Source organism: Coregonus lavaretus, assembly GCF_964263955.1.
Source record: "Coregonus lavaretus genome assembly, chromosome: 37".
NCBI lineage: Eukaryota > Metazoa > Chordata > Actinopteri > Salmoniformes > Salmonidae > Coregonus > Coregonus lavaretus.
In genome coordinates, this window is record NC_140024.1 from 6650553 (window position 1) to 6713041 (window position 62489).

Consider the following 62489-nt stretch of genomic DNA (forward strand, 5'->3'; position numbering starts at 1 on the left):
ATCTGTAAATACAAATACAATTGTTAAATTATGAGCCTAGTTGGTCTGGCCATGGAAAAACACAGCAACCTTCCCACTAGCCATGATTGGCTGAGATAATGAGTGGGCTGTACATGCCGAGAGATAAGTTTAGATTGGTCTGCCATGTAGCTTGCATCTGTCTATAATATGAGCTGGTCAGTATGTGTAGGTAATCCTTTCTAACGCTGCATTTTTGAAAGATATCACGTAGTAGAACTATATAAGTGTTGCTCTCCAATTTCTGGAGGACCAAGTTTTGAAATCAGTGGAATTAGAGTATGATAGCTAAAGAGGCGTTTGACTGCAAATATGCAGACGGAGTCGAAAAGAGAACACAGAAAACTCAGGATTACATCTTCAAACTAAGGGCAACAATGGCACCCGTGACAGAGAGGGAGAAGCGTCCAACCATGTATACGGGTAAGAGAGTCTAGCTAGCTATATTTTCAGATATTACACATTTCTAATTTTGTCAGAAAGTTGTTTTCATTTCAAGTTAAAGTGTACTGTTAGCTAGCTTGCTAACGTTAGCTGGCTGGCTAGCTAGCTACATTACGTGTATGATCTGTGTAGTAATATTATTCGTATCTCAGAGCCATTTGCATTGCAAGTTATAGCCTAATGTTAGCTAGCTAACATTGAACCTGGTTGGTTAGCTACCTGCAGATTCATGCAGGGTAGTAACGTTATGAGTTGGGATTATGGTTCATTGTTTAGCTAGCTACATGTCTAAACAAAAGACTCCACTATGCAAGTAACTATTTCAATATAATGTTTATGATGTCACTGCGACAACTGTCGATAGACGTAGCTGGTCAATTCGCAGAATAACTGACGAATTTACGAACGCTCAACACCTGTTGAATATGGCCTTTGTCAGTAAACGTTGGCAAAAAAAGCGTAATTAAATTGTTGCCAGCAGCACAGTTGCAGTCACCAACGCTCTGGATAACATAAAACCAGTCTAACCAGCTCTGCTAGGGCGAGTAAAATGGTCAGAGTGAGCTGTTGTCTGGAAGTAGCTAGCAAGCTAGCCAACGTCAGTTAGCTTGGGTGCTTGACCGCTGTTGTTAGGTCCGAACGCTCGGATCAACCCTACTTTTCGGCCAGTGTGCACTCCGAGAGCAAATGCTCTGAGTTTACGAACGCCCAGAGCACACTCTGGCACTCCAGATTAAATTTACAAACACACCCGTAGTATAAACCAGTCTTGAAATTTTTGGTTGTTTAGTACATAGCCTCACATGTGAATCGTTAAAGAGATGGGTGGGGCTAAAGCTTAAAAGGGTGTGAACGATGCTGAATGGGTGTAGACAAAGAAGAGCTCTCCAGTAGGTACCAAAAGTGCAATTTTCTCAAAAGTGAGGTTACAAGTTTATCAACTTTCAAAGCCTAATTACTTTCCCATTGTTTCTCAACTGTAGTGTATAAAATACAGTGGGGGAAAAAAGTATTTAGTCAGCCACCAATTGTGCAAGTTCTCCCACTTAAAAAGATGAGAGAGGCCTGTAATTTTCATCATAGGTACACGTCAACTATGACAGACAAATTGAGAAAAGAAAATCCAGAAAATCACATTGTAGGATTTTTAATGAATTTATTTGCAAATTATGGTGGAAAATAAGTATTTGGTCACCTACAAACAAGCAAGATTTCTGGCTCTCACAGACCTGTAACTTCTTATTTAAAAGGCTCATCTGTCCTCCACTCGTTACCTGTATTAATAGCACCTGTTTGAACTTGTTATCAGTATAAAAGACACCTGTCCACAACCTCAAACAGTCACACTCCAAACTCCACTATGGCCAAGACCAAAGAGCTATCAAAGGACACCAGAAACAAAATTGTAGACCTGCACCAGGCTGGGAAGACTGAATCTGCAATAGGTAAGCAGCTTGGTTTGAAGAAATCAACTGTGGGAGCAATTATTAGGAAATGGAATGCATACAAGACCACTGATAATCTCCCTCGATCTGGGGCTCCACGCAAGATCTCACCCCGTGGGGTCAAAATGATCACAAGAACGGTGAGCAAAAATCCCAGAACCACACGGGGGGACCTAGTGAATGACCTGCAGAGAGCTGGGACCAAAGTAACAAAGCCTACCATCAGTAACACACTACGCCGCCAGGAACTCAAATCCTGCAGTGCCAGACGTGTCCCCCTGCTTAAGCCAGTACATGTCCAGGCCCGTCTGAAGTTTGCTAGAGTGCATTTGGATGATCCAGAAGAGGATTGGGAGAATGTCATATGGTCAGATGAAACCAAAATAGAACTTTTTGGTAAAAACTCAACTCGTCGTGTTTGGAGGACAAAGAATGCTGAGTTGCATCCAAAGAACACCATACCTACTGTGAAGCATGGGGGTGGAAACATCATGCTTTTTGGCTGTTTTTCTGTAAAGGGACCAGGACGACTGATCCGTGTAAAGGAAAGAATGAATGGGGCCATGTATCGTGAGATTTTAAGTGAAAACCTCCTTCCATCAGCAAGGGCATTGAAGATGAAACGTGGCTGGGTCTTTCAGCATGACAATGATCCCAAACACACTGCCCGGGCAACGAAGGAGTGGCTTCGTAAGAAGCATTTCAAGGTCCTGGAGTGGCCTAGCCAGTCTCCAGATCTCAACCCCATAGAAAATCTTTGGAGGGAGTTGAAAGTCCGTGTTGCCCAGCGACAGCCCCAAAACACCACTGCTCTAGAGGAGATCTGCATGGAGGAATGGGCCAAAATACCAGCAACAGTGTGTGAAAACCTTGTGAAGACTTACAGAAAACGTTTGACCTGTGTCATTGCCAACAAAGGGTATATAACAAAGTATTGAGAAACTTTTGTTATTGACCAAATACTTATTTTCCACCATAATTTGCAAATAAATTCATTAAAAATCCTACAATGTGATTTTCTGGAATTTTCTTTCTCAATTTGTCTGTCATAGTTGACGTGTACCTATGATGAAAATCACAGGCCTCTCTCATCTTTTTAAGTGGGAGAACTTGCACAATTGGTGGCTGACTAAATACTTTTTTTCCCCACTGTACAAGTTTCTAGCTCTACTTTTATCCAATGTAAAAAACACAATTTCAAATTTTGCTACATAAGACCGAATCGAGCCGGTCGGTCACATAATAGCAGAATGCTGCTTCTATGGTATTAAATAAAGGGTTGTTTATTCTACATGGACATGTTGCTACATTTGAAAATGATCAAAATACTTTGTTTAGAATATCTACATAAATTCAGCAATTGCATTCTTCTCATATTACTCTGTAGGCTACTGCCCTATTCAAAGGTAATTTGCTGTCATTTGATTGCTGTTTTGTTTAATATTGTGTTTGATTGTTGTGTTGCTGTGATCAGGACACCCTTGTGAATGAGTAAATAAACGCTTTTTTCCGGCATCTCACCATACATCTGCCTGCAGTTATTGAATTCAACCTGCAGGTTTGTTTGTTGTGATAGAGTGAGGGGAAACAGCTGCGGGCAAGTTTCTGACAGATGGGTGTGTCTTGATGCTGGCAACACAACCAAGAAACACCCACATCAAACCACACCGCCAAGCCAACTCACGCTTGGCTTCTATCATGGCCACCAACAATTCTTGAGGAGCAAGCAAAATAACGAGGCCAAATCAGCGGGTGCAGTTACCCCTTAAAATATTGTTGTCATTAAAGTATGCAATTCACAGCAGAAATATATGATAATTTCACAAGGTTAAGATCATGAATGTTAATATCACTCAGTTTGCTTTCAGTTTACTTTTTCGAGATATGCAGTAGACTACAACAATGTGAGGTACTGTATCTGTACACCACAGGAGATTGGTGGCACCTTCATTGGGGAAAAGGGGTAATGGCTGGAGAAGAATAAGTGGAATGGTATCAAATACCATTCCATTTGCGCCGTTCCGGCCATTATTGTGAGCCGTTCTCCCCTCGGTAGCCTCCTGTGCTGTACACCAATGGCAGATGGAGTTGGTTTAGGGAATGTACACTAAAAAGTTTTAGAACACCTACTCATTCAAGGGTTTTTCTTTATTTCTACTATTTTCTACATTGTAGAATAATAGTGAAGACATCAAAACTATGAAATAACACATATGGAATCATGTAGTAACCAAAAAAGTGTTAAACAAATCAAAATATATTTTATATTTGAGATTCTTCAAATAGCCACCCTTTGCTTTGATGACAGCTTGGCAAAATAAAGAAAAACCCTTGAATGAGTAGGTGTTCTAAAACTTTAGTGTACATGTTTTTCTTCTTCTCTTTTTTAACAGATGGGTAGCCTACACAGAGAGGCTAATCTGAGTGGGTGTAGCCCTCAGAGTGCATGCATTCAGTGATGCAAATGGGGGCCACAAACAGATGTGGCTCTAAATAGTATCACACAGAGATCCCCGCGGCTGAGGCCCACTATGGCCCCTTGCTGCACTGGGTGGGGGAACCACAGAAATTAAAATAAATTAATGTCTCTGGGTTAAGCACCGGTTGGTTCATGACTCTAAAGACAAGCATCGGAGGATGGGAGGGGGAAATCCGCATTTTGCAGTGATGTGTGAAGATCTCCAGGGGCGGCATGGGTGAGGGTGATAGAAAAAGGGGTGAGGGGGTTGGAGAAGGGGTGAGAGGGTTGGAGAAGGTTTGGGGGTGGAGAAGGGTTGAGGGTTATGGAGAAGGGGTGAGGAGGGAAAGCCTATTCTATGGAGAGGTTTTATACAGAGAGAAGGGGATATTTTTGGATGGAGGAGAGCCATGGTTAGTACAGGTCATGAATAAAGACTTGTCTCAGATACATCTGGGCACTGAATGGATCTGTGGTTTTAATGGCTCAGTGGGTTAGGGTATGGTGCTGGAAACATCTGGGTTGTGGGTTCGATTGCCACATACTGAATATGCTGTTTGTATCAGTCTAATATATCAGAAGTCTAATCCACTTCAGTCATTAAAAACATTGTGGCAGAGAGGAGGCTGAGGTGAGATAACTGCTGTTTATCCTGCTACTGAATCAATGTTTCACCTTCCCAGTTCATAAAGCCTTTTCAGGTCACTAAGAATCTCAATAAAATCTCCAGCCAGGTGATGAGCCGACACTTCCAGTGTCAGATGACAGCGAGTAACAACAGCTCTTTTAGTAGGAGTGGATTGTGGACGGATAACACTCTTCACAGTGACTTGCTCCTAGCCGCTCCACAGTCTCTTTGAAGTCATGATAGCCCGGCTATGTGGCCACAGGGTGACGGGTGCCGTCTGAGCTGAAGGAACCCTGGTGTCAGACAGACAGACAGATAGATAGACAGACAGACAGACAGGCGAGAGAAGAGGCTGGCCTTGTCCTCATGGAGGTTGTAGTGGTTTTAGTGCATGGCCATCTCTCCTAGATCCTAAAATTTTGCAACTGCCTCCATTCAAACGAGTTACAAGTCCAAATAATACAAACTTCAAAACATTCTAATAAGAACAGCAATGCTTGTATGCAGTTGTATGCAGTTGCATGCCAATTATGAGAATACAATTTTTTTTAAATGATAAGTAAACAGAAGAAGCAGAACAATGTGAGTGGCAGAGTAACAATAAGGACGTTCCTAGAGACGTCTGGCTGCTTGATCTTATTCCCCAATAAAAGAGGTCCCTATACCATTGAGACATTTGTCTTGTAAAGCTGTGAGCATTTTAAAGCGTTTCACAGCCTTCCCTTACTGTGAGTGGAGGGGAAGTAAAGGCAGCATTTACGGGCCTGCTATGCTACAGGGATCCTGCCATCACTGGTGGTCCGATTAGGGGCCATTCATTTTATTGACATTTTTTAAGGCCTTGGCATCCCAGTTGACCCAGAGCTAAACCCTCCACTGGAGAGCATCATTCCATGGCAGGGGCTGGAGATGCGGCTCGTCGGGAAGGAAGTAGTTTGAAATGCATGACAACGCAGCACCATTATCACCAGCACGGTGCTGGGGAGCATCCATCCTGACATGCCCCAGCCCCTGGCATCTCAGGAATCCTAATGGTGTCTTTACGATCCGCTCGGTGAGATGACAAAGACATCAAGGAGACATTCAGAGAACTCGAGGGCGGTCCACCAGCTGTCTAGAGGTAGAGGGGCTAGTCTGTGTCTCACCCCTGTCTCACCACCGCTGATGGTCAAGTCGATTGACCGCTCAGTGTCAGAGGGGGGATCAATTGAAACGCTTTCCCAACTGAGATACAATATTTTCTTAGAGGTTAGGTGCCAGGATGATGCCTACAACACATTGCCAGTGAACTGACGAACACAGTATGAGCACACCAGCACATTCTACTATTGCATGCTTTTGCATCTTGGCTGCTGTTTCATGTTTTAATTGATATTTATAGTTTATTTATATTCGAAGAGAATAACAACTGGCATACAGTATCTAACATATTCATCATTATTTGAAAATGTTTATTTTTTTGTCTATACATAAAGAAAATGCTCCATAAAGCAAAACAAACAAACAAGAACAGCATGTGGCTCTTGAAACTGAGTGTTTTATCTCTCCTGGTTCCTGACACCATATCTCCTTTAACACCCTCGGTATGGGTTGTGTTGACCCTTGTTTTGTTATCCAATACCCCAGAGTTCCAGGCAACACCAGCATTCCTCTACACACCCACTCCCCTGCTACGCTAAAGGCTTCCGCATGCTTCCCAGCCGAAACAGTTCGGAAGAGTGTGCGTATATGATGACATTTTGTGACGTTTTTGTTCATTTTTGACTTCGATAAAGTTTTTTTCGGTTGTTCGGGCACACAATTTTTTTTCTTGAGGCAAGCCAAAGTCAGTAGCCGAAGTCTACGCCCCTTCGTCGGTGATTGGTCAACAGTAGGGATTCTTCAGTAAAGTCTTTGTTGTCATTCAACGAGAGACGACTCGTTTTCATGCACATTTTCTCATTTAGAAATACTGCACCAAACATCTTCGTTAGATGTAAAATTGCACGACTAAGATCTCGGCAAAAAACGTCAAAATCAATAACTGATTTCTTGAATCATCTTAGATTAATTCTGATTATTTTGAGGAAGTGTATACTAGCTATGGCGTCTCAAAATGGACAAACAGTATTATTGCTGCCGAACTGAAGCATGCTGACGCCTTAACCCCTTCCAACCCCCACCTCTCCTCCCCCCTCTCCCTCCACCATCCCTACCCAGATCCATATCCAGGTTGATCCCATCTGCACAACTCAATCCTCCAAACCCACAAAAATGGAGTGTAGTGGCTTCAGTCAGTCAGTCAGTCTCACAAACCCCTCTCTCCCAGGGCTATGGGCTACCCAGCCTTATCTACAACCGTTTGTAGCAGCATTTGGCGGTGAAGGGCCTCACAATGTTTTTCCTGCAGGGGAGGAAACTCTCTTTCAAAGAGCTCAGACAATTCTCAACGTCTCCTTTAGGGCTGTCACAGTTCATCAGTTAGCTCAAGTTAACGTTTTGTAATTTTAGTGCTCAAACTCTAAAAAAAATTGTTTAATTCATCGTATTGTCTGAAAGTGTTGAAAATACACTGAAAACATCCAAAATACATAATCTACACCGCTAAAAACAACAATGAGATGTCAGAACAAGTTTACATTGAGGTTAAAGAAAGTGTGCTTTATCAATCTACCTGATTTTGCTAGCCGTTACTTTGGACAAAATTAAAGCGGCAATATTATTGTAATGCTGTTGTATAAAAGAAACGTATATTACAGCTTCATTTGGGTAAATTCAGAATTTGCGGTTAATCGTGATTAATCACAGCAATTCCTGCGATTAACTAGATTACATTTGTTTATCGTAATAGATCATAAACAGTGAGTAGCAGCAGCGTTAAAAAAAAGTGTCCGCTTGCAAAACGTTTTGCTACAATAAATGTATTAATCATGCATATGTTTAATATGAGAATGAAGACGAGAAGAAAGCTGACAATGTCTTTTAGCTGGAATATGGCTGGAGTGGTCAACGGACATGCCTTTGGTATTCCAATGGGAAGGCCTATGCCCCTGCAGACTGGTAAATCCATCCTCTCTCCCTCCCCTACCTGCTTTCATCCTGGGTTGGAGCAGAAGCGAAACTCTGTAAACATGGTGGGTGACTTTGTACTGATAGCCAACATCCCTGTGTCCACGCACCTCTGGCAAGACAAACACTGGCTGGAATTCATAGGGGGTCACACAGGTCGATCATGGGGCCCAGAGGCATTCACACTGTCTGTGTGTGTGTGTGTGTGTGTGTGTGTGTGTGTGTGTGTGTGTGTGTGTGTGTGTGTGTGTGTGTGTGTGTGTGTGTGTGTGTGTGTGTGTGCGCGTGCATGCCTTTCTGTATATCCTAACACACTAACAGCTAGTGGAGGAAGTCACCCCTCCTCTTCTACAGCTGAACAGTGGGAACATGACTTACCAAGCTGACTTACCAAGCTGAGAGACAGAAGGGCAGGAACAATGAGCGCAAGTGTACTGATGGACCACCCCATATTGTAGAGATATCATCTCCCTGCCTTCCAATAGGTGAGGCCCTTGACTTTGAGGGCTAATAAAAGTGCCATTAAACATCTATCAACAACAAGGATCTGCTGAGGGAGAGGTTGTATGTAGTCACACCCTCCACATCACAATCCACAACCCCACTGTGTTGTTCGTTTGCGGCAGAGCTATCACACAAAGAGGGGCTGTGCCCTCATTCACAAGTAACAAAACAACAGTCACAAAAAAGAGTCATAAACAAGGGGTCTAACACAATGGTCCCATTTCAGCACAAATGAGAAAGAAATGCGGCCAAGAGCCGATTTAAGGCAGAGGACCCTTCTTGTAGAAAAGGGTCATTCTTTCACAGTCACCCCCTCATAAATGTGTCACTTCTCTTTGTGTCACGTATAATTCTGCTCATGCGTTGATTCACGTCTTTTTCCAGCTCTTGCTTCATAGGGCCTGAACAATCAAACATCCATTTTTCCTCATCATAAACCAGCCTTACAAAACATCCCAGCTGCACAGTGTGAGTGTTCAGAGATTGAACAGAATGTCAGGGTTAGTATATGAATCCTGTTGACGAAGCTTGTGCTGTTAATTGGGCTCAGGAGTGGCCACACACCCAGAACCACAGGCCCACTGGATGCTCAACGGGATGCCAATACATTACAGCACCATTACAGCACCATTCTATTTCTCAGACACGCACCAGGGAAGTAAATTAAATCATCTTTATTTTGGCTAGGTGTCAGAACACTATTCAATCATTAGCATGAAAATCTTTTGCACCATTGTTATTTGACTATTTCTAGGTTGTCTCAAACTGCACTACATTGTTAGCTGGTTTCCTGCTAGACTACAACAAACCAGAGACCTTGAGACCAGTTGACCTTCTAAAAATATCCCAAAATAATGTTACAATCAAATAAATTCTTCCATAGTGATGCAATGGTCTTGCACTCAGCAAACAAAGCCCAGAATACATAACTGGTGCTTTTCACCAATATAAATAGTCTTCAATGACACATAGCTCTGTGATCACAGCAAACCTTCCCTTGAGATGGCCATTAAGTGAGAGCATGGGAAAAATACTAGCATGTGTAATTCAACTCTCCATATATGTATTGTACTGCATATAAGCTATTGTTCTGTTTCAGGGAGCATTTTTCTGCTAGGGAAAGCACCATGACACATTTAACTTCCTCTGATTTTTAAAACTCAATAAATCGTTTTAGGGCTGTAATTAAATATTGTCCACACAATGACGAAACAAAGAGTGAGTCACCCAAGTCGCTCTCACACACACAGTCAGTCACACAAGTGACTGAAAAAGCATCCCATTCGACAATTAAGACACATGTTTATTACCATAATATTGTCACTGTGAGAATACATAGGCTAATGCACAGAATATCCACATACAAATCGTCAGTGAATGACATTGAAAGCGTTCAGTAAAGCCATAGTAGTTATGAGAACACATCATCCTCCTCCTCCTCCTCCTCCTCATCATCATCATCATCATGGCTAAACTGACTATTATTATTAATATGATGAAGAGCCGGTGTGGCTGCTCTGGCCTTAGCGGGCCTGTTAAGCATCTTGTCCCCAATAACAAGGCAGACAGTATGCCATATGATCCTCCTAAAGAGAATCAGGACCACCAGCACTACCATGAGAGCACCGGAGAACATGGTAGAAATAACAGCAATGGAACCACTAAACTTGGTTAACCCAGAACTAAAATCTCACCTAATTTCTGTCTGTCTCTGTCTGTCCACAATATATTATGTAACCACTACTAGTCTAGGATACTGATTAACTCCTATCAACTCTTCCCATATTTACCTTTATTTACATTTCTCTCCCTCTCCCTCAAACATGTGAATCTATTAATCCTAGAGGAGAAATAGAGCCAGTCCTGCTAAGGAATGTGATTGTATGCTGCTCACAAACCCAGCCTATAGAGACAACTCAGAGGCGGTGGAATGGGGTGCAGTGGTGGTGTTGGGGGGAGGGGGGACCACAGTCCACAGCACTATTCATCCCTGTCTTCAGCCACTTCAGCCTGCTAACAATGATAGCTCTGTCAAGAGGAACTCCGGAGCAATCTCCTGCTCCCTTCAGAAAGGAGCCCTGATTTGTGGAGTGTGCCTCACACCCTTCTCCCTGTGCCTCCTTTTCTATCCCTCCTTCCCTCCTTTCTTCTCAGCTGCTGATGTCATCCAAAATCATCCAGAGGAGCAGCTGCACAGCGAAACTGCGTTCTCTCACTCGCCTGCACTCTTTCTCTACATCTCTTTCTTCCCTTTCTCTTTCCAGAGGCATGCAAGGCTGTCACAGGGAAGGAGAAGAGGGCTGCAGAGACAATTGGCTCCTTTCTCTCCTCTATCACTTCAAATCTCCTTTTCTGTCCACCACTGTATCCTGTTTGAAGAGGTGTCCGGGTTCAGAACAGCCTGAGGGACAGGCTGTCGTGTGTTGGTAAAACAAACACACAACTGGAAAATCAACTGTAGCTATCTCCCCATTGGGCCACCAAAGCCTGACTCCAACAGATGTTGGAGTCTAAGTATACTTTCTAAGTATACTGTGTAAATATCACACAAAAATTCCACCTTGCCTGACTGGCTTTTCCGTCTGAGGGGAGACGAGTCATAACCGTCTGCTGTGAAAGGTGTTGCGTGCACTAATCTGCCAGTAGTGTGAAGAACAGCCTTATCTTAAATAAAGTATAGGACTAATAGATAGAGTTTACCCATGGGGGTGTGATTTAAAGTCCTTGGTTTTGACTTTCCTGATAACATTAAGGGAAAACAGCCTGTTGACATTGAGATCATTTTCTCAGATTAGTTCCTGGTACACGTATTCAGAGGTTTTTCAGTTTCAGAGCTTTCATGTCAAGCCCATACACACAGATGCTTCCAAAAATGACATTGTCTGTCAAATCACATGCTAGCCCCTTTCTCAGTACCAGGCCTGGAGGTCTGACTCATGCTGGTTTCCATTCTTTCATCCTAATCAGGAATTGATTCAACCCTGGGGCTCCAGGTGAAGGTACTGTCTGGCCAATCGGTGACATTAATCAATCAATTAACTCCCAGGGAGGAAAGACAACCATCAATACTCCGGACCTTCATGCTTAAATGTGACTACCTATGCTCTACCACAGAGCAACAGAAGAGATAGCTAAGTGGAGTATATCCTTAGTCATGAGGGATCCATCCAGAATGGCTTCCAGAACATAGTTACCGTTACATAAATTGTAAGCTTAACACTGCCTTGTCAATGTGACCGCATGCAGAGCGCAAAGCTCCAGGAAAACAAAGATATAGATTGGGACTGCTTTTTTTACATTTCTCTGCTATCTCCATAACGATCTGAGAAAAAAACACCTATCCCAGCATTCCACTGACCCGTTTGACCCATGAGCAGTGTGAGGTAAACCACAAGCCGGGGGACGGCTAACCATTGTTTTCTCAAACCCCCCCACTTCACCCCCCACCTCACTTCACTCAGTCATGGAGAGCAAAGCGGAGTTGCCTGGGGTCTGAGACCCTGACACAGGGCTGGGATAGGGTAGGGTGAGAACCAGGGGCCTCTGCTCTGTCTGCCCGGTGGGCAGTAAATAAACGGAGTCAACAGTAAATAAACACCAGCAACCGCCCACTCACCAAACACACAAAACACATAACCCATGACCAGCAGCCCTACTGCTCAGGACTGATGTAGACCTGGCCAGGGGCTCTGGAGCTCTGGAGCTCTGGGAGAGATTGGAATGTCATGGTAAAAGGTCACCGGTCAAAAGGTTCTTCATGTGCGACTGATTCAGAGGTGAAACAGACAAAGTGCAGAGCAACAGGGCATCCGGGAAGCAGGACAGCCAGCCTCATTATGATGTGGAGGTCAACTAGCTGTGTTTGTTTAGTTCGATAGAGATACACAGGCGTTACTAAGTAAGAATCAACAAGGAGTAAAAATAAGAATTTCAGAAAGACAATCAAGCCTGTCTGGGAGTTGAGTCTACTGAAGAACGTTCAGAAAGAAATATGACTTGTGTAGCCCACTGGTCCACCCACTTCTCTCTCAAAGCTCCAGGGCTAGTTCTCTAGCCTACAGAGACATGTTCTCTATCACTGGCTGATCTTTCATACCAACACAGATGTCCACTGACCTTAGGTAACCCTTTTTTCACCTCAGACTTTATCAACATGATCAATGACCACACATACTGTACACTATAAATACAACATTATGAAGTGTCACAGTCTAAAAGTGATCATTGCAGTAAATGCAATGGCTTTCCTTGAAGGCACACCATACTGTCCTTCTAGCTTCAGACAGCAGAAAGCGCTGAACCACGCAAACGGAGAAGCAGTAAAGGTGGTGTGTAGTTACTAAACACACAGTGGTGTCTCCAGGAAAGGAGAAGGGAGAGAAAAGAGGAAGTGGAAGTGGCAGACAATAAGAGAGGGCAGACTTCTGCTCTGGCACAACTTGAATGGATGAAGGGGGTTGGATGGGGACGAAGAGGAGAGGAGAGGAGAGGAGAGGAGAGGAGAGGAGAGGAGAGGAGAGGAGAGGAGAGGAGAGGAGAGGAGAGGAGAGGAGAGGAGAGGAGAGGAGAGGAGAGGAGAGGAGAGGAGAGGACGGAGGTGGGGGTGGGTCATCCTCCATTGCTATGGTAGGAGCAGCCGTCTGGGTTCCCATCCAAGATTCAACCTCCAACTTAGAGCCAAGCAGCCAGGGCACAGGACACAGGACTCACCCATTAACCATTCTGCAGCCTGGGTGGGCTTGCCTCCCTCTCTTCCATTCAGACCTGAGCTGATGGGTGCCTTCCAGATACACAGATACATAGGCCAGCGCAGATTACAACATCATTAAGCTACATCATATTGATGGAATCCTGAGGTGTCTGTCCAAACTGACACCCACCTATAACTCACCAGGTCCTGTTTAGAGCATACGGTATCACAGTTTCTGCTTGCCATGGGTACGGAGAGTTTGGCAATTTTAAAGGAAAAGGGTTATGATTCCTAAGGATAATTCATATCTATGCCAATGGAAACACATTAAATAATTCACAAGCATTTGTGCGGTCATAATCATCATTATCATCAATGGAATAAATAAACAAACATAAATAAATAATTGATCAACAATTTCAAAGACTGTTGTGTGACTGTTGTGCAAACGTAATGAAAGTGGTCCTGACATACATGTATTTCCTTCTAATCAGACATCCAGTTCTTTCCATACCTTTAAGGAATGCCCCCCGCCCCCCTCAGCGCCCCTTCCTTCTCCCCTGAACAGTGTCAGAGAGGGGAGCCAGACAGGACCAGGAATGCCAGGTTTCACCAATCAACATCCGACACCACTATGCAAATCCAACATTTGCCTGCTGAGGTCACAGTAAATTTCCACTACCAGACTTCCCAGCATACCATGCAACAGTTGGGCCATTGATGATCAGTCTGGTGATAGTAGGGTGAGAGAGGGAACAATCCTTATCTTAACTATGATCCGATCTCTCTGTAAAGGGAAACGTGATATCTAGCACAAGTTATGAAATGCACTGCACAGACCAGTTTAACCATTTTTAAGCTTTTAAAAAGTATGTCTGAACAAGTCATTTCCTCAGTGAAAGTGAAGTTACATTCCTTTAACTTGTTACTAGTGTTTTTAGATGCCTGTTTTGGCCAAGTTAAATGGAAATGTTAATGGAATCAAGAATAGGAGGGGGGGTAGGGTTATTGACAGAAAGGGGGCAACTAATAGTCGGCGCCATTCGAGCCCCACTAGTAAAGGGAAGGTTTAGTCAAAGAGAGGGTGTGTGTGTGTGTGTGTGTGTGTGTGTGTGTGTGTGTGTGTGTGTGTGTGTGTGTGTGTGTGTGTGTGTGGTTGGGTCAGGGTCTGCCTGTGCCCTGAATGCAGAGCTGTTCAGGGCAGATTTCACGGCTGGCTGATCACAGGCGTCCATGGGCCGACCCTCGCGACAGCTGCAAGGCCCCGCCGGCTGCCCCAGCTTCCCCCTCCATCCCTCCCTCCAGCACCCTCCCCACCTTGGCACAAAGGAGGCCCTGCATTGCACACCAGAGTGCCTGACAGGCTACTGCCGCCGCTAACGATGGCAACTGTGTGAGGCATGCGCGAGGAGGGGGGCCGCTAAAATACTGCACACCGTGCTAATCGAGCAGATGAGCAAAGTGAGGAGCCCCCTTCTCTTCAGCACCCTCTCTCTTCCCTCCTCTCTCCTCTCCCCTCCCTCCTCCCTCGTCCATCCATCCAGACTATGAGGAGCTTTTTCTTTTCCGTGAGATTATTCCTCTTCATTATTCTCATTTGTTTCATTTTCACCCTCTTTTATTTCCAGCTCTCCCTTCATCTGACAAGTCTGCATCCATCCGAAATCCACACCAGAACATCTTGCACCGAGACGTCCGTGTTCCTTGCTTCCTCACTTCACTGCTCACATGCCTGGCCTGGTGGTGGTCTGGTCTGCCTGGGAGAGCAATGAAGACTACAGTTTACAAGGGTTAGGGTTGGAGGTCAGGACAATGTTTGGACTTTGCAGCCAAGTCATATCAGAGGGCTGTAAGCAGAGTAAGGAGCTCAGCTAGCACATTCTAGTGAGGGTGTCTGTTCCTTAGCTCCCAATCTCCACACCAACCATTCACCCAACTTCACCCCTGATTCCCATAGACTCCCTCCTTTTCAGGATCATCAATGAAATCAAGTTGGATGGATGCATTCAATTTACAGCTCAGGGATATAGACCCAGAATAGAGAACTGTTAGCATTGTCCCTTGGGAGCTCATGTTTATCATGTCAGCCTCATTGTATGGCACCCCCTCCGTTGACCCTGCATGTTGACCCCGCGACCCTCAGGGGTCAGCAGGCTCGACCACTAGACACCACATTGCTGCCCACAGCACTGTAATGAGCTTAGGTGGTTCCGTCAGCCTCTGAGAAAATGTATTGGAGTGCAACAGTCTTAAACAGTGGTGACATGGGCTTAAAGCAGAGAATAATCCTTCGCTTTAACAGGATGGGCCACTAATATGCCAAAATCACACACGTCCATCCGGCCAAATCCAACAACAAATCCAGGCACATTTCCTCAAGGCACTTGGGGAGGCTACAGTCATGCCAAAATGACACTGCACACTGAACAATACATGTAGTTCATTAAGGACTACAACGCCACGTTTGGAAACACACCTGAATTCACTACCTGTAACTCTCCCCATCTACCGTATAATCAGTGCAAAAACATGATTAAGAAATCGTATTCCCTAAAAATCACTGAAACAGCTTCAGACATTTTCAAGGTAAGGTTGTAGATCTATTAAAGCCAATATAAACAGTTCCATTCTAGCAGTATCCATTACATGCCCTCTGCGAAGAGACTTGATCTATGAAAATATGTAGGCTCCCATTTAATGGAGAATGATTTGAGAGATTGGGAGGGAGAGCGAGTGAGGGAGAGGGGTGGCAGGTAGCTGCGTTCAACCAACCAAGACTAGACTCATTGTCCTGTCTCTGTGGGAAACTCTGAACACTTCCTTCAAGAGCGATTACCAGGAAACTTAAGATGCCACATCAGTGACCCTTCTCACGTTCACCGCAACTAAGTACAACTCTGCCCACAGGAGATGGCTCCCCCTCATCTTTACACACACACACACACACACACACACACACACACACCCACAATAATGTGGACTATGAAGAATAGGCCCTTATATGGAGAGTAGGTTGATAGGTTTTATATCTAAAGGGGGGTCAATCAGCATGAATAAAAATATGAGACACTTTGTCATGGTGGATTACTGAGAAATCAGAACAACATTGGGATGGGAGTAGGGGCCGCTGATGTAGGTGTGATAAGAGCTGGGCCATAATGGACATCATATGATAACCTCATCATTATCATAGCAATGCAGAGTAGTCCTTCTATTTAATCAGGCTCCATCAAACAGCATGACTAAACAGCCAGCTATGTCCAATAACAGGGAACTGGACTTTTTCATGTTCATGTTTGAACACCATGCCTGATAAAACTGGAAACACTGTAGGCCTAGGTCTTGAAAACTCCCATAAACCACAAGCCTTTTGTTTTCTCTTCATAGAACAAGTGGGGGTAAGATAGTCTCATAGAATTCACCACCTGTTGCATCTAGGACTTGTTGCATCTAGGAAGCAACTACTGCCCTCTAGCGGTGGGATCCCTCTAATTAAGTATGGAAGTTTCCCAGAGCAGCTCTGCTCTGACAGAGACTAATGGCTGCCTTGCCTCCTACAGACAGAGCCCAGAGGACAGCTGCAGGCTTCTGTCTACATGCCAATGTTGACCTAAACCTTTCTGGGGGAAAATCCCCCTCATTCGGTCCCCAGAAAAAACACCTTTGCTCTTACTCTACAATCATCGGCCTCGTCGTCCCTATTCCCTCTCTAAAGACCTTTCTTCTTCTCACCTGTATGCAAATGAGCCTGCTCTCTATTGAGCGGGAGAGAAAGGCCAGTATGGGCAGACTGATTGCTTCCGCTGCTGAAGAATGCATTCCACACTTTGGCCACAAGTTAATTTATTACTGGAGAGTTACAGTGCCAGACACAGAGAGGGGTGTTTGCAGAAATCTCTTTTAATGTCATTAGGCTGGCAGAGCAACCAACAGTGCATTGAACAGCATCTCGTTTTTCTGAAGTGTGCTCTGCCATAAAGTGGGGAAGAAACTTGATGAAAGTATTCTTGTGGGTTTTTGACTGAGTATTTAATCACTGAAAAGGGCACTTCAATACAATATCTGTAGCGAATGCTTAGTAATTTCAACTAAAATGCTTCTTATGGTGTTACGCAATTTGGAGTATTGATCAAAGCAATGCACTTCTGTCTCTCCCTCACACACCCAGAGTGGGAGCGAGAGAGAGACAGAGAGAGAGAGAGAGAGACAGAGAGAGAGAGAGAGAGAGAGAGAGAGAGAGAGAGAGAGAGAGAGAGAGAGAGAGAGAGAGAGAGAGAAAGTGGGTGAGAGAGAACCAGCTGCTGCTTGCTAAAGATGGGCTGGGCGTGAGACAAGCTGAAAGTGGAATTTCCTGAACTTTTCCCCTCTCTTTCTCCCTTATTGTTTACAGCCCTTCTTATCCTGCATGGGGAGTAAAACCGGACAAACAGAGGCGAGAGGGAGGGGGTAGCGAGGCGATAAAGTGGCACCTGGCTGGCAGGTGTTGGAGGAGGCTGCCAGGGTGCACCGTGCCCCAGATCAACGGCCCCGCTCACCTGAGTGGGCACCAGCCCCTGCTCCGCCTCTCTACCAGGCAGAGAAAGGAGCTGGGTAGGGCCTGACTGACAGGTGCATCTGCTCCCACTCAGAGGAGGGCAGGGCAGGCAGGCTGCCATTGAACAGAAGAAAGGGGCCAGGTCGGCCGGTCCGTTTGGTGGGCGGCTGAGTAATTACAGTCAGGGAGACCTCAGATAGGACCTGGAAGATGTGGTGACGGAGTTGTGAAGAGGTGAAGGGGAGGTGATATGTGGTGTAGGTCATACCTCTCCTGTGTGTCCAGATATGGGTGGCCTGGTCTCAGAGTAAAGGGTAAAGGCTGTATGGTGGTGTGGGCGTAGGGACATCTCCTTCTATTCTCTCCCAGTGGCTTCACAGAGGGTGAGAACGGCCCAATACCTCACCATAAAGACCTGTGGAGTTGCAAGGTTCTTTTGTCCAGCCCAATCCAGCCCTTTAATTATATAAATCCACGTTTTCCCTGAGCGAAATGTAAGATCGCACCCAGGTGCGGCAGCTTCAAAAGGTGCTGTAAAAGCAGGCCTCCCGCATTTGGTGAAAGGGGTGAGAGAGTGGGCCGAGGCCAACAGGTATCATTAGAGCTTATAGAGGCAAGTTAGCTAAGCCTTCAGGTGAACAGGGAAGGCTGGAGAAGTAGGTGGCGACTAAACCTGCCCCCCGACAGTTGCTCCTGGATCAGCTTCCTCGCTCCTCTTCTATTAACTATGGTGGTGGGACTTAGGACGTGAAAGATGATCCACAATCAGCAGCTGGATGGTAAATGGAATCTTTTTGTTTTTATTCTTCAACTTTCTAGATGCCACACTACTTCTAAGGGTGACAGCTTGAGATTCAATAGAGGGACAATTGGATTTTCAATAGCAGATATGTTGGTATTAGGCCTATTCACCCAAATAAGAAAAACCTTGAGACACAGTCAAACCATCTGAATGATCAGGTGAAGCATATTGATCAGGAACAAAAAGGGCAGTAAATCCCTTTTTACAGAATGAGAGAGAGAAAAGAGGGATCATGGAAAGAAACTCCCCTCAGTAATCAGTGAGAACTCTTTCAGAGCAGTGAGAATGACAAGATGTTATCAGAAACATTCTGGAAGGACTGACGGCCGCCATAATGAGGTTACTAGCAGGGAAATACAGGTTCAGAAGAATTATGATATTTTCTGCTACTCCAGAAACAAAAAGGGTTTACCAGAGGTCAGTCCCACGTGCTGTAACTAGCGCTGGTAGTCCTGCCAACTGCTTCACACAGGGAATAACACAAACACAGGGAAAGATCAACCAAAACCCACAGTGAGCAACAAACAACACCTTCAAGCAGTAGGAGGCAAGGCCAACCAGTCTCTATTCGTCACTGCATGTGAATGCCTCACTTTATTTCCAATATCCTCTTTAGTAAAGAGAGAGAGAGATAGATAGATAGATAACCGTAGTCCCGTGTAGCTCAGTTGGTAGAGCATGGCATTTGCAACGCCAGGGTTGTGGGTTCGATTCCCACGGGGGGCCAGTATGAAAAAAATGTTATGCACTAACTGTAAGTCGCTCTGGATAAGAGTGTTTGCCAAATGACTAAAATGTAAATGTAATAACCCTGTTGGGTCACCTCCCCTGTCAGCAGCTGCATTCTTCACATGCTTGGAGAACTGACATCTCTCATCACTGGTATTCCAGCACACAGAGCAAAAGCTTGCCAGGCTATGAGATCATTCAGCTTGGCAGGTAACACAGAGAGCTAGCTTCCCATGAACATCTTCTGCAGGGAATGTGTGTGGGGGGATGGAGGCACTGACAGCTGGAGATCAGATAGAGACACTTGACTCATTCAACCAATTACTGTAACCCTGATTCCTCATGCTGTTTGGTGTACATGTAGACCTAGAGACTAGCATTTCACAAGGGGTGCACATTTTGGTTTTTGCCCTAGCACTACACACCTGATTCCAATAATCAACTCATCATCAAGCTTTACATTTGAATCAGCTCTGTGGTGCTTGGGCAAAACCAAAAACCTTTGGGTCCCCAGGAGTTTGGGAAACACTGGCCTAGACGTTGATGAAACTGAGCGTCTAGTGAGAAGTGAGGCTGACCAAACACTGAGGTAGCAGAAGCAAACCCAGTGACTGAACGAACAACCGGGTAAACAAACTATGGTCTGGTAAAGAAACACACTGCAGTGATATAGTAGGTTCCTAGGGGATGTAATGACTATTAAAACCACCACAGTCATTACAATACAACTGACTGTGGTCAATGTAACTACAGCAACCATTGTCCCGTATCCATGTTTGAGCAGGAGGATGGCATGTCTAGAGTCTACATCACCACATACATACATCTGCCCAGCCTGCATTCCTCTAGCACAGTGGTTCCCAAACTGTGGCCCCACAGCTAGCCTGTGAAGGGCATGATTTTGTTGGATTTTGAAGAAACTCAATCCGGCTTTCAATTTACCCCTGAACGTTGTAATAGTAGAATGCCCAGGGTGCAATTTCGAAATTGGGTAGTGCATCATCAGCTTTCCTCGTTATACCAGTCATTGCCGAACATAGAGAGCTATTTATAAATAGCTCTCTATGATCGGCAATGACCGGCATATTTATAACTTTTCAGAAATGTACAGATCAATTAGTCCATGTCAGCTAACATTTTTTACTTAGGTTTTTTAGGCCATTGATTTTGTTGTCATGTTTGAGTCACTCAAATATCACATGAACACATAAGACATAGGAAAATGTGGAGAATTCTAGGAAATTAACTTTAAAACTGCAAAATGTTCTCTGCACCGCACACCGTGAGAAAATGTGTAGAATTGCAGGAAATAAGCTTTAACCTGCAACATTTTCTCTCCACCAACAAGAGGAGTGTGAACAGTTTGTGTCATGAATAGTGCTTGTGCCCATATAAAGCGAGCGGGGGGGGGGGGGGGGGGGACTCGGGATGTTCCCCGATGCTGGAAAGGGGGCCTGAGTAAAAAAGTCTAGGAACCACTACTCCAGCACACATCCCCTAGGCCTATCCCTCCTGCTAGTGGTGGCATTCCAGGCAGCCAGGCTCTGTTGACCTCATCTGTCCTCATCAAGCTGGGTAAACAGGAATGTGTGGTGTTCATTAGTCTGCCGGACTCATTAACCACCTGCTTCTAATTATCGCCAATCATGCCTCGTCTGGGATGCCTCTGGCTCTGCCTTCACTGCAGTGGTGGGCTCTAGATAGAACATGGCTGACATGTTTTAAAGTTTTAAAGTTCATGTCCTGCTATTCTGCACATCTTGCCATGGGGCGTAAAGAAAATGTTTTCGTTTTATAACTAATTTCATGCAATTCTACAAATGTTGCCATGGGGCGGAGAAAAAAAGTACCAGTTTTACAGATAATTTCATACAATTCTACACATTTTGCCATAGGGTGGAGCCAAATGTTTGCAGGTTTTAATATGATAACTGATGATCAATGGGCCCCACGCCGGTCGGTAATTCGACCATGCTTACTACAAGTTTAGATAGCTGGTCACTAGACTAACTTACCAATAAAAAAAAACATGTCATGGGCTAATTGAGTGACTGTTGATGCACAACCAAATTTAGAAATTGCACCTTGTATATTCTATTATTCTAACTCTCAACAGTAAGCTGAGACCCCGACTGAGTTCCCCCCCAAATAAAAAAAATAATAAAAAAATCGAATTGGTCCGCAGGCCTACAAAAGTGGGGGCCGCCAGTTGCCCATCCCTGTTCTAGAATCTAGAAATAACTAATCTGAAAAGACTCAAATAGAAGCATCCAGATAGCCCTTCACAGGCTAGCTAGCCAACATCATATCTCAATAGTCTGTCATATTGTCATGCAATGGGCTTTTAACCAGACATGTCCCTACATTCTTATGTGGTTGTGGACAGGGTTTGTGGTAAGGCCTTGCACGAGCCCAAACTCCCCAAGAGGAAAAGCAAACAAATAGTGGGAGGAGAGGAGGAGGTCAGAGCTTTGATGTCAGGCCCTCTGGAGGTTGGCTTGTTTGCCCTCATCTGTTTCCAGTAAATATAATGCTTGAGTGTGTGGGGGTGTGGAGTGTCAACACCAGTGTGTGTGTGTGCACTCTATTAGCATAGGACCACAGAACAAACCCCAGGGGCAATGCCTAGAATGGTGCCATGTCTTGATCACCGCAATTATCTTTCTGATTGCATTTTATTATGACGTTGTAAAACATACAATTTCTACTATTCTCAAAAACACATGTTTCTCCCACTGCCCTCCAGGAAGAATAACAGTTCTCCATTCCATTCGATACCATGCTATTCCGCAGTGTGAGCAGGATTCCTCAGTTAAGACTTGCATGCCCCGGGGAGAGCTAAGAGCCCTTATCTGAAATGACCATCACCAGGATGCATCAGCAGGAATCTTCATTCATGCTTATCACTAACTAGCCTGACCTGATGAGTGTGGAGGAGGGAGATATCAGTTGGTGGATATAGCTGGAACACCCGAGGCTCTCAGAAAACACACAATGCTGACACCTTCCAACTGATTGCAACAGTCAGGTAATTATGTAACTTCAAGATGAAATTGTAGCTGTAGCTATCCAACAGAGAATTGACCCAATGCAAAAAAAACTACAAGGGCAGGCCATGTGTAAAATGTGTTTTACACATCTGAGAGAATCATTTCCAGCCATTCTAAACACATATTTCATAATTGATATAACAGTCACTGAGATAAAACCCATATTTCTTTATTTGCATAAAAATCATATTTACATTGCAAGGCAGGTAAGCAAAAGAAACAGCTTTCATGACAAATATACGAATAAAAACTAGTCCTTTTCCCTTTTTACTCCCTATTAAATAAATTCATTAAGAACAGTGGTGTATTTTGTTTTGTTTGATGGCATATAGTGACTGCCATCAAACGAAAGTGATAACAGATTTAACATGAACAAAACGCTTAGCAACTCAATCTTTCAAACTCCGTTTTAAAGTAACAGATGCAGGGAGTGAGGCAGTTGTTCAGTGGTTTGAGTGCAAAAACATCCAAAATGTGACAACATAGGACTAATCAGAATTGAGAGAACCCTAACAATATTGTCACTTTTCTGCTTTTGAGTCCCTGCCATTCACACAGACAAACGTGATAGGCTGTAAAGGCCCTGCTTATTTTGGATTGGTACAAGCCTGGTTGGACGTAGGGTCCAATGGTGTGTGAGGGGTGTAGGGTCTTCAGCTGAGATGCAGGTGAGGGTGCTGATGGAGTTGGGTGACCAGCTCCTCCTCTGTAGGCTCCTGAATTTGTTCTCTGGAAGGTACAATGGAGTTTTAAAGACAGGACAAGAAACTGTGTCAAGAGACACACAATGAGTTGAAGAGAAGTACGCTCATGCAGGCGGCTGCTACAGTCCACAATGTGCATTTAGGGATGGGCATTAAGGGTTGGTCCCTGCCAAACATATCAACCACACCTTCAGCAAATATTTCAGCGACATGCGTTTCGTTGATTGAGTGGTTAAAAAGGTGGCAGGATGTTTTTGCTACCAATTATATTAGTGATAGGGGGAAAAAAATGGATAGTTACATATCGCAATATTATTTTTATTCTATATTATATTGATACTTTGACTCCAAGCACCTAAGTATTGTGATAATATCGTATTGTGAAGTCCCTGGCAATTCCCAGCCCTAAATGATATAATGCATTATATGCAAGCTATATCATGAAGAAATACATGCCCTTTTAGGGTTTGTTATCAGAAAGCTCACCAGACACAATTGTCCAGACAAAAGCATTCCCGAAGATTTTTGGGAAAAGTTATACAGTATTGAAATGTGAGTGGCCAATGAGCATGGTTTTAGGCAGTGCCTTTTGATGATAAATGACGTACAGCCAAAATATTTGACTGCGTTCACAGAGAACTGACAAAACCGCTAACAGTGAGGGCATCCCAGTTTGTGACTGACCTCTAGGCCTAAAACCAACACCAAGTAGTATGAACATGCAACCACCCAGACAATCAACAGAAGCAAAAAGCCAGAGCCAGTTAAAAAGCAACCTACCTGAACATGAGCTGGACGGTGGTCTCGTAGCCCGTTCGCTCAACGTCCGCCACTGAACACGTGACACTCCGGTCCCACTTATAGATGAAGTTCTTTTACATAAAACAGAGGTATCATTGAGTAAAAAAAAATTCAGAAACATCTTGCACTTAAAATACAGTAAGTACAAATCAGGCCACCATAAGTTGATACATACCTCCAAGATGAGAGCCACAAACAAGTTGACCCACATGACAGAGGAGGTAAGCCACCAGGAGACAAAGTAGACCTTGGACCACCTGGGAGGAGAGAAGAAACTTGATCAACTGTTTACATGGACACATCACCATACCCATAATCACTGTTTTACTAAATGAGCCCCATGCACAATTAACTTGTCTTCATGCTCTTTAAGCAGGACAAATAATGAATGTGAACTATGGCCCCACTCCTACATGTATTTTCACTGTTACTAGCCTTGTTCCTGAGTTGGGTACAAAAACTTGTTTAACCAACCAAACAGTTGCAATTTTTTAGGGAACAACTGAAATTAGATAAATATTATGAAGTGGGAGCTCATTAAAGTAAGGCATGGCCCAAAATGAAAAGGACTGATGTGCTTCAGCGTCAACTGCTGCCCTCTAGTGGATAGGGAAACGAAGTGAAGCGTCTGACAGTTGGATCATAAGACTCCTGTATCGTTTTTGTATTATTGTTGGCTTACTCTGTGGTGTATCTGGTGTAGGCATCCATGAAGACTTGCCAGTTATTCACCACCATGATGTTGTAAAGGAGGACAATGGAAGACTGAGCAAAACAGAAGGAGAGAAGAGAAAATAAATCACAGGGTCGTGTCCACACTCTCTCAACATTTAGACACAATTTAAAGACTAATTTGATTGATCAGGACTCAAATGTCAACATACCCACCATGGTATTTTATGGGTGTCTTTTAAAAGTTACTTCAGTGCATTATCCCTTTGAGAGGTTACCCCCACAACACTAGCCTTCCCAGTCAGAGCCAGTACAGATGAGTCACAGATAGAATTCCAAGCATGTGTTTTACAGTTTCATTCCCTCCAAAGCCTATTCTCATTAAACCAGTCTCTTATAACAGTAGACAGGGCTATGCAGAGAATGCTATCGTTAAAGTCAGAATGTTCGCCTTGAGCTAAGCCTCCCCTGTGTTCTCTGCCTATGATTCTGCTTCACAGGCTGGCAGAGTGAGAGACAAGAGAAGGGTACCCACAGCAAAGTCGTCAAAGTTGTTTGGCCAGTAGCCCAGCTGCTCGTAGGAACCACACTCCATGGTGAAGTTAAAGGTGATGTTTTCCATACTGGAATTGGAGATCACACTGTAGAGGAATGCATACAAAACAACTTCAATTACCCTACACAATAAACACATTAAAACAGCCATATTAGCTGGACGCTTATAAGAAATCCCGCTATCCCCTCCGACGAACCATCAAACAGGCAAAGAGTCAGTACAGGACTAAGATTGAATCGTACTACACCGGCTCTGACGCTCGTCGGATGTGGCAGGGCTTGAAAACTATTACAGACTACAAAGGGAAGCACAGCCACGAGCTGCCCAGTGACACAAGACTTCCAGACTAGCTAAACCACTTCTATGCTCGCTTCGAGGCAAGCAACACTGAAGCATGCATGAGAGCACCAGCTGTTCCGGATGACTATGTGATCACGCTCTCCGTAGCCAATGTGAGTAAGACTTTTAAGCAGGTCAACATTCACAAGGCCGCAGGGCCAGACTGATTACCAGGACGTGTACTCCGAGCATGTGCTGACCAACTGGCAAGTGTCTTCACTGACATTTTCAACATGTCCCTGACTGAGTCTGTAATACCAACATGTTTCAAGCAGACCACCATAGTCCTCGTGCCCAAGGACACTAAGATAACCTGCCTAAATGACTACCAACCCGTAGCACTGACGTCTGTAGCCATGAAGTGCTTTGAAAGGCTGGTCATGGCTCACATCAACACCATTATCCCAGAAACCCTAGACCCACTCCAATTTACATACCGCCCGAACAGATTCACAGATGATGCAATCTCTATTGCACTCCACACTGCCCTTTCCCACCTGGACAAGAGGTACACCTACGTGAGAATGCTATTCATTGACTACAGCTCAGCATTCAACACCATAGTGCCCTCAAAGCTCATCACTAAGCTAAGGATCCTGGGACTAAACACCTCCCTCTGCAACTGGATCCTGGACTTCCTGACAGGCCGCCCCCAGGTGGTAAGGGTAGGTAACAACACATCTGCCACACTGATCCTCAACATGGGGGCCCCTCAGGGGTGCGTGCTCAGTCCCCTCCTGTACTCCCTGTTCACCCATGACTGCATGGCCAGGCACGATTCCAACACCATCATTAAGTTTGCCGACAACACAACAGTGGTAGGCCTGATCACCGACAACGATGAGACAGCCTATAGGGAGGAGGTCAGAGACCTGGCCGTGTGGTGCCAGGATAACAACCTCTCCCTCAACGTGACCAAGACAAAGGAGCTTCCTGCCATCCAGGACCTCTATACCAGGCGGTGTCAGAGGAAGGCTCTCAAAATTGTCAAAGACTCCAGCCACCCTAGTCATAGACTGTTCTCTCTGCTACCGCACGGCAAGCGGTACCAGAGTGCCAAATCTAGGTCCAAAAGACTTCTTAACAGCTTCTACCCCCAAGCCATAAGACTCCTGAACAGCTATCATGGCTACCCGGACTATTTGCACTGCCCCCCCCCCCCACCCCAACCCCCTTTTTTACACTGCTGCTAATGTTCATTATTTATGCATAGTCACTTTAACTCTACCCACATGTACATATTACCTCAACTACCTCAACTAGCCGGTGCCCCTGCACATTGACTCTGCACCGGTACCCCCCTGTATATATAGCCTCCCTACTGTTATTTTATTTTACTTCTGCTCTTTTTTTCTCAACACTTTTTTGTTGTTGTTTTATTTAACTTTTTTTATTTAAAAATAAATGCATTGTTGGTTAAGGGCTGTAAGTAAGCATTTCACTGTAATGTCTACACCTGTTGTATTCGGCGCATGTGGCCAATACAATTTTATTTTATTTTATTTTATTAGCTACTGTAGGAGGCCATTGCTACTTTGAGGTTTGTGAATAGGGTACAAGCTTTCAAAAATATAATTGTGTCAAACTGTACCTAATCTTCCCTGGAGCAGTGATGGCTCCCTGGAACAGCCAGATGCCAAGGACAGCAAACACATAGAACACCACCTAAAGAACAAAGTGGCACAAAACACAGATAGCTGTTAGCTGTGATAGGGCACTCATGATGTCCAGCAAACAGATGCCTAATGTATAGAGATGCATTTAAAATGACTAGTTGGGTGAGAGAACAAAAGAGAAAAAAAGAAGTGTAATTGAGTCCCTCACCACTAGTATTCCTGCAAAAGCTCTGAGGTTTTTCACCAGGTCAACCAAAGTACTCGCTACAAGGGCCATCAGCTAAAAAAGGCATAAAAACACAATAATTACCATTTCTATATTGTAATACCAACATGCATAACCAGAGATGATAGAGACATTGGCTGTACCAGCAGGACTTTACAACAATACAAATCTATTGACATACCAGTACACCAAAATAGAGCAAAAGTCAAGCAATAAACCATTTCCACCACTAGGTGGAGGCAAATACAACATATACAATGGTCTCGTCACATACTGTATATTGACAATGATGGCACTCCTACTACCACTCCTCACCTTGATATCAGGGATGATACGGAGGAAGCGGACGACGATGAGCATGTTGACCAGACGCACCATCTCCCACAGAGACATCAGACCACGCGACGCTGGGTTCCTGGGACAACCACACAACACAAAGGTTTATTCAATCTTACAGTGTTAGTTAGTTAGTTACTTATCTATTACCATTCATCGGTTCATAGTGTTCTATTCAGTAACACTCTTCCTCTGCTATGTTTATCATGTGTATCACTATGTACCATATCTTCATTTCCATGTTTCGATTCCTGTTTTAGACCATCCCCATGTACCTGTGTGTGTGTGTAAACAAAGTTACTTTTTTATCACTATTGTTACTGTATATATTAATGAGCCCCATCCTTTAGGACAATTTCCTTATACAGAATGTATTTGTTGAGTGAGAAATATGACCGAAGTGAAGAGACCAACCATTTAGGAAATGGAAGCCTGTAGGTGGCAAAAATGGTGATCTGAAGGACCTGTTAAAAAAAAAAGAAGAGAAATACTTTGAGTTATATTACCAAGACAGAAATACGATTAAAGGGGCAGTACGTAGCTTTTTGGGCGACCCGGCCACATTCACATAGAAATGTGAGTTATAGATCTGTCATTCTCATTGAAAGCAAGTCGATCCATTCTATGTGCACTTTTTCTATGCTCCCCGTTCTTAAGTTACGTTTTAGTGTCTTTTTTCTTTCCGTTTTGTACACCAGCTTCAAACAGCTGAAAATACAATATTCTGGGTTATTGAAAATATATTTCACAGCGGTTTAGATTGTACAATGATTCTCCACACACTATACATTGTTTGATTTGTCACATAAACTGAAATTAGGCAAAGCATTGAAATGGGGGAGTGATTTCTACATATTGCACCTTTAATATGTTTCCTTTCATTTACAGAATATCTTACCAGAAGGCAAACTGTGAGAAGTCCATCAAAGATGTTGTTTCTGTATGACAGGTAGCCTCTCCATCCAAATGCTAATATCTTTAGACTCATCTCCATCAGGTAGTATAGAATAAAGAAACAGTTAATAACTTCCATGTAGTAGTCATCCCGCTCTGCAATGGACTTCTCGGAGTTAAGCACCAGTATGGTCTGCAACACACAGAGAGAAACAGAGAGACCAAACAAGTTGAGTCTAATATGCTGGGGACACAAACAACAGGCACGACATATGTAAGAATGTCTTGGACTTACACAGATGCACATGACATTGGCCAGGGCTACGGCGTTGCCCACTATCATAACATAGTAGTGGCTGAAAACCACCTGAAGCCTCTGGAGGAGTGGGGAGTTGTACTCTGGCTTTGGAGGATGCTGCAGGAGCAAGACAATGAAGACTCATCAAATCATACAAGATCAATCTAGCTATCATTTAGACAAGTCAAATAAGACAGTTTAGAACCAACATTGAAGTTAACCCAAAACAGTAACATTGATCCACAGTGGAGACGCACAGAGCAGTTCATTCGATGTGGCCCCACCTCTTTGATGCGGTCCTTGTCCAGCTCATCAAACAGCCTCCGGAAGGCCTCCCACTGGATGAAGCCATCTGACAACTGCTGCACTCTCTACAGGTTGACCCGTGGGAGAGAAGAAAATGAGAGCGAGTGGGGAAAAAAAGAGAGAGAGAGAGAGACGGGGAAACACACACATTCAAAGGAAGTCACATTCAAAAGTGTATCCACATGTTCTAAAGATTTCCACTGTAGTCTTTTCTCACCTTGATGATGGCTTGTCTGTAGTATGACTTCATTTGTACCCTCGCCATGACCTGCAAAGATGCATCCACCCGCACACGCTCTCTGGGAGGGACAAGATGTAAGGCCATTCAGTGTGTGTGTGTCTTTGTGTGTGTGTATTTGTGTGTGTAGGGCTATGTATAAGAGAATGAGCAGTCTTACACATGCTCCTCTGAGTGTGTAGCGTCCTGACCCCGCCCCTGGCAGGACATGACCTCGAAGGCAGCTCTGATGCCCAGTCTCCTCCTTAAGATGGACGCCTGGACAGACATCTGCCACAAGAGAACAGTTTCTTTATTATATTCTAGGGGGTTTACGCTGTACCTTAAAATGCTCTGATATTTAATCATATCAATCCAGTGGCAGTCTTAAACTCACCAGTAGGTATCCCCTGAACTGGTTGTAAATGATGGCAGTTAGTAAGTTCATCAAGAAGTAGGTTCCTGGAAGCAGTAAATAAGACCAATTAACAACAGACTGCGTTACCACTCAAACCATTTCATATTTTCCTTGTCTCTTAACAGTTTGGTGGCTAGTTCTTACCAAAACCACTAAACATAATGAAGAAGATGGAGTATCCTCGGTTTAAGGAATAGGCCGGAATCATCACTGTTAAAAACACGAAGACAGGTTTAGGTGGAGGAGACAACTGTATAGTATGCAGCAGAAAATATATGTTTAATTCAATATGAATAACACAGTGAACTTACCATCAGGGTTATTGGCTGTAGTGAGGAGCACCAAGAGAGAGGAGAGAGACGTGGGCAAGTCTCTGAAGTAGGCCTCCCACTCTCCATTGTGCTTTGGGTTCTAGGGACAAAACACAAGTAATATGGAGATATTTAACTCCCTTATAATAACAATGTTAAATGGACACACATTGTGCTTTATCCTGGTCATGTTGGGGTGAGTTTCTGTTCAGGTCTCTATTCAGGCAGATGTAATACTACACATCTACCACTGGTTGGTGTTAAAGCTCTGTTAAAGCCTGTACCACCGGGTGGATAAAACAGTAGTGAGGTAAGGTAAAAGGGCATGTTCAGGCTTGAGAACTAGGCGTCAACGGTACAGCCAGCAGGGTGTAACAGGGCGTACCTCTCCTTTAGCAAAGAGCAGCATGCCAATCATGGTGAAGAGGCAGAGATGGAGAGCCAGGAGCAGGATAACACTGGGAGGCAAGAGAGAGAGGAGAGGTGCATTAGACACACACCTCTGCAATGACAGTCGGGCCTATATACATATACAAGTATATTAGGGTGCCCTCTGTACTGAAACAAGAGTGAATCATGTATCAGTAAATATAACCCAAAATATTCCCAACAGTGCAGTTATAGGGAACTATGTATGTGAAACACAGAAGTGAGAGTATTTTGAGGTTGACGATAATTGTAAAGCTGTGAAGTGAAGATATGAGATTTAACAAAGTGTTGGTGGTAAACACAATTACCTGGCTATCTCTGGGAGGGTCCTCTTGATGCACTTTAATGTTTTCTTCATCAGGGAGGAGTTTTGAAGGAGGAAGAATGGCCGAATGAGTCTCCTAACTCGTAAGTTCTGCCATTGACAACAAAGGGAAAGAGCAACATTCCATTTTAATCTTTGTATGTAAACCATGTCTTTATGAACTGTTAAGAGACATATTACAGACGATGTATTAACTAACATTTTGAATATGATCTCACCTGTTCACAATACATGCTCAATGTCAATGTCCAATCAATTACAGATGCTGAGATGACCAAGATGTAGACAATCAACCACTTGCATTTCCGGAACTCCTCCCAACCAATCAAATAGCTCTAAGAACAATAGATTAAGTTAGAGCCATATATATGTTATTGCAAATAAAGATACTAAATGGATTTTCATGTACTTTGAGATTTCTTGTTGCCCATCTACTGTTTCTCTTCACCGTTGACATTGGCAGAAACATGGTCTGATGGTTACCTTGGTAGCGAGGTCAATGGCAAAGATGATGAGGCAGACTATCTCTATGCCCTCTGTCAGGCCACAAGGGGGCTCCCAGGGGGGAGGTCTGAAGCGAGGGTCTGATGTGTAGGAGAGGGACGAGGGCCTCTCGATGAAAGCCAGCATCAAGACGACCGCAATAGTCAGGCCCAGCCCCCTGAGCAACACAGACAGTCGTTTAACAATGACACAAAACCCCTGAGGGGGTTTCAAACTGAGAACAGGAAGAGTGATGGTTGGCTTCACCTTCATAAAGTGCTCTTCTCACTACACTTAACCACAGAGGAAGTTAAGACAGGACAGAGTTAAGTCATGGCAATGCTGATGACAATACTGAGTGTGGTCACACATTGCAGTGAGACGCAGTGCAGAGGGATTTAATGACTGACTTTAGAGGATAGGACAAATATAAGAATATAAACATGCAGAACAATATTATTTGACTCATCATGACAGTAGCAGCTTACCATTGCCATATCCTGGAGAAGTACCACCTGTACAGACGTAATGAGTTTGCATCCACCCTATGATTGATGGATCGGTACTGTAGAAGAAGAAACACATTTCATTGTTTTACATTTTAGTCATTTAGCAGACGCTCTTATCCAGAGCAACTTACAGTTAGTGAGTGCATACACATTTTTTACTTTTTTTTTTTAAATCTTTTTTTATACTGGCCCCCCATGGGAATCAAACCCACAACCCTGCTCTACCAACTGAGCTACACGGGTCCCAGTTTAGGGACAGTTCATAAAAAGAATTTATTTCAATCAGTGACAGTGACAGTTCAGTGACAAATAATATATGTTTCACCTGTATGGCGTCCTCAATAAACACAACAGCTTGCTGGAGGTAGAGATCCTCATCAACTGTGTAGGAGGAGAGGAAAATACTGTAAAAACTGTAAAAACAAACAGTGCCTATCAATAGCTTTTCTCAAGCAAATAAAGTCATAATTTGTATTGATTGAAAACAAAAGATTGAAAACAAACCTATCTACCTATCTGTAGTTTTTCTCAAGCAGATTAATAAACCACAACCAAAAACCAAAACCTTGTATCTCATGCTCACCTTTTCTCAGTGGCCACTGATTCTATAACAAAAACAGTCCAGTCATTTCCACAGAGGTCAAAGTCTGAGCCCATATCCTAATCCTACTGTAGGCCTGTGTGCATGTGTATGCAGTAAAGTTCAACACTAGCACGTCTGAATTAATCTTAGTCTTTCAAATATTCCAATCGAATTATAACCAAGTCTGGATGAATAGTGTGCTCCAAGCATCGCTCGCCAGGTCAGATTAAATTAGATACGGATTGCAGGCATTTTTCCACAGAGCTGATCAGACATCTAAATGTCAACTGAACCCTCTTTCACTTAATGGACTGGACTGTCACTTCAACAAAATTATTATTTTCAGTTTGGGCCTACAACAATGAATCCAATTCATACAGCTATTCTGGTCTGTGTCAATAAGCCATATCATGTCCTGGATTTGTCTTTGACCCCATCTAACCTACGCTATAAAAGTATGTGGACACCCCTTCAAATTAGTGTATTCGGCTATTTCAGCCACACCCGTTGCTGACAGGTGTATAAAATAGAGCACACAGCCATGCAATCTCCATAGACAAACAGACAGTAGAATGGCCCGTACTGAAGAGCTCAGTGACTTTTAATGTGGCACCGTCATAGGATGTCACCTTTCCAACAAGTCAGTTCTTCAAATTTATGCCCTGCTAGAGCTTCCCCCGGTCAACTGTAAGTGCTGTTATTATGAAGTGGAAACGTCTAGGAGCAACAACGCCTCAGCCACAAAGTGGTAGGCCACACAAGCTCACAGAATGGGACCTCTGAGTGCTGAAGCATGTAGCGCGTAAAAATTGTCTTTCCTCGGTTGCAACACTCACTACCGACTTCCAAACTGCCTATGGAAGCAACGTCAGCACAAGAACTGTTGGTCGGGAGCTTCATGAAATGGGTTTCCATGGCCGAGCAGCTGCACACAAGCCTAAGATCACTATGCGCAATGCCAAGCGTCGGCTGGAGTGGTGTAAAGCTCGCCGCCATTGGACTCTGGAGCATTGGAAACGCGTTCTCTGGAGTGATGAATCACGCTTCACCATCTGGCAGTCCGACGGACGAATCTGGGTTTGGCGGATGCCAGGAGAACATTACCTGCCCGAATGCATAGTACCAACTGTAAAGTTTAGTGGAGGAGGAATAATGGTCTGGGGCTGTTTTTCATGGTTCGGGCTAGGCTCCTTAGTTCCAGTGAAGGGAAATCTTAACACTACAGCATACAATGACATTCTAGACAATTTTGTGCTTCCAACTTTGTGGCAACAGTTTGGGGAAGGCCCTTTCCTGTTTCAGCATGACAATGCCCCCGTACACAAAGCGAGGTCCATACAGAAATGGTTTGTCAAGATCGGTGTGGAAGAACTTGACTGGCCTGCACAGAGCCCTGACCTAAACCCCATCGAACACCTTTGGGAAGAATTGGAATGCAGACTGCGAGCCGGGCCTAATCGCCCAACATCAGTGCCCGACCTCACTAATGCTCTTGTGGCTGAATGGAAGCAAGTACCTGCAGCAATGTTCCAACATCTGTGGAAAGCCTTCCCAGAACAGTGGAGGCTGTTATAGCAGCAAAGGGGGTACCAACTCCAAATTAATGCCTATGATTTTGGAAAGATGTTCGACGAGCAGATGTCCACATACTTTTGGCCATGTAGTGTATTTCATTACATGACTGTCTTTCAAAAGCTTTGTGTGGGGTGTAAAGAAGAGCTACTGTACATCATCAGTAAGATGGGATGTCTGAAAAGGGCAGAGTAATCTAGGGCAGGGCAATCCTTGTTCAACAGGACATAACACAATGTGGAGCTTGGCATTTCAACCTGTTTCAGGGCAATTCATAGGATTTGGGACTTTATTGTTTAAAATCATAGGATTTTATTGTTTACCTCCATATAGCATGACAAGAATGATAGGCTTCATTCAAATTCTCAACATACAGTTGAACCGTTTACCCAGAATCCCACTGCCTCTGCAATGTCGCTCCACTGGTCTAACTTTTAAAGGTACATTTTCCAGTCATAATACATGGTCACATTCATGTTTGATAGTGTTTCCCTATTCAGATGACTATTATTTTCTCCCCATGTTTTGAAAGAACATGTCCCGCCCATAGAGCAATTGTTAGTAGCCCAGACTGGATGACTCACTGCTGACTACAACCACATTATGTGTCATCAATCATCATGGCTGTCTCTGACAGGGCAACTTTTTTATCAAAAGCAGTCCACAATGTGCTGCCAAAGAAAACTTCCTGTCCATGATTTCTACTGTTACCAAGCATCTTAAAGATTTTTTATAAACACATCGTGGACCACTCAAATAGAGTTTTGAGACTTTAAAAACAACAGTTGGCATAACTTGTCAAAACCTGTCATAACATTGTCATAACACTGTCATGACACATATATGTATACGTGTTTTGAGATATATTGCAATGTTTAATGGCTGGTTATGACACCTACATAAGAGTGTCAAAACCCACAAAACCTACCAAACAAGGCAAACCATTCCATTCCAGCATAGCCTACTTGTAAATAGTATGTTTTATAACATTTCCTGAAATTGGCCATTTTATTACCATGGTAATTGCACACACATTGATGTCAAACCTGTGCCTACCCCAGTGTTCTGTTGCTGATGACTGGAATGAATGCAGGAGCAGGACTTATGACTGATATATGGTGTACGTACGTGATAGGCCTCCAGACAGTAGTATGTTCTTTAACAAGTTTATTGTTTGTTTTTTAACTGTACTTTGTCTGGAACCCATGTGTCAAATGTAATTTATTTTATTTTACTTCAAAAGGCATACTTGACATAAATTCAAGAGGTCATGAAATTATATATATACTGTATATACAGTGTATACAGTGGGGTCCGAAATTATTGACACCCTTGTCAAGGCCTTGATAAAATGATAAAATGAGCAAAAATGACTGTATAAAATAAATAATTTAAATACTGAGCTATATTGTATGCTCAACAAATGGGGAAATTATACTATTTTATACTAATACAATTGCTCAGAGAAAAATATTTTGTTTAACAAGTAATACTTTTTTTCTCAAAAATGATTGACACCCCTGTTTTCAATACCTCACCTTCAGGGGATAATGGCACTGAGTTAGCTGTACTGTCGTTGCCTATAACGTTACAATGCATGGGTTAATATTTAGCAAGTGGTTTTGCACACCACCATCTGTAGTGATTAACAAACACTAACTAGTTAACTAGGTAGCTAGCTACATGAATAGTTGATAGCTAACATAGCTAACGTTAGCTATATGTTATGAAAACGTTGAGAAAGGGGGATTTTTATGTGTTTGAGAATGTGTGAATGTGTTTGCTATCGGTATGTAGTCTTAGCTTTTTGTGTTTCTTTCTTTAGCGGTATTACCGCATTGTTGCATACTCTATTCTGATTTCTGTTCTTTACTTATATTTTTCAGAGAAAGTAGCTAGCTCATGCATCTGCATCCATTGTTGAGGTGAAGACCTTGAGGGAGACTGCCATAAACAAACTTGGAGTCTAACTTCTTGTGAGTGACCTCAAAGCCATGTTTCAGCCCACTCACGTAAAATTACAGTTGAATGACAATTGCCAATAATGTAATGATTGATCATCATTATTCTTTGTTGTCTTGACCTGAGATACTCATCACAGTATCAGTCACAAATCTCTCTCTGTCTCTCTCACAGATTGAGAAGGAATTCAGAAGGATTACAACCATCCCGCTTCAGTCCGCCTTCATGGAGAAGCTGGACCATTACAAGACTGTTGTCCTTGTTCAAGATGAGAGGAGATGCTGCAAAGGAGGAGATGCAGAGCATCCTGGATGTGCTACGGGGTATGCGCTCATGATACAGTCACATTACAGTCAATAATTACATTTGGTGACAATTTGGTTGGTTGACTGTAGCATATACAACCATTTTAATTGCTGCTCATGTCAGTGCAACACTGTCCAGACAAGAAGAGACTGGGTGATCAGTGTCCTGATCGTATACTTCGGCGAAAGGGTAGAGGACCTTATCATATGTCATATGTCACAACAGGTCTAAATATATGTCATGACAGTGTTATGAAAATATGACAGATTATGACAAGTTATGTGAGCTGTTATGACATTAAATGGTTATGACCGTGTTATAACATGTTATGAAGCTATGCTTCAAATATTGTGAACTACTGAAACGCTTACCCCCTTCGACACAGCAGGACTCTGCTGCAACCGAGTAGGACAGACGTCTCGTCTTTGGGGATCCCTTTTCAAGGTGATCATTGTGGTCAGGGTGGGAGCCGTAGTTAATGCTTCCAGTCAGCAGTGGTTCCGATTCCATCCAGTAGATTTGACCTAACTAAGCGAGTGTAAACTTATTTATGACGGCGCCTGTAACTCAGGTAAAACAAACTGAACCTCCGCCAAGTCTAAATGGCCAGTTTTAGTAAAGAGAATTAGAACTATACTGTAACTGTCAGAAAGACAGAAAACATTTTATGCTGTCAAAAACGTGTACATTCATTAAATCCATCGTTTCCTAGTTACAGACCGTTTCTCCCCTTAGCTACGACAGTACGGGAAATCTGTTTTTAGGAAACGAACTAGCTACTCTACTCCTCCCTGTGTCCTCAAGTATCACTTTTCACCAGCTTGTGACTCACCGCGCAACTGAGCTATATGGCGCGCAACTCAAAGAGTCTGCCTGTCCAAAAAAAATACCTCTAGAAGCTCTTATGTAAAACAATGGATGTGTACTTTGGCACGGTCTATGCACAGTCTAGTGGTGCTTTACTTTCTATTTTGTTAGTCAGCAGCTTTTTACGCGCCAATCAAAGTGGTGCGTAAAATACGTTTGCCACTTCCTTTGTAAAAACTTTTACCACGTAGGCTCATGTTATACACATCATTGATGACAACAAAACAAACCAAGATAAAAACGTGTTTAATAGTAAAGCTGAACATCAATATTTCAATGAACAAGTGTATTGTATTTGAACATGAGAGAATAGACTGTTGTGAATATTTTTAACAAGACATTGTTACTCCTTTTGGCCTCCAGTTTACGTTGGCCTATAGCATGTAGAATGACAACATAATGCACCTAATGCTGAACCACTGACACAAAATACTCATTCTGAATACCCTTCATTGTCAGAGCCTACAATAACAATCAATAGTCTAGGTCTATTTTCAGAAATTGGAATACTGCACAGAAAGAAGGCACTGTGTGTACAGTATGGTTGTTTGGAGTTGCACTGTTGCACCACAGTGTTTATTGTCACAGTTTAGATGGTTTTTGGGGATGTTGCTCTGGCATTGGGAGGAACCTTAGTCGTGGCAGTCATTCCCAACCTCCATCTTGGACACCTGTGTATGAAATAACAATAACTTACCATGTTCAGAGGACTCAGTGAACATTCACAATTCTTGTGAGATTAAATCAAATCCGATAAAGCCGGTGAGGAGGGAACAACCAAATGTGAGAGATCCACAGTAAAATGTAATGTTGACTGTTAGATCCCCACCTGATTATCAATGGCTCTGAACTGCCAGGACCAGCGTGTGTTGTAGAGGAATGGCCTGAGGTCAAAGCGGTTGTCATCAGGGCCATAGCTCTCAGCGTGGTAGGATGGTGTCACAGTTGTCATTTTGTGTCTGTTCACAGAATACATCTGGAAGAAGTGTTTTACTTTGGCTGCCACCTGAAATGTCAATGGTCAGAAGAAGTGTTATTCTCAAATATACAAATAGATGGCATACACTGAGTGTACAAAACATTATGAACACCTGCTCTTTCCATGACGTAGACTAACCAGGTGAACCCAGCTGAAAGCTATGATCCCTTATTGATGTCACTTGTTAAATCCACTTCAATCAGTGTAGATGAAGGGGAGGACACAGGTTAAAGAATTACCTTTAATCCTTAAGACAATTGAGACATGGATCGTGTATGTGTGCCATTCAGAGGGTGAATGGGCAAGACAAAAGATTTAAGTGCCTTTGCACGGGGTATGGTAGTAGGTGTCAGGCGCACCGGTTTGTGTCAAGAACTGCAACGCTACTGGGTTTTTCATGCTCAACAGTTTCCCGTGTGTATCAAGAATGGTCCACCACCCAAAGGACATCCAGCCAACTTGACACAACTGTGGGAAGCATTGGAGTCAACATGGGCCAGCATTCCTGTGGAACGCTTTCGACACCTTTAAAGTCCATGCAACTAAATATTAGGAAGGTGTTCTTAATGTTTTGTACACTCAGTGTAAACATGACTTTGTGTGAAACATAACACTCTATCATTGAGATTTTTTCTCGTTTTACATGGTAGGCATCTAATAGTATGAAAATAGTAAATGGTGTGCGATACAGGGGTGTAGAGTGACCTGTAGAGGGGAGAGGGCCTCCCTCCACGTGTGGATGAGTTTGCAGAACATGCTGTACGGGCCGCACTTGGAGATCTTCCTGAGCCGGCCAATCACAGACAGCTCCGAGTATGTCATCCCCATATCAGACTGACGAGAGGGGGACACAGAGAGAGCAAGAGAGAGGACGACAGCAAGGGATAAGGAAGAGGTCAGATTACACCATAACAGAACAAGCCACGTGCACAGATGACATCCCTGAAGAGACATTAATCTTCCAAGCTTGTGAGGTGGTATATATAGACAGCAATCACGGACAAGGGGAAGTTGAGCCACACAGTCAACACAGCCACAGAAGAAAAACATGGCAAGAAAATAACAACACTAGTCAAGCTGAATAGAGCTGAGGGTTTATGGTATGCCTTTTACCTGTAAGTCTTAAATGTCTACTTTTCTTAATACGTATAAAGAAAGGTCAATCATAGCAGTGTGTGTACAGTATGTGAGAAAAAAAGAGAAAATGAAAGAAATAAAGATAAATGAGTTGTCACTTCATATGTGGTAGGCCCACACCCACAACGATCAACATAATCAGAGGCCCAAGGACACATCTGGCTCCACTAGAGGTGACATGTTGACTTGTTACCTCATCAGTCTGCGACACCTGGCCGTCCGTCAGGGGCTCCAGCTCTGCAGTGGGAGGTGCAGCCATGATACTACAGAGCACATAAAAGACAGTTGCCAACATGGTGAGTCTCTTGACATTATAGTGACTGTTTTGTATCATCCCAGAGAAGAAGATGGGATTGCAGAGCAGCGGGCTTCACCTTCTGAGGGCGCTGAGCTGGAACTGTTCGACACAGTACTGCAGGAAGCTCTTCAGGTCTGTCTTACTGATGCCCCCAATGGGGTTGATGTCAGCACTGGAGCAGTCATACTTAGTGAAGTAGCCAGTGAGGCTGCAGAAAAGAGGGGTATTGAGGTGAGGGTCAAAAACTGAGAGGGGTCAAATACAGAGAGAGGTCATACTCTTCGTACTCTTCTGTTGGACTGAAGCAGACAGCACAGTTTTTTAAAAAGTGAGACAGAAAATATTAAATATCTAAATGAAACATTGACATTCTCTAGTACTCACTAACCTCTCATCCACATTGGCTGAGCCAAGGACTAGGAGGCCACCAGGTTTCCCCTCAGCCCACTGACAGAGCTGAGCAAAGAGGTAGGCCAGAATCATCCTGATACGGGCCTGGGTGGGACAGGATAGTGGATAAAGAATCATAAAATTCACACACCACACAATTGCTTACTCAGATCAGACCGTTTAACTGAAACATGGTGTGAGGATTGTAGTGAACATGTGTGAATATGCAAGTAAATGGCGCAATAAAAGAGAAATGCAAGCAGGGGGAAAAGCCCTGCTCATCTCAGAATTTTCTTTTTTGGTTCATTTTGCAAAAACGGGTCTCTGCTTTGTTGTAGTGTTTCAGGTAACACCTGAACAATGTACTGGAGTACTCCTTGACCCTTTACACTTAACCCACCTGCACATTCTGTAGGGCAAGGTTTTCTCTGGTGCTTCCACCATTAGCACGGAACTGGGGACACTTCCCCGTAACCATGGAGAAGATTCCCAGCATGCCTTTCACTGCCATGTCGATATTGAGGTTTATGTGTGAGCTGAATAAACGAGAAATACAAAGAAGAAAAATAACTTTCGAAGGAAAGCATAAGGTGAGATTTGTAACAGATGCAAGTTTCATTGTATTCTAATTTGTTATTCTGTAACTGCCCAACTATGATGGGGCCAGTGACGCTCACCTGCCAACCTGAGCGGCCAGCTCTTTGGCCCTGTTACGGGTTCCCTCCGAGGAGTTCTCACTGGCCATGTAGCAGGTGGTGAAGATGCGTCCACACAGCTCCCGTGGGTCCAGAGGGGTGTAGGACACATCACTCACTACCCGTTGAACATCCTCCAGCACCTGAGAGTCTGATATAGGGAGAGGGAGGGAGAGAGAAGGAAAGATTGCGTGGTCAGAACCTGTAGTGACAAACTTTGTATGCAACGTCAAACTTTAGAATAGGAGCCATGTGCTTTTGTGTCACTTGTGGGACACAACAAAACACTATGGGCCTGTACAGAGTCCAGTCCAGTACTCACTGCCATCTCTGACTGCCTGGCAGACCAGCACACACATGGAGTAAACAATGCAGGCTGTAGAGGAACTGTCCACACCACCACTGAGTGGCAGGAGGAAACCAGCCTGGAGCAGGGAATAACAGGAGTGTTTATGGATAGAGATAGACAGACAATATAAATATTCAGTACATTTTGTATATTCTTTGTATATTCAGTACAAATATTCAGTAATAAGCAAGTAAGCATAAGCACATTTACACATAATTTAAACATAATTTACACCTAATATAGGAATCCTCACCTGACCACTTCTCCTCAGGTAGTCCCAAAGCCAACATGCTGGACCCAGGCTGAAGACACCAAAGACAAGAACACAGAGACAAACATGTACATGTATTTGACATGGGTCAAATTGCAGGTTCGAATGAAGGCCCTGTGCTGTTTGTCACATGAATGGAAGGGTATGTATGTGTACACTGTAAACTGTAAAGGAGGTGGGCAGTCCCATGATCTGGAAAGTAGCTTTAAAAAAACGTGTCTTTCTAGTTTTAACTTCTCTCAGACAGGGATTGGCTCCACCAAAGACATGCAGCTCAGTTTCAGACACAAAGGGAGCATTCAGGGCAAATGAATGTCACACACCAAGCTCCTGAATCCACTGGGTGGCAATATAGTAGGCTGCTATCTCTGTCTGTTTCCAATGATTCCATGGTTTCCAATGATTCCACAGTCAAAAATAGCTACTATTTATTTTTGGAAGCATTTTAGCCACACAACACTCTTGTGATCACAGTCTTTATCAGGGGGTGCCATACCTAATCTCCTCCTCAGGGGTGTGGAACTGCCACTCAATGGGCTGGTGAGTGGGGAGGTAGACATCTTCACAATCAGACAGGGAGAAGTCCACTTTGACTCTATGGCACGGTTTGTGCTCATACTCCTGAACACAGTGGAGCAGAAGACATATCAGCAAACCACGTGACATTTAAAATGTAATGGCCATGCTATTTTGAGTCTGAGTCAATAACTGAAGGGAGAAGGTAAAGTGACTCTTGAGTGTGTACCCAGTATAGGGAGGAAAGACAACACCAGACAGAGACAGAGCCTTGGCTTAGAGAGTTGAATGTTGAACAGGATTACCTCTGGCTTCCCTTGAGTGGCTAGTTTCACTTGGGGAGTAATGTGTTTCTGAATCACACCTACCATTTATGAGAAGTAAAAAGTGCCCTGTTTTGAAGAGAGATGTCAGCTCACCACGTGTGGGTGGCAACGCTCTCCTCTGTAGCTGCGGACATCCTCCAGATCCACAGTGGCAGTCACAACCTCCTGAAACAGACACACACACATACAGAGGTTCCACATTGTCCAAGGGTTCACTTTGGGAATGGCTAACATTAACAATAACATTATACAACATGCTGACTTGGCCTATCCATATAGTCAAACACAGCTCACCCTGGTATGTGACGTGAGAGTGCAGTGAGGGTGAAAGAATAGGCTGTAAGATATTGTTCTCACATTCTCTTTCTGTTATGTTGAGCCTGTCCTTACCACGTCATCCAGGGAGAACTGTGTTCCCTGGGCCACTATGTCCCCGTTGATGGCCACCATGGCACAACCATCATAGTAGAGTCTGTCTCCATCACAACCCTTCTGATTGGCAAACATGTAGATCCCCCCACTCTGTGCAAAACAATAACACAATTGTCCTTAATCCACTTGTAATATCAGAAACCGCCCAACTTCATTACTATGCAATAACAATTTACAAAAAATAACATGTAACAACAACGTTGTTATTGTAGTAATTACAGTGTTATTACACACGTCTAGGATCAATGTAATGATAGTTGTTTCCCAAACTCAAAATAATCAAAATATACAGTACCAGTCAACAGTTTGGACACAAGGGTTTTTCATAATTTTTACTATTTTCTACATTGTAGAATAATAGTGAAGATATCAAAACTATGAAATAACACAAATGGAATCATGTGGTAACCAAAAAAGAGTTAAACAAATCAAAATATATTTTACATTTTAGAATCTTCTGACAGTGTCACCAGCAAAGCACCATCACACCTCCTCCTCCATTCACTGTGGGAACCATACATGCGGAGATCATCCGTTCACCTACTCTGCGTGTCACAAAGACACGGCGGTTGGAACCAAAAATCTCAAATTTGGACTCATCAGACCAAAGGACAGATTTCCACCGGTCTAATGTCCATTGCTCATGTTTCTTGGCCCAAGCAAGTCTTTTCTTCTTATTGGTGTCCTTTAGTAGTAGTTTCTTTGCAGCAATTCGACCATGAAGGCCTGATTCACGCAGTCTCCTCTGAACAGTTGATGTTGAGATGTGTCTGTTACTTGAACTCTGTGAAGCATTTATTTGGGCTGCAATTTCTGAGGTGCAGTTAACTCTAATGAACTTATCCTCTGCAGCAGAGGTAACAGTTTCATCATAGCGCTTGATGGTTTTTGCGACTGCACTTGAAGAAACTTTCAAAGTTCTCAAAATGTTCCAGATTGACTGACCTTCATGTCTAAAAGTAATGATGGACTGTTGTTTGTCTTTGCTTATTTGAGCTGTTCTTGCCATAATATGGACTTGGTCTTTTACCAAATAGGGCTATCTTCTGTATACCACCCCTACCTTGTCACAACACAACTGATTGGTTCAAACGCATTAAGAAGGAAAGAAATTCCACAAATTAACTTTTAAGAAGGCACACCTGTTAATTGAAATGCAGTCCAGGTGACTACCTCATGAAGCTGGTTGAGAGAATGCCAAGAGTGTGCAAAGCTGTCATCAAGGCAAAGGGTGGCTACTTTGAAGAATCTCAAATATAAAATATATTTTGATTTGTTTAACACTTTTTTGGTTACTACATGATTCCAATGTAGAAAATAGTAAAAAATAATGAAAACCCCTGGAATGAGTAGGTGTGTCCAAACTTTTGACTGGTACTGTACATGTAGGCAAAACACTGTATGAAATGGAGCAGTATTATAATGACAAAACAGTGCCTCCAAGTGGTTACTGGGCTGGCAACATGCAGTACCTCTATTCTCACTACACATCCTGTATAACAGGGGTACTCAACTCTTCCACTACCGAGGTCCGGAGCCTGCTGGTTTTCTGTTCTAGCTGATATTTAATTACCCACACCTGGTGACCCTAATCAGTCCCTGATTAGAGGGGAACAATTAAAAAATGCAGTAGGACTGGCTTCGAGGTCCAGAGTTGAGTTTGAGGGTTGTATAATATGTGCGTGCGTCCGTGCATGTGTCCGTCCGTGTGTATGATCACCTTTGTGGTGGCTGATTTAACCAGGTTGACTCTGTGGTCTGCCTTGCGTAGCTCGTGGTAGCTAGCTGAGGAGTTGGTGAAGATCTCCACACCATCTAGACCCATGTCCACATGGGGGCTGCCAAGCACATGACATTCCCACATACAGTTGAAGTCGGAAGTTTACATACACTTAGGTTGGAGTCATTAAAACTAGTTTTCCAACCACTCCACACATTTCTTGTTAACAAACTATAGTTTTGGAGAGTCGGTTAGGACATCTACTTTGTGCACAAGTAATTTTTCCAACAATTGTTTACAGACAGATTATTTCACTTATTATTCACTGTATCACAATTCCAGTGGGTCAGAAGTTTACATACACTAAGTTGACTGTGCCTTTAAACAGCTTGGAGAATTCCAGAAAATGATGTCATGGCTTTAGAAGCTTCTGATAGGCTAATTGACATCATTTGAGTCAATTGGAGGTGTACCTGTGGATGTATTTCAAGGCCTACCTTCAAACTCAGTGCCTCTTTGCTTGACATCATGGGAAAATCAAAAGAAATCAGCCAAGAAAAAAACATTATAGACCTCCACAAGTTTGGTTCATCCTTGGGAGCGATATTCTGTACAAACAATAGTACGCAAGTATAAACACCATGGGACCATGCAGCCGTCATACCGCTCAGGAAGGAGACACGTTCTGTCTCCTAGAGATGAACATACTTTGGTGCGAAAAGTGCAAATCAATTCCAGAACAACAGCAAAGTACCTTCTGAAGATGCTGGAGGAAACAGGTACAAAAGTATCTATATCCACAGTAAAACAAGTCCTATATCGACATAACCTGAAAGGCCGCTCAGCAAGGAAGAAGCCACTGCTCCAAAACCGCCATAAAAAAGCCAGACTACGGTTTGCAACTGCACATGGGGACAAAGATCGTACTTTTTGGAGAAATGTCCTCTGGTCTGATGAAACAAAAATAGAACTGTTCGTCCATAATGACCATTGTTATATTTGGAGGAAAAAGGGGTAGGCTTGCAAGCTGAAGAACACCATCCCAAACGTGAAGCACGATGGTGGCAGCATATAATATAATAATAATATGCCATTTAGCAGACGCTTTTATCCAAAGCGACTTACAGTCGTGCGTGCATACATTTTTGTGTATGGGTGGTCCCGGGGATCGAACCCACTACCTTGGCGTTACAAGCGCCGTGCTCTACCAGCTGAGGAGGGACTGGTGCACTTCACAAAATAGATGGCATCAGTCAGGAAGTTAAAGCTTGGTCGCAAATGGGTCTTCCAAATGGACAATGACCCCAAGCATACTTCCAAAGTTGTGGCAAAATGGCTTAAGGACAACAAAGTCAAGGTATTGGAGTGGCCATCACAAAGCCCTGACCTTAATCCTATAGAAGATTTGTGGGCAGAACTGAAAAAGCGTGTGCGAGCAAGGAGGCCTACAAACCTGACTCAGTTACACAAGCTCTGTCAGGAGGAATGGGCCAAAATTCACCCAACTTATTGTGGGAAGCTTGTGGAAGGCTACCCAAAACGTTTGACCCAAGTTAAACAATTTAAAGGCAATGCTACCAAATACTAATTGAGTGTATGTAAACTTCTGACCCACTGGGAATGTGATGAAAGAAATAAAAGATGAAATAAATTATTCTCTCTACTATTATTCTGACATTTCACAGTCTTAAAATAAAGTGGTGATCCTAACTGACCTAAGACAGGGAATTTCTACTAGGATTAAATGTCAGGAATTGTGAAAAACTGAGTTTACAAGTATTTGGCTAAGGTGTATGTAAACTTCCGACTTCAACTGTACATCATTACAGACTGCAGCTTACTAGAAAAACACACACACACTGTATATAATTATTCACATTTGCAATCTCTCTCAATCTCTCAAAAACATTTGAGCTCTCTTTCAATCCATTACACAAATAACTAACAACACACAGTATTACACAACTCATTACAGAAATTGAGTAAGGTTTGAAAAGAGTCCTTCATTTGAGACTCTTAACTGAATGTACCTCCTAGGGTTCCACAGCTCAGCACAGATCTCACTCCCGATGCAGGTGTCTTTGGTTGAGAGGACGCAGTCACCAAAGGGGACAGTGTCCTTCAAGAGACAGAACAATGGAAGGGAATTTCATTAACGATCACATTAAATGGATGATACTATTGATTGCTGCACATATACAGTACCAGTCAAAAGGTTGGATACACCTACTCATTCAAGGGTTTTTCTTTATTTTAAATTGTTTTACATTGTAGAATAATAGTGAAAACATCAAAACTATGAAATAACACATATTGGATCATGTAGTAACCAAAAAATTGATAAACAAATCTAAATATATTTTAGATTTTAGATTCTTCAAAGTAGCCACCCTTTGCCTTCATGACTCCCGAGTGGTACAGCGGTCTAAAGCACTGCATCTCAGCGCTAGAGGAGTCACTACAGACCCTGGTTCGATTCCAGGCTGGATCACAATCTGGCCGTGATTGGGAATCCCATAGGGCGGCGCACAATTAGACCAGCATCGTCCGGGTTTGGTCGGGGTAGGCCGTCATTGAAAGTAACAATTTGTTCTTAACTGACTTGCCTAGTTACATAAAAAAAATTACAGCTTTGCATTCTCTCAACCAGCTTCATGAGGAATGCTTTACCAACAGTTTTGAAGGAGTTCCCACAAATGCTGAGAACTTGTTGGCTGCTTTTCCTTCACTCTGCGGTCCAACTCATCCCAAACCATCTCAGTTGGATTGAGGTCGGGGGATTGTGGAGGCCAGGTCATCTGATGCAGCACTCCATCACTCTCCTTGGTCAAATAGCCCTTAAATCAGCCTGGAGGTGTGTTTTGGGTCATTGTCCTGTTGAAATACGAATTATATTCCCACTAAGCACAAACCAGATGGGATGGCGTATCGCTGCAGAATGCTGTGATAGCCATGCTGGTTAAGTGTGCCTTGAATTCTAAATAAATCACTGACAGCGTCACCAGCAAAGCACCCCTACACCATCACACCTCCTCCTCCATGCTTCACAGTGGGAACCACACATGCAGAGATCATCCGTTCACCTACTCTGCGTCTCACAAAGACACAGCGGTTGGAACCAAAAATCTCAAATTTGGACTAAGACCAAAATAAAGATTTCCACCGGTCTAATGTCCATTGCTCGTGTTTCTTGGCCCAAGCAAGTCTCTTCTTATTGTTGGTGTCCTTTAGTAGTGGTTTCTTTGCAGCAATTCGACCATGAAGGCCTGATTCACGCAGTCTCCTCTGAACAGTTGATGTTGAGATGTGTCTGTTACTTGAACTCTGTGAAGCATTTATTTGGGCTGCAATCTGAGGTGCAGTTAACTCTAATGAACTTATCCTCTGCAGCAGAGGTAACTCTGGGTCTTCCTTTCCTTTGGCGGTCCTCATAAGAGCCAGTTTCATCATAGTGCTTGATGGTTTTCGTGACTGCACTTGAAGAAACTTTCAAAGTTCTTGAAATGTTCTGGATTGACTGACCTTCATGTCTTAAAGTAATGATGGACTGTCGTTTGTCTTTGCTTATTTGAGCTGTTCTTGCCATAATATGGACTTGGTCTTTTACCAAATAGGGCTATCTTCTGTATACAACCCATACCTTGTCATAACACAACTGATTGGTTCAAACGTATTAAGAAGGAAAGAAATTCCACAAATTAACTTTTAACAAGGCACACCTGTTAATTGAAATGCATTCCAGGTGACTACCTCGTGAAGCTGGTTGAGAGAATGTCAAGAGTGTGCACAGCTGTCATCAAGGCAAAGGGTGGCTACTTTGAAGAATCTCAAATATAAAATATATTTTGATTTGTTTAACACTTTTTTGGTTACTACATGATTCTATATGTGTTATTTCATAGTTTTGAGGTCTTCACTATTATTCTACAATGTAGAAAATAGTAAACAAAGAAAAACCCTGTAATGAGTAGGTGTGTCCAAACCTTTGACTGGTACTGTATAATAATGATACAGTTTCCCTTTAAATGAAGAAACGTGCAAATAATCCTCTTATCACTGATCCTTGTTAGTGCATACCAACACCCCGCCATTAGAGAGAGCGGTAAGGAGAGAGATGGATCCTACCTGTCCTGTCACGTCCTGGATCATCCTGGGCAGGAAGTACTCCTCCACATGTCTGTGGCAGACAAGCACAGTAATGCCATGTTCAAAGCAAAAGTTTATTGGTCGCGTACAGAGATTTGCAGGTGTTATGACAGGTGTAGCAAAATGCGTATATGTTATTACAGTATGTGTGATGTGAAATAAATGGCTTATTGTCCTTTTCCACTTACCAAATGTGCTTTGACCTTAGATCTAAACATTTAAAGACATGCTCCGGAACTATGGCGACTACTGAGTATTTTTAAACCTCCCGCTTTGGGCTGGATAGTGTCCATGTGTAGCTCATACATGCATAATCTATGAGCATAATTACTGTCTTACTTCAATTAGCCACAAAATCCCTAGTTTGAAAGCAACTGTGTTCTGGAAGCTGTGCTGCGCCATTTTCCCTACATTTTCCCCAACGTGGGCCAGCCCCGTAGCAATTCGAGTTCTAGCCAATGAGCTTCAGACCCTCGCCATTTGAGTGTAAACTAGCAAGATGCCCACACAGCAGAGCTAGAGAGAGAGCAATGACATGGTGCACATATCTGAACATTCAGTACCTTCTGAAGTATTCAGACCCCCAGATTTTGTTACGTTACAGCCTTATTCTAAAATTGATCAAACTTGTTTTTTCACCTCATCAATCTACACACAATACCCCATAATTACAAAGCAAAACCAAGTTTTTAGAAATGTTTGCAAATGTATTAAAAATAAAAAACGGAAATAATACATTTACATAAGTATTCAGACCCTTTACTCAGTACTTTGTTGAAACACCTTTGGCAGCGATTGCAGCCTTGAGTCTTCTTGGGTGTGACGCTACAAGCTTGGAACACCTGTATTTGGGGAGTTTCTCCCATTCTTCTCTTCAGATCTTCTCAAGCTCTGTCAGGTTGGATGGGGAGCATTGTTGCACAGCTATTTTCAGGTCTCTCCAGAGATGTTCGATCAGGTTCAAGTTCGGGCTCTGGCTGGGCCACTCAAGGACATTCAGAGACTTGTCCCGAAGCCACTCCTAAGTTGTCTTGGATGTGTGCTTAGGGTCGTTGTTCTGTCGTAAGGTGAACCTTCGCCTCAGTCTTGGTTTCATCAGACCAGAGAATCTTGTTTCTCATGGTCTCAGAGTCTTTAGGTGCCTTTTGGCAAACTCCAAGCGGGCTGTCATGTGCCTTTTACTGAGGAGTGGCTTCCGTCTGGCCACTCTACCATAAAGGCCTGATTGGTGGAGTGCTGCAGAGATGGTTGTCCTTCTGGAAGGTTCTCCCATCTCCACAGAGGAACTCTATCAGACTGACCATTGGGTTCTTGGTCACCTCAAAAGGCCCTTCTCCCCCGATTACTCAGTTTGGCTGGGCGGCCAGCTCTAGGAAGAGTCTTGGTGGTTCCAAACTTCTTCCATTTAAGAATGATGGAGGCCACTGTGTTCTTGGGGACTTTCAATGCTGCAGAAATGTTTGGTACCCTTCCCCAGATCTGTGCCTCGACACAATACTGTCTCGGAGCTCTACGGACAATTCCTTCGACCTCATGGCTTGGTTTTTGGTCTGACATGCACTGTCAACTGTGGGACCTTATATAGACAACTGTGGGCCTTTCCAAATCATGTCCAATCAATTGAATTTACCACAGGTGGAGTCCAATCAAGTTGTAGAAACATCTCAAGAATGATCAATGGAAACAGGATGCACCTGAGCTGAATTTCGAGTCTCATAGCAAAGGGTCTGAATACTTTTGTAAATAAGGTATTTCTGTTTTTTATTTGTAATACATTTTCAAAAATGTCTAAAAACCTGTTTTCGCTTCATCATTATGGGTTATTGTGTGTAGATTGATGAGGAAAAACATTGATTTAATCAATTTTAGAATAAGCCTGTAACGTAACAAAATGTGGAAAAAGTGAAGGGGTCTGAATACTTTTCGAAGGCACTGTATGTGACATAGTATGCAATTTGAGACTATTTTTGGCTCGTGATCCCTACTTTCAGAACTACTGGCTAAAAAGTATACAAAAGTACCGGAGAATCTCTTTAATTTCACTGTTTATCAAAGTATTATCATTATGTTCAGAATGAAGGCTTTCTTGTGCAGATTCTATGTTGATCACTAACCTGAGTTTATTCCATGGTGAAAACCAGCGGAACTCCCGGTTGTTCCCATAGTTGGCCAGCAGCATCTTGGGTCGGATCAACAAGATTTTCCTTTATAAAAGAGTGTAAAAATTGTGAACAATTACACCTAATTGCTTTTGACGATGCACATAACATACATCAATTCAGAATTGCTTATTTCCGAGACTTACCCGTTGAGGAAAATGACTCTGCAGTTGTACCGAACATTATGATGCATGATGGGCCTGAGGGGGATTTAGAGAACATTAGCCAGGAGGCAAAGAGAGGCACAACAGAGCTGAAGTGCTTGTGAGAAGTGTGACTGACATGCCAACATCGCAGATGATGTCCTGGGTGACAGGTGACTCCAGCAGCTTCCTGAGTACCTGGAAGCAGTGCAGCAGGGTGTCTGACTCGTAGAAGTGGTCCGCACAGCCATACCCACTGATGACCAGGGACAGAAAGAGAGGAGGTTGAGGGAAAGTTCATGGAAAATTAGAGCAGGCATGGCTATGTAGGAGGCTTATTATATGCAAATGCACAGAGCTTTATAGGAGTCAAATAAAAAGCCCACAAACAAAGACATACATTTGTCTATTAAGCTAAATATGTGCTGTAGGCTACTTACTGTATACAGAAATGTACTCAACAATCACAACTTTGATGAAGGAGATGTAAATAATAAATACCATATTTCCAGTTCAGGTCCCAATCTGTATTTTGCCCCCTGAGACTTGGCTATCGAGATACCTAGTCATGAGAATATATCATTATTAAAGTGAATGTCATGTCCAGAGTCCTCATTTGCTCATTTGACTACAGGCTTATGAGTGGAATGTCTATAGGTCATTACAACACCATATGACCTTTAAGACAGCTTTGTATATGAACCCACTACAGTTTAAGTTAAATGGACAATGCATCTTCAATTCATGGATTTTTACTTCGGAGAATCTTGCAGTGTGCTACCCAATTATTTTATTCGGACTTACTTCTCAGTATTCTCTCCAAGTTTCCGTCAAAATCTAGTGCCCATTGATTCAAGGAGCACGTAGCTAATATAACCTTTCGTCCCATTTCATATAATGGTGCAACAAATTAGCCTTGCTGATATTCAAACGTTGGAACCTCAATTCTCAAATGAGTTACTGTAACACTCAACTCAATACTATCTGAGTTGTAACGTTGTGTTCACTTCCATCCGGGCACTACTACTACAGATAGAACAATGAGACAGATATTTCACCGGATGTATAAATGTGAAGCATCCGCTTGGCGTTTCCACTTGCTCAAACAATGTACCAAATATGGTAGTGAGAGGAAGCCGAGTGGCCGGCAGTGGGAGAAGATGGATTTTGGCCGACATTCTGCTAATTTTTTCATCGATTGAACATTTGATCTCACTGGTTTTGTAGACTTTACCCTTTGCCAACGTTTCAAAACGTTGCTAGAACGCGCCAATAGGATCTCGCTAGCTCGTGCTTGGCTCTGCCCACCTCCTTCCTTGTTCTGCCCACTATGAACCATTTGAAACGACAGGCTGTGGTCTATCTTGGTTTAGTTTTAAAATCTTTGCCACTACTGCCCCTCCTCCTCATATCTTATTAAAGAGACAGGAAGCTTATTTACACAACCAGCTGCTGCGCCTCTGCTGTACAAAATTAGGACACTTGTAAAGAGTAGATCTACCGGTAGTCTTCATATTATTTTAGAAATTGTCCATATTTCAGATAACAAAAATTGTCATGCTTCCATAAATAAAAAATATTGTGGAAAACCAAGGTGAAAAGTAGATCTCAAACTTCACAGGTTGTGTAAAGTTGTGACTTCATGAAAAAATTGACAATATAAAAGTAGCCTACTACTCAATCTATAAATATGTATATATTTTATAAACTACATCATCCTGTAGTATTCTGTCATCATATGACATCATATACTTGTTCCACTTTAAGAAATTGAACACTAGTCACTTTAATAATGTTTACATATCTTGCACTACTCATCTCATATGTATATACTGTATTCTATTCTATAATATTATAATGTATCTTAGTCCATGCCGCTCTGTCATTGCTTGTCCATATATGTATATATTCTTAAATGCCATTCCTTACTAGATTTGTGTGTATTGGGTATATGTTTTGAAATTGTTAGATATTATTTGTTAGATATTACTGCACTTTCGAGCTAGAAGCACAAGCATTTCGCTACACCCACAATAACATCTGCTAAACACATGTATGTGACAAATAACATTTGATTTGATTTGATGTCCACTTATTGGTTCAAAATATGTTGAGGAGTTATTTGGGTTTACTGCCAGGTAATGGCCCATCCATTCATGAGCTCATCAGGCGCTAGTGGCTTCAGGTCCGTGTTACCCAATCAGAGGTCGATATGGCAGTGCGGCGCATACCCTACTGAGACCTTATTGGCTGTACGTTCGCACGCATTTATTATTTGGGCGGAGCTGTTGTTAATATATTAAATTGTATTCGTTATATCATATACATCTGGGCCAAGAGTTTTCCCATAGGTCCTAGAAGTTGGTGAGTAGCCTACGAAATTATATTTTAGACAGACCTATTGAAATACAATGTCTGCTTATAATGCTTATGTTATTTTTCCGTCTATGATCCTCGACATTATGCATGGTCTATTGTCCATATGAGTTATGGCTTTTTCTGGAGGTGCGTAATGGCTGGGTTAGGCCGGCCGGAAATTCGTTATCAATTGTTTTGTGATAGCCTCTATCTAACGTATATTTATTCATTCGATCCGTTGTCTACATGTCGTGCAGAATTATTGACAATACAATTGCAGGGACTTGCGGGTATTTATTCAATAATCTGGTGTAAAAACAGCTTACGCTTGTTGTAGGCCCATCAGTAATTATAAGTAAAAGGGTGGAGAATGAAGTCTATGCTTTTTATGAAACCCACCTTCTGCACGTACTTCAATCAGTCTTTTATACAACATTATTTGAGTGTGCTATGTGAATATATGTGACAGCTGTCACTCTGCCAAAAGTGTCATTGTCAACCATGTACAACAGGTGGATTGTTACAGTACAGATGTATGGCCTACCTCTGATGTATGGTATAAGAATATAATATAATATATGCCATTTAGCAGACACTTTTAACCAAAGTGACTTAGTCATGCAGGCATATATTTTTGTATTAATGGAGGGGATGAGCAACATTATTAATGGGTAGTTTAATAATGGGGGTGAAACAGTTTGTTTGGTTCTATGGTGTCCTTGAGCCCATGTAGTAATCACATACCATAGGCAGTTATGGTCTTATTAGTGTAGGCACACATTTTCCCAATGTGTTTGATATAATTGAACACTTGCATTAGATTTTCTAACATGCACAACTGTATTGTGCTAAAACCTCTCATTGTAGAATTATCATACTCAAGTCTATTCACAAACCTTTAGAATTGTACATGTGTTGAACAGACAAACTGTAGGCCTTACCATAATGGGACCAAAGGTTTTGCGGCATTTTGATCTGTATTATATAGCATGCTGTGTGCATCAGATAGTAGCTATCTGGCTTGTCATTATCACCCTTGGTTTCACACCCCAAGCAGCCTTGTGTAATCGACTTTCGATCCTTAAGGTTGACTAATATTATTCCAGCCCTTTAACCATGTATAATGTACAGCACCATCACATAGTGTGTTATCTCAGGTCCTCAAGGACACCAGATGTCCTTTGATTTCCCACATTACCTTATTGGCTATGAGGTACAGTAGGTCTGTTATGTCTCGGTCACTACCATGACTCTCTGTTTCTCTAGAGATGTCTTCTGCAGTGGCCATGGAGGCCACCCGGAGGCGCCACAAGCTCAGCTCTAATGGGGGGGCGTCTGAGACGACAGAGGAACCTGCTGGGCAGTGGGGAAGAGCATGGTAAGATGAAGCTGACATACTGTAGGCCTATGGTCATTACTCCTCTACACATGTAACTGGGTTCACATGTAACTGGGTTCACTGTCTGTTGGTTCAGGACTGATTATGATACGATATACTTAAAGCTGCAATCCTTAATGGTGAAACTGCCACATCAGTTTGCGATATTACAACAACAATGTGGTTACTGCAAACAACACCACTGCGCGCACGATAGAGCAGCAGCATATGTACTGCAATTAGTTTTACACTCTCCACCTCTACTTCGTCAACAAAAACAGAAACGGCCGTGGGGCAGACAGTGGCGCTGTTTCCCCAACTGCGGATTCCACCTTTAATGTCCATTTTATATGGAAATTCATTTTGTGAAGTCAGCTTACAAATATATAATACAAAAACCACTGGAAAGTTCATCGTTAATGCACACATATTCACAGTCCCTGTGTCCTACTGTCCGACCATTGGGCCTACATCTGTCCTATGTCCCACTGTTCAGCAGCTTGATGGCTGACGGAATGAAACATGCCCTGCTTCTATTTTTGCTGAACAGTGGGACCTTATATCTCTTTGGGGAGGGTAGCAGCTCAAAATATTGGGCAAGATTGTGTGTGGGGACCTGCTTAATCTTCAGTCAACAAAGGTAGTATGGAAAGGAAGTAAAGTATTTGACTGAGGAAAATAAACACCCAGTTTGAATCAGTTCACAAGGTTCCATCACCCACACATTATCTTTCCATTATATGTCTATTCCAGTTGTCATTGGGTTATGGGTCGCTGCCACTAAAATAAGTTAAAACATTACATACATGTTTTTGCCATTGTAGCCCTTATACAAAGCTCAGGTTAGCGAATGGATTCACTACAGAATTATTTAAAAAAGGAAAAACTAGGGGTTGATTTGTGCTGTACATGGACAGCACTGGAGGCTGGTGGCGCCTTCATTGGGGAGGATGGGCTCGTGGTAATGGCTGGAGCAGAATAAATGGAACGGCATCAAATACACCGAACACATGGTTTCCATGTGTTTGATGCCATTCTATTCGCTCCGTTCCAGCCATTATTATGAGCCGTCCTCCCCTCAGCAGCCTCCACTGACGGACAGTCACTACATGGACAGACAGACAGTCACTACATGGACAGACAGACAGTCACTACATGGACAGACAGACAGTCACTACATGGACAGACAGACAGTCACTACATGGACAGACAGACAGTCACTACATGGACAGACAGACAGTCACTACATGGACAGACAGACAGTCACTACATAGACAGACAGTCACTACATAGACAGACAGTCACTACATAGACAGACAGTCATTACATAGACAGACAGTCATTATCAGGCCTGTAGCATTCTTGTCATATAATCAGTGTTATTCAAATTAGCCTGTAAGATAAACCGGTCATGCTTCTCTTTAAAGTGAACTCTAGCAAAGTTGGCAGAACACCACAAGGCAAAGTCCTTGGCCCATATAGTTTATGTTAGATTAGATCTACAGCCTAATAATAACAACTCTAATAAATTAGAGTATCAAGCGTTTTTTTTAAAGGAAAAATGAAAGGAATTATTAATGATTATAAATGCTCCAATGATTATGCATTTGCACAATTACAACTCTGTATGTTATTTCCCCCATCCCCTCCACACCTACCACTCTGTTAGGGAGGTGGACTGGTTCTCTCTGAGCGCTGTGATCCTGCTGCTGTGCACAGCCCCCTTCCTGGTGTTCTTCTTTGTCATGGTGTGTGACCAGTACCAATGCTCAGTCAGCCAGCCCCTGGTGGAGCTCTACAGTGGAGAGGCCACCCTGGGCTCCATCTGGGACAAGGCCCCCTCCTTCACCTGGACCGCTGCTCAGATCTACACCATCTGGGTCTCCTTCCAGGTAAGGCCATAGGTAGTGCCATGTGTGTGTAAATTACATTTTATTATGGTTTAATGCATCAGAATATTTCAACGATGGGAGTTCTGTGGAATGACGCTGTTTCTCCATCAGGTGGTGCTCTACATGTGTGTTCCTGATATCACTCATAAGTTCCTGCCTGGCTATGCAGGTGGGGTTCAGGACGGAGCTCGCACCCCAGCAGGTAAGGCACCTGAGAATAAAAAATAGTTGTTTTAGGAGATGAAGGATTGGTTTCTATTAATATTTACAGATATTTTATCTGCACACTACTGTTAAGTGTAGTCGTCTGCAAACACTTGGCTCTGTTCCACCCAAGAGAACGACTGCCCCCTCTCATTGAAGCCACAGTAGCTTAAACTGCACATGTTGTCTCCATGAGACGCCATCTTAAACGACTTCATTTGGCTTCAATGCGCTATTGAGTCTTCACATAGGAATGAATGGTGTCACGTGATCGATGGCTTTGTCCATTCATATATGCAGTCATTGGTAACACCCCCCATTGTTTGTTCTCTCCTAGGCCTCATAAACAAGTATGAGATCAATGGTTTACAGTCGTGGCTGATCACCCATGCCCTGTGGTATGCCAACGCTCAATACTTCCACTGGTTTTCCCCCACAATAATCTTCGACAACTGGATCCCACTGCTGTGGTGCACCAACATACTGGGCTATGCTGTGTCCACCTTTGCCTTTGTCAAGGCCTACCTCTTCCCCACCAATGCAGAGGACTGGTGAGGACTACATGCATTCAATAATATGTTAGGATATACAACTTGTCCCTTACATCCAATAATATGTTATATTTCATTCAAACTTGTCACTTTGGGCCTATTTAATCTGAATTGCCTTTGTCATTTTCCAGCAAATTCACAGGCAACGTCTTCTATAACTACATGATGGGCATTGAGTTCAATCCCCGCATCGGGAAATGGTTCGACTTCAAGCTCTTCTTCAACGGGAGACCTGGTATTGTTGCCTGGACTCTCATCAACCTCTCCTATGCAGCCAAACAGCAGGAGCTCTATGGCTATGTGACCAACTCTATGATCCTGGTTAATGTGCTGCAGGTGAGACACTCCTCTCCCTCTACCACTAGATGGCAGGGTTTGTTAGCGAGTGAGCTAGCTAAACTAGACCTTACAGAGTGGTAGCTTTGACTGAACCAGTTTAGGCAAGCTTTGCCTCCAATGAATGGCTACTAATGTAATTACTCCTCCTCCAGGCAATCTATGTTCTTGACTTCTTCTGGAATGAGGCATGGTACCTGAAGACGATTGACATCTGCCATGACCATTTTGGCTGGTACCTGGGCTGGGGAGACTGTGTGTGGCTGCCCTTCCTCTACACCCTGCAGGTAAGTCGCATCATCATAAAAAAAATGTAGTCAGACACCCAACACAGAAGCCACTGCGAAAACATTAACAAGTAATGGAAATTATACTTGAGTAATGTGCTTCTATTATACTGGCTGAGTTAAATATAGTTGTTATGGAGTCTTTCTTGTTTCCTATTCAACAGTCATGACATCATACTGTATGTTTGGCATGATGTCTCTTTCTACAGGGCTTGTACCTGGTGTATAACCCAGTCCAGCTCTCCACAGCCCATGCTGCTGCTGTCCTCCTCTTGGGTCTGGTGGGTTACTACATCTTCCGCTCCACCAACCACCAGAAGGACCTGTTCCGCCGGACTGAGGGGAAGTGCTCCATCTGGGGCAAGAAGCCCACCTTCATTGAGTGTGCCTACCGCTCGGGTGACGGCAGCCTGCACCACAGCAAGCTCATGACCTCCGGCTTCTGGGGAGTGACACGCCACCTCAACTACACGGGCGACCTGATGGGCTCGCTGGCCTACTGTGCAGCCTGCGGCTTCGGCCACATTCATCCCTACTTCTACATCGTCTACATGACCATCCTGCTGGTGCACCGCTGTGTGAGAGACGAGCATCGCTGCAGCAGCAAGTACGGCAAAGACTGGAAGCGCTACACTGATGCAGTTCCCTATCGCCTGCTGCCTGGGATCTTCTAGAGTCAACACAGAGGTTGAAGGAATCCCTGCATCCTGAAAGAGGTTTAACAGAAGAAGGAGATGTGTGTTAAATGGACTGTTCACATTCCATGGAAATGTGTTGATGATATTTTGAGCTAAATCTGTGCGTGTGTATGTGTGTGTGTGTGTGTGTGTGTGTGCGTGTGTGCGTGTGTGCGTGTGTGTGTGTGTGTGTGTATGTGTGTGCCGTGGTGTCTTTGGATGTCAATGTGTTTTTCCATGTTGATCTGTCTGAAAATACATAGTACTCAGAGTGAGATCTTCACTTGTAGTCAGAAGACTGCCAGCTGTGTGCTCTAAGAAGCATCCCTCAGCTACTCTCAGAACGGCTCTCACTGGTGCCTAGGAGGATTTCTCCATAACTGTTGGTGCTATGGTGCATAGATACTATGAGAAACTCTGCAAAATGGATTTCTAATTAAAATCTGTATTGAAGTGCACTGTAGTCTAGCAATGTGAACACCACATAACCATACAGTAGCACTTAGTTGCCATTGGTAAAGTAACTACTGCTACAAGTGAGCAATAATCTAGATATCTTTTGACAATGCACTGTCGATGACAAATGTTTCTTCTATTTAGGGATCAGCCCAGCATTACATGAAATGCTAGCAGCAGACTAGTATATTATGTTGAAGAAGCAGTTAAAACTATACAATGATTGTCCCTGCTAAAATTCATTTTTCTTCATGCCTGTCAATATGCTTGATGGACTCCTTACCTGTTATGTTAAAGTTTTGTGCTAATAGTGCTTTTATTGTATCCAACAGTCTTTTTGCCATTTGATTTCAGTTGTTTGCCTTTTTTACCTTATCTGCCTTTCCTCAAGTGATAACTTCGAAAAGTAAATAAACCTAACATGGTGAATACATTTCTGATTTCTTTACTTTGATTCCGTCAATTTTTTGTACGTGTTTGGGCATGTGTGTGTGAGTGGAGGAAATGACAATGAAGGAGATGTCATTGCATCATCACATAATTGTTCCTGTGGTTTGAAGAGTGCTGACATGGCCTTAGAGAGGTCACCACATCCTCCTGCTGTGACTGAAGAGGTTGATCAGGCCTCCTGTCCCTCATGCTGGCCTGCCTGACTCCTTCAGATTGCCACAGCTGCCAGGAAAATAGTTAAACAAACACAGACAGTTGGAGCTGGATGTGAGGCTGATGTTAGGCTCTGACAGACAAGAGGAGGGAGGGGGAGGATGTGGAAGTGGTGGCTGGTGGAAAGACCCCTGGAGTGGGTATGACAGTGATCACTCAGTGGGAGTGGTGGTGGTTGTACTTACGTCAAGAGTGCACCCTTCACTTCCATTTTACTATTTTCTTCCTCTATTCTCTGTTCTTATGTCTCCCTAATCCTCATCTTTCTATCCCTCCCCCTTTAATTTAGTCACCTCAAATCTGATATTCAGCAGCTGGGGACAGTAGAACACAGGTTGTGAAAAAATCGAGCAGAAATGAAACAATCCAAGAGTGTTTATCCTCCAAGAGAAAATCGGAGTAATGTCAATGAAAACTAGAAAAGTAAATTTCCTGAAGAAAATGTGGTAGCTTGCTAGTTGGTATTTATGGATTTGAAAAGTTAAGAAAATATTAATGTTGTTTTAATGTTTGTAGCTGAAATAGTTAAAGACCGACCGGTAGCATTTAAAATGTCTACCCCTGTGTTCTTATTTTTTTCCATTGAATCCATGATGTGTAATGCTACTTTATGCTAATTACCACCGTTTATAGTTTATACAGTTTTTAAGAATGTGAAGTTAGGATCGCTTGAACATGAGAAAATTGGTTTGGTGTCTCTAGCTTGAACGGTTCAAGAGTAACTGTTGGTGAGTTATTTTATGCACATTTATGTACATTTATATAGTTATAGTTTATACAGATCTTAAAGAATTTGAAGTTAGAATAGCCTGAACATAGATTTATATAGTGGGGAGAACAAGTATTTGATACACTGCCGATTTTGCAGGTTTTCCTACTTACAAAGCATGTAGAGGTCTGTAATTTTTATCATAGGTACACTTCAACTGTGAAAGATGGAATCTAAAACAAAAATCCCGAAAATCACATTGTATGATTTTTAAGTAATTAATTTGCATTTTATTGCATGGCATAAGTATTTGATCACCTACCAACCAGTAAGAATTCCGGCTCTCTTAGTTTTTCTTTAAGAAGCCCTCCTGTTCTCCACTCATTACCTGCATTAACTGCACTTGTTTGAACTCGTTACCTGTATAAAAGACAGCTGTCCACACACTCAATCAAACAGACTCCAACCTCTCCACAATGGCCAAGACCAGAGAGCTGTGTAAGGACATCAGGGATAAAATTGTAGACCTGCACAAGGCTGGGATGGGCTACAGGACAATAGGCAAGCAGCTTGGTGAGAAGGCAACAACTGTTGGCGCAATTATTAGAAAATGGAAGAAGTTCAAGATGACCTCGGTCTGGGGCTCCATGCAAGATCTCACCTCGTGGGGCATCAATGATCATGAGGAAGGTGAGGGATCAGCCCAGAACTACACGGCAGGACCTGGTCAATGACCTGAAGAGAGCTGGGACCACAGTCTCAAAGAAAACCATTAGTAACATGCTATGCCTTCATGGATTAAAATCCTGCAGCGCACGGAAGGTCCCCCTGCTCAAGCCAGCGCATGTCCAGGCCCATCTGAAGTTTGCCAATGACCATCTGGATGATCCAGAGGAGGAATGGGAGAAGGTCATGTGGTCTGATGAGACAAAAATAGAGCTTTTTGGTCTAAACTCCACTCGCCGTGTTTGGAGGAAGAAGATGGATGAGTATAACCCCAAGAACACCATCCCAACCATGAAGCATGGAGGTGGAAACATCATTCTTTGGGATGCTTTTCTGCAAAGGGGACAGGACGACTGCACCGTATTGAGGGGAGGATGGATGGGGCCATGTATCGCGAGATCTTGGCCAACAACCTCCTACCCTCAGTAAGAGCATTGAAGATGGGTCGTGGCTGGGTCTTCCAGCATGACAACGACCCGAAACACACAGCCAGGGCAACTAAGGAGTGGCTCCGTAAGAAGCATCTCAAGGTCCTGGAGTGGCCTAGCCAGTCTCCAGACCTGAACCCAATAGAAAATCTTTGGAGGGAGCTGAAAGTCCGTATTGCCCAGCGACAGCCCCGAAACCTGAAGGATCTGGAGAAGGTCTGTATGGAGGAGTGGGCCAAAATCCCTGCTGCAGTGTGTGCAAACCTGGTCAAGACCTACAGGAAACGTATGATCTCTGTAATTGCAAACAAAGGTTTCTGTACCAAATATTAAGTTCTGCTTTTCTGATGTATCAAATACTTATGTCATGCAATAAAATGCAAATTAATTACTTAAAAATCATTCAATGTGATTTTCTGGATTTTTGTTTTAGATTCAGTCTCTCACAGTTGAAGTGTACCTATGATAAAAATTACAGACCTCTACATGCTTTGTAAGTAGGAAAACCTGCAAAATCGGCAGTGTATCAAATACTTGTTCTCCCCACTGTATATATATTTTTTACCATTCAAGTCTATGGCCCTTTTTTTCCAATTGAAATGCATTGGGAGCTCATTTAAATATTGTTATAATTAAAAAAGTTTAAATGCTATCAAAAAAAGCTTTAGAGCGGGCTAAATAAATAAAATAATAATAATAATATGAGTATGTGAGAAATCTAGTTGTGCTTTGCCTTCAGCAAGCACACCTAATGATGAATATTTCATCAACATGAACATTAAAGACAACTCAAAAGATCCAAATTATTCATCCAGACACACATATCTTTACTCATTATTCACACAGACTTAGACAAATAAACATAGAGCTCTCTTCTACTCCCTCTTCAGTCATTCACATACACACATACTCAATCACCTCTCCCATCCCTTTTCACACCGACACAAATAAACAAACACTGGACCCTAATGTCCTATCCACAGAAACACAACTACACAACTATTCCCAATCCTGAAACTACACATCATACATAGACATTCACACACCAATGACCAATGATGATAACCAAGGGGGAGAAGGGGGTATTTCTCATAAAATATAATAGGTCCATTATGCCATGTAAGCACCTGCCCAGAGACTGCACCACACCACTGATAAGATGCTTCACAATGACAATAATGGA

General features: G+C 43.1%; 3 protein-coding genes across 3 annotated transcripts; 1 reads left to right on the top strand and 2 right to left on the bottom strand.

The window, feature by feature from the left end:
- Positions 1 to 21923: 21923 nt before the first annotated feature.
- LOC311111902 (two pore channel protein 2-like) lies at positions 21924 to 37054 on the bottom strand. The gene is made up of 24 exons (XM_084154821.1): positions 36585 to 37054; positions 32116 to 32171; positions 31770 to 31846; positions 31282 to 31459; positions 31017 to 31133; positions 30782 to 30888; positions 30430 to 30502; positions 30045 to 30144; positions 29878 to 29943; positions 29713 to 29777; positions 29497 to 29606; positions 29316 to 29397; positions 29077 to 29163; positions 28790 to 28909; positions 28499 to 28687; positions 28015 to 28064; positions 27580 to 27679; positions 27247 to 27318; positions 27014 to 27087; positions 25063 to 25168; positions 24538 to 24620; positions 24031 to 24112; positions 23835 to 23926; positions 21924 to 23079 (listed from the first exon to the last, which is right to left on the bottom strand). Exons 1-24 carry the CDS (start codon positions 36721 to 36723, stop codon positions 23004 to 23006), a joined length of 2301 nt encoding a protein of 766 aa, XP_084010947.1. The 5' UTR covers positions 36724 to 37054; the 3' UTR covers positions 21924 to 23003.
- A 256-nt stretch (positions 37055 to 37310) lies between these two features.
- LOC311111903 (glutamine-dependent NAD(+) synthetase-like) lies at positions 37311 to 51646 on the bottom strand. Its single transcript, XM_084154822.1, has 21 exons — positions 51446 to 51646; positions 51143 to 51203; positions 50781 to 50897; positions 50645 to 50698; positions 50454 to 50543; positions 48319 to 48370; positions 46224 to 46312; positions 44194 to 44311; positions 42432 to 42563; positions 42135 to 42206; positions 41696 to 41820; positions 41182 to 41230; positions 40902 to 41004; positions 40562 to 40730; positions 40285 to 40420; positions 39883 to 39989; positions 39571 to 39702; positions 39390 to 39459; positions 38765 to 38893; positions 37910 to 38086; positions 37311 to 37751 (listed from the first exon to the last, which is right to left on the bottom strand). Exons 1-21 carry the CDS (start codon positions 51528 to 51530, stop codon positions 37713 to 37715), a joined length of 2106 nt encoding a protein of 701 aa, XP_084010948.1. The 5' UTR covers positions 51531 to 51646; the 3' UTR covers positions 37311 to 37712.
- Positions 51647 to 52925: 1279 nt separating this feature from the next.
- On the top strand, positions 52926 to 59213 carry LOC311111905 (7-dehydrocholesterol reductase). Its single transcript, XM_084154824.1, has 8 exons — positions 52926 to 53005; positions 54266 to 54377; positions 56047 to 56269; positions 56381 to 56471; positions 56811 to 57024; positions 57156 to 57360; positions 57516 to 57647; positions 57857 to 59213. The coding sequence occupies exons 2-8, from the start codon at positions 54268 to 54270 to the stop codon at positions 58319 to 58321; spliced, it is 1440 nt and encodes a 479-aa protein (XP_084010950.1). The 5' UTR covers positions 52926 to 53005; positions 54266 to 54267; the 3' UTR covers positions 58322 to 59213.
- Positions 59214 to 62489: the final 3276 nt, after the last annotated feature.

What these genes read in the sequence shown, in the direction of transcription:
- LOC311111902 (XM_084154821.1), bottom strand. Translation starts at nt 36,723, where the DNA reads ATGGAATCGGAACCACTGCTGACTGGAAGCATTAACTACGGCTCCCAC. An exon ending in GTATCATCCCTGATATCAAG is followed by an intron (nt 27,319 to 27,579) that starts GTGAGGAGTGGT and finishes TGCCTTTTTTAG; the next exon opens with CTGATGGCCCTTGTAGCGAG. An exon ending in ACCGTCCAGCTCATGTTCAG is followed by an intron (nt 23,080 to 23,834) that starts GTAGGTTGCTTT and finishes TGTACCTTCCAG; the next exon opens with AGAACAAATTCAGGAGCCTA.
- LOC311111903 (XM_084154822.1), bottom strand. Translation starts at nt 51,530, where the DNA reads ATGGGACGAAAGGTTATATTAGCTACGTGCTCCTTGAATCAATGGGCA. An exon ending in CTTGGAGAGAATACTGAGAA is followed by an intron (nt 51,204 to 51,445) that starts GTAAGTCCGAAT and finishes TCTCATGACTAG; the next exon opens with GTATCTCGATAGCCAAGTCT. An exon ending in TCCAGGACGTGACAGGACAG is followed by an intron (nt 46,313 to 48,318) that starts GTAGGATCCATC and finishes TGTCTCTTGAAG; the next exon opens with GACACTGTCCCCTTTGGTGA.
- LOC311111905 (XM_084154824.1), top strand. Translation starts at nt 54,268, where the DNA reads ATGTCTTCTGCAGTGGCCATGGAGGCCACCCGGAGGCGCCACAAGCTC. An exon ending in GGGCAGTGGGGAAGAGCATG is followed by an intron (nt 54,378 to 56,046) that starts GTAAGATGAAGC and finishes CCACTCTGTTAG; the next exon opens with GGAGGTGGACTGGTTCTCTC. An exon ending in CCATCTGGGTCTCCTTCCAG is followed by an intron (nt 56,270 to 56,380) that starts GTAAGGCCATAG and finishes TTTCTCCATCAG; the next exon opens with GTGGTGCTCTACATGTGTGT.